The 72,089-nt window shown below is 36.5% G+C and overlaps 1 protein-coding gene and 1 long non-coding RNA gene across 3 annotated transcripts; both read right to left on the bottom strand.

The window, feature by feature from the left end:
- Positions 1-15,903: 15,903 nt before the first annotated feature.
- LOC107039958 (filaggrin-2) lies at positions 15,904-23,158 on the bottom strand. Its single transcript, XM_015259838.1, has one exon. It carries the CDS (start codon positions 21,986-21,988, stop codon positions 18,965-18,967), a length of 3,024 nt encoding a protein of 1,007 aa, XP_015115324.1. The 5' UTR covers positions 21,989-23,158; the 3' UTR covers positions 15,904-18,964.
- An 8-nt stretch (positions 23,159-23,166) lies between these two features.
- Positions 23,167-40,373, bottom strand: LOC107039959. Of its 2 annotated transcripts, XR_001460988.1 has the most exons (4): positions 40,143-40,373; positions 26,058-26,143; positions 24,092-24,215; positions 23,167-23,645 (listed from the first exon to the last, which is right to left on the bottom strand). It is a non-coding gene; the product is annotated as an uncharacterized LOC107039959 (long non-coding RNA). The 2 variants fall into 2 exon arrangements; XR_001460989.1 differs by lacking the exon at positions 24,092-24,215.
- Positions 40,374-72,089: the final 31,716 nt, after the last annotated feature.

The raw sequence follows: 72,089 nt of genomic DNA, 5'->3' as shown, positions 1-72,089 counted from the left end.
TCGGCATGCCGGGGCATTAGTAAAAACGCGATATTGTCTGATTCAACAGGTTGTCGGCTTTCACCCTTCCACGACCCACCTTCTCCCCCCGGTCCACCCCACCCAGACTTCCCGGGTAGTCGTCGGTGTATTAAATGAACTTGCGGATGGGGTGATTCCCTTGAACTTTTTTTAACGTACTTTACACCCACATTTACCTATTTTATTTGAAAGTTTTTGAAAATTACTATTATACTCTTTTCCATCACATTAATTTACGGCTTTAATTAGTGAAAACCATTCGAATTAAATTATGGAGAGAATTTTATGAAATTTCGCTGGTATAATTAAATTTCCAGTTATAATTGGATGGGAGTGGAAGGGTGAAATAGTCTAATTAAGTAATTGTCTCGATGACGAGAGGTTTTAGAAGAAATGATTACATACGAAAACATATTTTTTCGTGTCATGGGACCTGAAAATTAATATACACACCTCGCCCTGGAAAACATATCACCCTCCCCCACGTATTTGCCATCCTCGCCTTCGGCTCGGAAGGCAATCTTGCACGTGGGGGACGGTGATCTGGTTTCCAAGACTCTGGCATATAATGTACTATTTATGGAAAGTTTCCTAGTCTGTGAAGAAATTGGAAAATTTTTTCTTTGGAATGAAAACATTTTTCCTTCCACACGCAAAGAAATTCTTTAAAAAATTTTTGAAGCCAACACGGGAAAAAGGGCGCAGAGTGGCGGTCAATGAAAAATTCCAGTGTTGGCACTGGAAATTTTATTGGGTAGCATGACAATTTTTCTCGTATTTAAGTATGTCCAAGTACTTTCGCAATTTTTTTCTCCGGTTTAATGCTTTTCTACTTTTGTAATCGAATATCAGAGCTTTTATTCGAGCCTCATTTGACACTAAGTTTCCGGACACTTTACAATGATTTTATTATTTAAACATTGCAAGTCTGAATTTTAATCTCGATATTGAACGGTTAGAAAACATTTTAAGAAACTGAAAAAAAAATTAGAAAGATTACCTTTGGAGGAAGATTGGTGAAATATTTGAAAAATTATTATTCCTTCCAATCCCGCAGACAATTAATTCCTCAACCCGTTCATTAATAATCGAATTTCGTTAATGAGCAATTTATCAAAAGACCATAGCAGAAATTCTCGAGATAAACTGTCTTCAGCTCTCGAAAAAGTCCTCTGTCATTTCTTCTCAAACTGACTCATCTCCGGGATGAACGGATGAATACAACCAACCCCTTGACTCCTCAAGTCCATCCATTGGAATTACTTCCGCAAAAATCCCAAATATTCCTAGAACAAAGAGTTCACATCTGCCCTGAAATTTCCCCTCATCTCGCAAAAATATTCCATTTGGAATTCCATTCAGGCATCCTGCCGACTTGAAATACATTTCATCAGCAACAAAGATCTCCAAAGGCCCTAATCTCCTCATTCGTCATCCAGAGAGGTGACTGGACAATTTCCACTGCCAATGCAACTGCTTCCAGGAACTGACAGCCCCAAATCCAACAAAGAAGAAATCATCGCAACGCCCTTAAGACATATTGTATCATTATGAGATGGGATTTTTTAAATGATTAACAATGAGAAAATGAGATACAATATATTTTTCAACTTCGAAATAATTACTGTATTTGAATTGCTCAAATATACTGTGTCAGAATGTTTTAAGTGGTTTCTGAATTATTTAAATAAAAATACGATAATTACATAGGGGAGGATAGGGCAAAACGGATCCCTAGGGCAAAACGGACCACTGACAGAAAATTGATAATTTTTTTTTGCTTCCGAACGGAAGCAAAAAGAGTAATTCAAAGTCATTTGTCGTTTAAGGTGATTAGCAAATCTGATCAAATTTCTGTTAAACGTCACTTCTTGTCTATAAAACCCCTGTGACGGTTACGATCCAAGAAACTCACTCTTAATTCAACACATTCAGTATTCCTGATTTGAAGGAACGAAAAAAAACAGAAATTACCAATTCTTTGTCAGTGGTCCGTTTTGCCCTGCGGTACGTTTTGCCCTACCCTCCCCAATTTTAATTCTATTCACAAACCGAAATACGACCAATTACAAATATTATTTGAGTAAATATATAATAGAGTTTCTCAATGTGCTTCTTAATAATCAAAATGGAAACTAAATTATGGATTAATAAAATAATTCAAAATTTGAATATTTAAATTAATGATTACTTCAATAATCGAAAATTTAAGAATGATATTAACGAATTGACTCCTTCAACATTTAACGGTCATTTTAATTTATGAATATGGCTATCCCTGATCATTCCTTCCATTTAAATGTCGATCAATAGGAATTGCGAAAGAGGAATTAATATTTTTTCTTAAAGGGAGCACTGTTAAAAAAAAAAGAAATTTCATGGGAAGTTGAATAAGAATTTTCAGGACAGTGACACTGAATGCTATTTAAAGTTCATTTGATGCAGTAGTTTTCGCGATATTGAGAAAAGAAAAAATTTTCGGAATCGCTGTATCTAAAAAACTACAAGACCGATTGAGCTGAAATTTTGTCCAGATGTATTCCCAGACAATATCAATTATGAGCCAAAATTTCAGATTTTTATCTATCACTTAAGTCCTTTTTCTGTGAGAATTTATTTAAAAAATTTCCAGAATTTTGTACGCACATGCGGACGTACACACAGATATTCTCTAAAAACATCATATCTCGGCGTTTCACGACATTCTAAGTAATTTCCAAGCAAAATTAGAGAATCGAAAAATCGGCCGATTACAAAGCTTCCACTCGGAAGCAAAAAAAGAATATAAAACTACAAATTCAATAAAATTCAGCCGTCAATACCACTCGGAATAGTTGAAGTATTCGTCGAAAAATTCAATTGCATTTGAAAAATCGCCAGTCTGGAATAACTCGCCAGAGTTGAATCCTATCTCCTAGTCAAGATTCAATAAAATCAAACGAATAGAAAAGGCAATGAGAAAAAACCATTTGTCCGTAAAGACAGAAGTGAGGAAGCAGCGTTTTTCCAATGGACAAACAAGGGACGAAAGGCACTTGAACGAGTGAAGGAAGTATGAGACATCAGAGAGAATGTAAAAATGCCGAGTGAGCTTCAGCATCTGCCGACAGGCACAACGCAAGTAGGTGAAGTGAAACAAACCGATGAGAAAGACACCAACAACTGACGATCGGGGATTCGAGGGCCCACGAAGTTTGTGCTTCCCAGGCTCTCTCGGGATGCACCTGGTCCCCCCTTTTTTTCACTCGGTGCACGGGGGCGCCGGTGTTCGCTCCGCTCCTCCTCTAAAATCTATCCGAGCGCCTGAAGATATGCTTTCGTGAACCTGAATAGCGCACATCACTGGATCTACTCTCCTCTCTATTCTCCCTCCAGCGCCACAAAAATGAATAGAATCCCGCAGTGCCCATCCCATCGTTCCGGAGATTTATCTTTTTTCTCTGCACTGTACGCAGATATTGAGAGGGGGAGGGGGATATTCGATGTCAACGCTTTCTTCAACATTTTATTCTTACCGTTTCGGGGATCATGATCTTCCGGATGTAGATGTGAGGGTGGATCTGAAGGGAATTTTTGATAATAATCGGGTTTTTAGAAATAGCTGACGCAGCGGGAAAGATAGAGAGTTAGAAATTGTTCGTTTAATCTAGGAGTCAGAGAAATTTTCGTATGTAATACCACGAGAGCTTGAAAATTATCAGGTATTTGCCGATAGGGTCGTTTGTGTGCAGGGCAACCGCATGATGCACGGAAAAAATTATTTGGTCAGTTTCACCAACTAGTTGTGGGAAAAATGAATTATCAACTAGTTGGTGAATGTCAACAACTAGTTGGTGAAATTTAACAACTAATTAATTGAAATTCAGAAAATATTTTTCAATTTCATTTAATCAATTTTGCCAGCAAACTAGATGGTGAGGGCATATATACATTTGGAAACAATCCCGCAATCATTTATCGCTTGACAATCGATCAATGTCTCCCCTAGAAGATTTTTTCGCTGTAATCTACAATTCCTTGTTAAATTTGATGCATCAAATAAATCGCCGAACGTTTATTGAAAACTTAATAAATGGTTGGCGAATTAAATTGAAAAATCTTTTTCTAAATTTTAATTAAATAGTTGTTAAATTTCATCAACTAGTTGGTGAAATTCACCAAGCAATTTTCTCCGTGTGGCCTAAGGAAGGATTAAAAGGTTTTTGAATAAATTTATACAAGTGGTTGAAAACTTGAAAAATGATTATTATTGGAGATTGCCGAACTTTTGGTGTTTCTTTCTTGAAGTGGATTGGAAGGAGATTCCCTCATAATTTAGAATTATAATTGGAAGGCGATTCCCTTCCCCTTAGAATAAGGGATAAAGGAATATCTCGAAAACCTGACAGAATGAAAAATCGGAAATTCACCCTAAAGCAGCCCATCATATCCTCAATAGATCCTCAAAAAAGTGTTCCGATGAGTGACATGATGGCTCCCTCTAATTCATATTACATTGTTTTCTGAGTTAGATGATGGTTTGTATTGACTGTATTTTGGCAATTAGAATTGTTATAATTACCCTCTGCCTAATTCCATTTTGATGACAATTTTTTGAGTGATCGTTGAAAACTCAATGTTTGGAACAATATCAATTTTTTGAAATCTGTATAAAAAATTAAATTTTAATTGGTGTCAATGAAGTGTTTTTATTTTTGAATGTTTATACATATTGTATTAATTGATATCTCAAGGCGGATTGGGAAGGGCACAAAATGTAAAAACCCGAGAGGGTATAAATAGTGGAATAAATACATACAGAGTTGGTGTCAATGAATAGAGCTCACTAAAGTCTATATTCATGATGAAATTCATGAGATTCGAAACATCCCTTACGCTGTTGAAAATTTTCGTCTGAATTTTCCGTGCCAAATTCCGGAGATTTTTATCGTATTCAAGTTCCACTGAAAATTCAGGAAATTTTGTGATTGAAAATTCAGAATTTCGTGGAAAAATCAAACAGAACTGTAATTTTTCGTTCCATTTTTCCCTGAAAATGAATAGGAAACCAGAAAATTCTTGTAAATATATTCTTGAATTTTCAGGACTGTGCACGGAATTTTTCCGAAGCGTTTCGTAATTTTTATCTGAATATCCTGTGAAAAATTACGATACCGCCACTTTAATTTTCTGAGTCAATTCCGTAATCGGTGAATGAATTGTGAGTTCCGTAATTTTTACGAAACATTTCTCTCCGTGTGACACTGAATGCGATTTAGGGGGGGGGGGAATCACGAAATTTCAGATGTCACTGATCAGTGACTTCAGTGTAATTTGGAACTGAATATTTATGTTACATTGAAAATTCAAATAAATTAAGGAATCCTCGTCTTTATGCTGCTTAAGGATGTACTATTTTTTCTGGCAAATTATTGATCGGATTGACGCGAAATAATATACCATTTTTGCGTTTTATCATTATCGACTGACTCACGAAGTTTCATGGTAGTGCAATCATTTTCCTGCATTTTTTCTAAAATTTTATGAATTTCCGAAAAGTTTTAGAAAAAACGCAAGAAAATGATTGCACGATCATGAAATTTCGGGAATAAAATTATACAAAACGACCACATACATACATACACCATCTAAAAATAGCATATTCGGTCTTTTTACCTCCTACTTAGGGACCCTAACACAAAAATTTGAAAACTTAAATTTGAGCGATTACAAAACTTCCATACAAAGCTTCCGGAAGAAAAAAACATCAATAACAAAATTTCAAAACGAAAAATTGTTTTCATCTCTACCTCAAAATCTGCCAATGGTTTCTACCCGAAGTTTCCCTATCTTTCCACCAATCCCACCTCAAACACCCTCCCCTCCTAAAAAACCATAAATTACATTAATTGAATCCCCGAAAAAATAAATCCCCACCGTATCAACTTTCATGTAAAATACGATCTCATAAACTATATAATCGACTTCACATACTCAAGGTGGATTACCCATTACCCTCATCTCCACTTGCTCGTTAGGGGGTGGACCATCTGGCGTTTAGCATCGTTGCATCTAAAACACTGCGGTCGAATTGAGGAACCGTGATGGTGCAACGAAAGAGGCCATGGGAACGGAACTCCGCATGTGTCGATTCGATGTACTTTATCCCAACGATCCCCACCCCCTCTCGTCTCTCCACCACCACCTCGTTGTTTCACTCTTTCGTCGTGTTTCGTGCTACGTACCTCTCAGAATGTCCCGTTATCCCTCGAGAATACCAGGATCATTATCCTTCACCCCCTCTCCGGGTTTAATCTATGATCTCGTTCATAAGTTTATCAATATGCCCATGTAATTAATTGATCCCGGGTAATCATGGAGGATCGACGACCTCCTCTCGAGGGTCGAATACGTGACAAAACGATGATGATTGGGAAGGTCAGTCTCACGAGAAGAAGGGACGGGGGAATTGATGGGAGTTTTTCTTAGATCTTCATGTTTTGTTAGTGTTGTTTTTTTATGATTTAGCATTACTAAAATGCATTAATAGCCACGCGATAATAATTAATGTTGATAATAATGATCATACTGCACAAATTTCATTACTTTAGTATTTTTAATATTGCTTCCGAATGGAAGTTTTGTAATCGTTCAAATTTAAGTTATACATTTTTTGTGTTATATCGACCCAATGTGATCCAAAAAGTCCGAAATAGTATATTTGGATGCGCGTGAGACAGAATTTGAAATTACGAAATGGCGATTTTTTGAATATCATGCTTTTCCAGAGGGAAAACCGTTTTTATGTCACACGGCAACAAAAGTATTATCTGACGAAGGTGATTATAATCGGCTCGGATTATAAAGGCACATTCATCAGATAATACTTTTACCGCCTGATGATATGATGTACTATTTATTGGCAGGCAGAAACATTGAAAAGATAAATGGATCTGCAAGTTATGTTTTCCACCGGAAATTTTCCCGGCATTATCCCCTTCTGTTCAGTTACCGAAGACTTGTTCCCCGGAAGATCATTCCCTCAAAATTAATCTGAAAAATTGCAATTACATATGTTCCCTAAAAACAGAAATTCCTAAACAAAATGTGAAAATAAGTTACAAAATTTGAAAAACACTGTCTCCTTCACAGATGTGAAATTATGGAAAAAAAGGTGAAAAAATGACAAAAAACTTTATTGAAAAAAATTAACAAATATAAATAAACACGAATCTCCAAAGTCGCAGACATTACAACAGCAAATACAAGAATCTTTGAACATAGGTGAAAATTTAATTGAACAACGTTCGCTTGTTAAACATAAATCAAACAAACAAAATGAGAATCATTGGAAATTAAGTATGGGAAAAATGAAGTATGAGAAAAAACCGAGGAAATTGTTCCGGAGAACAATTTTTTAGGGAACAGTTTTTTGGGGAACAATTTTGCGGAAACAATTTTCCGGGAACGACTCGCAAAATCAAGCAGAAGGGAATAATAAAAGTAAATTATGGAGAATATAGGAAACATTGTCCCCAGGGTCCATTTTGCAGGGAACGATTTTCCGGGGAACAGATATTTTAGAACTCTTCTCGAGGAAGAAGATCTGCTTCTAACTGAAACCACAATCTGGTTCATACGTTTATTAATATGCCGATGTAATTAATTTATCGCGGGTAATGACGAGGGATCGACGACCTCCCCTCGAGGGCCAAGAACGTGACAAAACGATGGCGATCGGCAAGGTAAGTCTTAGGAGCGAGAGGTGGAGGGGGAATTATGAGTAAGAAGCTTTAGATCCCAGGGGATAATACACTGGCTTCCTGGATGGATTATATCACAGTCGTTAGAGACTTTCTGTGCGGAGTAAACATAGCAGAGATACTACAGGTTTAACGCAGTATTTCTTGGGGCTGGGAGATATGATGGGTTTTTTCCTCTTTTTTGTGATGTTTGGGGTATTCCTTTGATGAAAATGTGGAGGTGACATGACCTGCCTTTAGTTCGAGGCGTTGGGGGATGGGGGAGTCGTGGGTTTCAGAGGGGATAGGAAGTTGCGGGTCGAGGAGGGGAGGATGGGGATCATTCAATTTATGCATTTTTTCGATTGGTTTAGCCTGATGAGACAAGTTGAGGCAAGAATATCTTTGGAAGGAAAGGGTTTTGTAGACGTTTTAACCCTAGATTGATCGCCATACACTGTTAGACAGTTTTTGAAATTTCGTGGAAGATATCATAGTAAATCTCATGAGAGTGACATTGAATCGAATTTAGGGAAAAAATGGTTATGAAATTTCAAGTTTTAAATAGAATTCACAGAAATTCATGATTTTTCAGTGGGGGTGAGATGGAATCTTCACAACTTGATTGAATTTTTAGTGGAACATGAATATTCAAAAACAATGGCATGAATTTTCAATTTTTTCCTCAATTTTCTTGACTTTTCTGAATTTTTACAGAATAATTGAACTGAAAAATCAAGTATTTTATTGATTTCCAGATCATTTGAACAGAAATTCAATGAAATTCTCTACCAACACTTGCAGTTACTCATACTGGAATGAGATATATACCATAGCTGATCTTTCTCAATAAATGAATAATAATAATAAATGTATGTATGTATTTTAATTGGTTCCCCGTAGGAATACAAGAACTTCCGCCTCCATACAGTAATTTCCATTTCTCTTTGCTGCCACTATACGTTACTTCTTCATCATCCTTCCTTATTCAACTTATAAACTTACAAGCTACATATAATAATAATAATAATAATAATAATAATAATAATAATAATAATAATAATAATAATAATAAATATTTGATTTTTCAATGACAACATTTCCTGAAATTTCAGTGGAACTTGAACACGATAAAAATTTTTGGAATGTGTTTAGGAAAATTCAGAAGCAAATTTTTAACAGTGTATGAGGGAAGCACCGAAACACCACGTTTTTCTTTAATTACCATTAACTGGCTAATCAGAAAAATTTGTTTAAATTGATTTTTTCAATTGAAGTGTCTTAAAATTATAATAGTATTTAGAAGAACATAATTCTCGAAATTCGTAACGGAAATAAATTATTTCCAACAGATGAATTATTTTTTCCCATGTTAAATGAAATTGCCCGGTACGCGACGTTGCCGGAAGCTCGCTAAACGCGTCCAGGCAATGTAGAGTGAATTCTGCAACGCTGAAGCCTAAACAATACAGCGGTGAATGTCCGCGCAGGTGACCAAGTCTCAGGGTTGCGTCTGGTGACCAGACTAGGATTGAAAGAGATGTTTTTCGTGGGCTAGACGAGGGTAAATAAAAGTTTTTGGCTGAAATTTCCGTTACATTTCTTGGAAATTCTAGCACGTGACAATCCCACCGAAATTTCAAGGAATTCAGCCGGTGAACATTCACAATTTGAAATTGATTAAACTTTCGGAAACCTTTTTTTTAGGCATGAAATCGATTTCTGGTAACATTCTGAATGTGAATAAATTTGGTACGATTCCGAACAAATGATTTTTTGGGAATATTGATTATTTATAAATTATTCATGAAAAATGCTCGTAATTACGATTCTTTAATTATTTCATCAATTTTTCTCAAAAAGGAAATTTTCGAATTATTTTCCAAATATTTAACATGTTTTCTAAAATATTCGGAAACTTAGGGTCAAGTGGAGCTGAAATAAAAGCTCTGATGTTCGACTACAAAATTAGAAAATTTATCTCTTATTGTTCAATTTGGCAAATATGCAATTATCTCGGTAATAAGTCATCGTGGGAAAAAGTATCACAAGAAATTTTTTGTAGAGAATTTTACGATTTACAAAATAGGTCCTGTGAAGATCCAAGAAATTTCTGAATTCATTATTTTCCACTTCAAAATCAATAAAATACTCATTAATTAATTATTCAATTATCCGATCGCTGAATGCTGGTTAGGGAAAATATTACAAGACTTTGTTTGTGAAGAATTCTGGGAACACCGAGCGAGGTCTCTCAACATTTCCCGTTAAATCTGCTAGTTTAAGAGGTATTCGCAAAATGGGATGGATGAATTCTATCGATTTATCTTTTTTTACTGCAACAATGCGCATTCGTTAAATATTCAATTATCTCCAGAATGAGTGATAATAGGGGAAAGCATCAGAAGACCGTTTTTGTAAATGATTGCATGCAACAAAAAAGGCCTTTCAACATTTTACGGTAATTCCAAAGAAATTTTTGCTCATCTCAATGTTTCATTTAATTAGATATCTTTAGTTCAGTTTTATTCCGAGGAAACTTCCCCAGTAGAAGATTGAATTTATGAGGACTCCAAAAAAACCTGCAACATCACGTACATACTTTATCCAACCGTTTAAACTTCCACCTATACGTGAGGATGCAACTCATTACAGCAGCTGTCTTAGCATCGTGAGAAAAGCGATTGAGCATCGATGACTCCCCTGCCACTGCATCTGAACACTTCCATCCTTTTTGTAGATATTAACTCGAAGAAACCCATTACTGCATTAATCATTTTTCCTTCACAAATAATGAACCCAGAAAACCAATCTGAAGGAATGAAAAAACTGGACGTGAATGGAATCCAAATTACGAGATGAAAAAACTTCAACAAAAAGTACTAGAATTCTAAAACCGGAAAACAAAGAATTTTAACTCATTCAATACTCGACTCACTGGATTATCATAAATGAATATTTAATGAATATCGTTAAGATGACTCAGGCGAAAGGATTGGGAGATGATTTCTTCTCTCGACACGAATTAGAGAATTAGGGAATATTGTGAGGTAAAACGGAAAAGTACTTCCACTTTAATCATTAATTTTTCGAAAACCACGAGGTTTTGAAGAAATTATTGACAGGTTTTATTCTAGAGAATTTTTTTGACTCATAAAAAGTGTCTTTTCCTGTATTTTCGTCTAAATCAAAAGGTTTTCGAGATGTTTTTAACGTAAACAGAATTGATTTTTCGAATTAACTTCTTGATTTTACTGATCATTCACTGATGATTATTCAGCACGGTTGGAAAAATTTAATACAAAAAGTCTAGCAAATTCGCTAGACATTTCTTTTAAACTATCTATTAGCTTTTGGCCGATTCTATTGAAATGTTCAATAGAAAATATTCTATAGAAAAAGTCAATAGAACGCGATTTTTCTGTATAATTTGGAGGAGTGTAGGGCAAAACGGACCGGAGGACAAAACGGACCACTGCCAGTAAAAAGGAAAAACAAAAATTCAAAGTCATTTGTGGTTTGAGGTAATTAGCAAATCTGATCAAAATGTGGTTCAACGACACTTTTTGTCTATAAAACCCCTGTGACGGTTCCAATCCAAGAAACTCACTTTTAATTTAACACATTCAGTGTTCCTGATTTGAAGGAAAGAAAAAAAAATACCAATTTTCTGTCAGTGGTCCGTTTTGCCCTCCTGGTCCGTTTTGCCCTCCTGGTCCGTTTTGCCCTCCTGGTCCATTTTGCCCTATCCTCTCCTATTCTATTGAGATATTTTCTATAGAATTTCTTCGGCTCAAATTTTTCAAGTTTTTTTTGTTTATTCGTTAACAGCTGTGGCATTATAGCGAGTTTTAATTGTGTTCAATGACGACATATGTACAGGCATAAAATCTTTGAAATAGTCCCCTCACCTGGATTTTCGACGGATTGACTTGAATTTTGGTTTCCACAGAACGAGTATAAACAATGAGTACTAAAATCATCAGCATGGCAGGGACAATCCCCTGTAACTTTCACATTTCACCGCACTGAGAGAAAAATATAATTCTTGTGACTATATTCCGTCACCATCGAATTATAGTCAAAAAGTCCTCAACAATTTTTCATGGGTTACGGGAACTATGGCCGGAGAAGTAATTACTACAATGGAATGTAGTCATTGTAACTATTTTATAGTTCTCCTCACGATAGCTTTGTCGTGGTTACTTTTGAACTCTGGTTAGTTTAACTGCATTTTGATTTGCAAAAAATACGCTTGGGGAGTTACTATAATGTTATGTCCCGCATACAAAAAAAAATCGTATCGTTCACCAAAATGCCTCAACTATTTTCTTATTGTAAATCGAATTTCTGATTTTTCTCTCAGCGCGCGGTCTTCCCTTAAGGATGCCACAGTATCTTTTACAGTTTGATACAGGCTCCACTATAAATTCAACCATTTTCAATCATCAAATTTGTTAATGAAATTGCCTGAGAAAAATTTGAAAAAAATCATGAATATTTAGTGCCATACAAATTACATTTTGCACAGAATTATTATTTTATCGACATTCGTTGTTTATAAATAAATAATTGAACTTGTTTAAAGTTTCGGAAACCTTATTTTTTTATTTTAAGCATGAAATCAATATCTGATAAAATTCTGAACATGAATAAATTTGCTGTTTCCGAACGAATGATTTTTATGGTGGAAAATCGATTGTTTATAAATGATACATTATAGAAAATGCTCCTAATTTTCAAAAATAGCACTTTTTAAGTTATTTCATGAATCTTTTTCCAAAAGTAAACTTTCTAATTTTTCCTTTCTCAGACTTATAAAATGTTTTCTAACACTTCAATATCGAGATTCAAATTCAGACCTGCAAATGAAAGCTCTGATGTTCGACTACAAAAGTAGAAAAACATTTCACCGGAGAAACAAATGGGAAATTGCTCGTGTATTGCATCTAGTATTGGTATTTTTGTTAATAAATTTGCAATCTGCTTCCGAATGGTTATTTTGCACTTGGATTCCCTTCTATCATGTAAACTTCATTGTTTATTCCATTTTATTAAATTGAATAAGTGTTCTTTTTAACTAATGTTAACCTAGTTGACTATCATCATCATCATTATTGTTATTACCTCCCCCCCCTCCCCTTTTTCTATACAACCGATTGTCTTTTTTACAGTTCCATCTCTCCCCTCAGCCCTTCGATAAAGTGTTAATAGAACAATTTTATTTATACATACTTCAATGAATTTAAAACCACATTTGAAGAAATTATCAGGAAACTCACTTTCAGGGAAATTTATGAAAAATTCGAACTTTTCAACAATAATCATGAATATAAAATCAACCAATATAGCTATCGTAATGATCTTTTAACTTCGACTTAATGACATTAAAACAAACATTTTAAGCCATGATTGAATGCATTTGAAGCATGATATTCAAAATATCCCCGGAATTCTGATTTTCAAAAAATACAAAATTTTTGCAAATTTTCAAATAAATAAAAATAACGATTATTGCTATCGGCTTCATCTTCACTGAGAGAAACATCTGAAGTTCGATTTACAATAAGAACATAGGTGAGGCATTTTGGTGAACGATACGATTTTTTTTTGGATGCGGCACATAACATTATAGTAACTTCACAAGCGTAATTTTTGCAAATCAAAATGCAGTTAAACTAACCAAAATTCAAAAGTAACCACGACAAACCTATCGTGAGTAGAACTATAAAATAATTGCAATGACTACATTCCATTGTAGTAATTACTTCTCCGGCCATAGTTACCGTAACCCATGAAAAATTGTTGAGGACTTTTTGACTATAATTCGATGGTGATAGAATATATTCAGAAGAATTATATTTTTCTCTCAGTGTTCAAACTCGGTCAAAAGGATATCCAAACAAATTTTTGAAAGCATCATTCAATGAATTCAGAACTGTTTTTTTATAGATATCGTAGGACAACTGTTTTTCGAAAAAATTCCAAAGTTAAAAAAACTAATCGATGAATTAAATTTTAATTGATGGCGATTGATAGAGCTCAATAATACCTATAATTGAAAAAAAACTTTGTTGCATACATACACACATACACACGCGCGTGCGGACGAGATCTAAAAATTGCATTTTCTGACTTATTGGATCATACTGGGTCAATATAACACAAAAAATCCAATACTTAAATTTGAACGATTACAAAGCTTCTGTCCGGAAGCAAAAATCCTCAAACCTGCTAAAAGTGTCCTGAAGCATTTTCCTTCAACCTCACTCATTCCCAACAGTTCCACAGAACAATCCTGAGAAATCTCTCCTCTTCTTCCCCACTCCTCCAAAATCCCCAACTCGTACCATTATTCCTCGGCATTTTTGGCCGCAACAAATCTGGCCGATAGTATCCCACAGCCTTGAGAATCATTACAAGCAAGCAGGAACATATGGTCCATGGAGAAGCGACTGTGCGTCGCGTCCGTTCGAGGAAGACTCTCGTAATCTCGCTATTTATCACAGGATGCTTGCAAGCGGCAATAAACTTGTACCGGGGTTAATCCTTTGGCATAGTAGTTTTTCCAGAGAATGGAAAAAAAATTAAGCAAAAATTATGGCCCCTCACCATCGGTACACACACGAGGGGCAATTAGAGTCTCCTCTCCTCCTCGTAATTGCGATGTAAAATATACTGGCATCGAGTTTTGATGTAGAACAAAACAAAATACAACGATCGACGGAGAAAAGAGAGAGAGGGGGGGGGAAGAGCAAAGGACGAGGGGTAAGGATAAGGGTCAGTTGCTATCAGTAATTAAATAATCGACATAATAGCAATTAAATTATTCCGGATACGTTTGTTGGTTTAAACTTCAATCTCTTATTTTCATTTTTGGATATTCATTATTTTTATTAATTAGCTATCGTTCTGAGAATCGTATGAACATTTGTACATGTGTTTTGCATCATGAGGTACTTGTGTATGGCATCTTCAAAATACATAATTCACAATGTTTTTTCATACATCGTTTATTCTTATTTTCTTCATTTATTTTAGTTAAATTTTTTATCGTGGCGGCAGTGAGCTTTCTCCCTCTTCGCATGTTCAATCGAATTTTAATTAATTGTATTTTTTCGTTAATAAGAGATGGCTGGAACAAAGGACGCATTACAGCGTTGATGATAGTTTTTCTCGGTTTTAATGTTTCATTAGTGTTGTTTTTGGTTTTTAATGATTTGAGAATATAAAAACGCGTGAGCCGCCACGCAGCTCGTTGATGATAATCATCCCTTCTCTTAACTTTCATTACTCTATAATTTTAATATTTTTATTTATCGTAAATACCAAAAGAACTATTCCGTTCACAACGAATTAGAAAACATAGAAATTCAGCTAGGAGACGCATAGCAATATGGGACTACACCTAACATCATGTGATTTATTAATTTTTTTTCTTACTTTTTTATGTTTTTTATTAATAATTGTAGATAAAACAATATTGCTTCGTCATCAGGTAGATGTTCCCTAAATCTAATAATGATGAGACACGTTTATACTAAACTTCATTTTTTATTTAATAGTTTTTTTACATGTAAACATTTGAGGTGCATAAGGAGACAAATGCATTTTTTTTTATTCTCTCGCTCTCCCTGTTGTCAAAAATATCTCAGTAACTTGAACAGTTGGAGAATCGAAAGTGGTCGCGTTGGAAAGCCTGATAAATTTCCGATAAAAAGCACTGGTAATGAACCTCTTTTATCCCAGTGTTTCGGACAAATTTTTGGATTTTTTTTTCAAAGAGAAAAATGTGTTCTCGTTGTATTTAGAAACCTTGAAGAGATGAGTGGATCATCAAGTTGTTTCTTCCACCGGAAATTTCCCGGACTATTCACCAAGACCATTTCCAATCCGCCAGCCCTTGAAATTCTCAAGAACCTCTGAAAAATGATTGGAACCTCAGATACGTAAAATCCCCCGTCTCCTTATTCCACCTCACTAAACATTCTCCATGTTTACCAAATTTATTTTATCGATTTGTCTCCTCTCTACCCTCAATTCTGTAACAATTCTCTAATTTACGAATGCCCAAAGTCACCTCCCCCAGAAAATCAACACGCATGAAAGAGAAAAAAAATTGAAAATAAGGGAAAGAAAATGAGAAAATATACATTCAAGATTCGTGAAATAAAATATATTTAGAAAAACAGAATTAAACGCATATAAAATAATACAGTTTCACAAAATTATACAAAAAAAACACATTCTCATAATTATTTCTTTCTCATCGACGTAATAACGGCCGTATACAGGAACAGAAACCACGTTGTATCATTAAATATCATTATCATTTGAGAGAGGGTGTATTTCAACTTTTTTTTTCATTACCACGTGCAGTGGATTTATCCCTTCATTCATCATTTTACTCTTTTACTTTAATAACTTTCACGTATATTTATGGCACAAGTGAATTAAAAAAAAATCTATTTCATTATTTGCATCATACAGTTATTACTCCAGAAATCCATCTAAAAAATGCTCACAATTGATCAAGTATTTTATCCATTTCTTTTTTTACAATTCCCAAGACGGATTTGAAGTATTCAATTCTCCATTTTATTTTTATTATTTCTGTTTTATTTTCTCATTCTCTCAATGAAAAAAGGAATGCCCACGAAAAATAAAATTACAATTATGATCCAAATGATAAGAATTAATAGTAGAAAAAATGGGGAACAAAATAGTACAAAAAGTGATAAATAAAAAACGAACATTAGAGTTTGGCACAACCAACGGTAATTTGGTACTGTGTAAGAGGCGATATTTTTTCTATCATTCATACAATTGAATAAAAAAAATGAAAATTCTAATGTCAAATGCCCATGTCGTGAATCCCGAGGATTATTCATAATTTTTCATTACCTAATTAAGATTGCTTCGCACAATAGAATGCCCGGTATTATTTCCTCCATTAATAATATTCAATAAAAACGCCTTAATAATGATATGAAGTAAAAATATGTATCGATCCATTTTTCATTTATTTTCCTCTTAATTCAACTTCTTATCTATAATAAACTGAGTATACAGTAATACTGTTTGATATGTCTCTAATGTACGTCGATCTATTTATATTATTTAATTCATTTACTTTTTCATACTGCTCATTAAAAACGTTAACCGGCGGGCGATGGAGGAACTCAATGCCGTGAAGGAGAGAAGGAAAAAATGAATGTTTATGCTTTTCAGTACATGTGTGTGTGTATTCTCTTGAAAATAAAAAATAAATGTGTAACAATAAATAGTTACGAGAAAAAGTTTCAGAGAGCAAAAATAAAAGTAGTTGAAATTGTTCTGAAAACGCCCGCACGATATCTCATTTCACATTTTGTCATCTCTTTATAATATTATTATTACTTATTGCATTGGCTTTTCATCATTTCTTTTCTCCTTCCTTTCTTTCATCGATAATTCCTGAACTCTGAGGTAGTCTGTTCTGGGATTTTTTTTTATTTTTCTTTTCTTTTTTACGTAGTAAAATGGCAAGAGATTATAATTCGTTATCGTTTTCTTCATAATTGATAATAAACTTAAGATTTATTTACAATTGTCAGACCTCGTCCCGAAAGAAATATATATCTATTATTTTTTTGTTTTCATCAGAATTATTTACGTTTATTGTTTCTCTGATATCGTAGAACTGAATGAGCAAAAATGTCAGAGTTAATTGAGAGTTTGAAAATAAAAATAGAGTTATGATATACTGATGGAACAATGGAAACTCTAGATCGACTTTTGAACAACAAACGAGACGATGGTTTAATAAACCCAACTTTTATCAAAAATTTTCATTAAACAATCAATGTGAAAAATAATATTCAACTATCAACAGAAACAATCCCATGTTATTTCGTTATGGTGAGGTCAACGTTTTATCTGTTTAAATTTTTTCATCTGTTATTTACTCTTTTATCTCGTGCAAACTCTCGAAGAAAATTCACTCGCTCGGTTGTTGTTGAGACTCTAACGTGAAGTGTTGTACAATTTTTTGTTCATTCTCCTCTTATTTCATTTTTTTCTTCGATAGGTTTACATATCGTACACTTAGGCTATCTTAGGTTTATTAAAAAAAGAGGGCCACTGTGAAAACGTGCTGGATCGATCCTCACCTCCTCCTCTTTCCAATTGGAATGTTTCATATTTTATTTTAAGGTACAAGTGTCCTCGATGGAATGTATGTCAGGAATGAATTGGGAGAAAAAGTCAAAGGATTGTCACGTCTCATATTTGTGTGAAAAAAAATCTCAATTTATTCGAATAAACAATTTTTAAATAAATTTTTTGTCCATTAACTATTATACAATTTCAATCTCAGGACGACGTTGATTATTTTATTTATAATGCTTCAATATTTCAATTGGCAAAGAATAAAATGAAAAATTGATTTTATCGCCTCGAGCATTCGTTTTCACATTGGTTCATTTACAATAATCATTTATTCTCATTCCATTCTTTTTTGTCATCGTTTTCTCTTTCATCTCAAACTCTACGTCTCATTGTTTTTCTAAATCCTCCATATAACTATGATAGATACTATAAAATTACGAGTATTATGATGTAGGATTTTTTTTCGCAATCTATTTGATCACATTGAATCAATAATTACAATAATATAATAATAATATGCCTATACATTTAACGTATTTTGTACAGTCGATAAGCTTCAAAGGTTCGCTTCAATATCAATTAATCAATACTCGTTAATATTAGATTGAGATTTACAATTTGTCGGAGCTCTTTCACATTTTTTCCCATCATGATCCTAAATTGAGTACAATCAGACAGCAATGTACGCGAGACATTGCAGTTGACAGAGTCAATACGAAAACTCAACCCCACCCACTGCAATTACAAGTAAAAAGAAAAACCATTAGATTTTCATCTTTCAGATGTAAAAGAAAAATTCCTCCCCGAGCTTCAGAATATCAAAACAATATTAACCAAAAAAATGATTTTCCCTGAAAAAAGTTCACTCAATTGTAATGAAATAAATATCTTTGAGCAATAAAATTCCCTCCGATGTGACCCAAAAAATATTTCCCAACAAAATTCCATTGAAAATGATTTGACAATGAGAAGGAAATAGGGATTCTAAAGGAGTGAATGAATTTAGTAAATATTCTTCTTCATGAACAAATTTTCGTTCACTGAAAAACCTAGAGGACAGGTCTGACGTTGGTTCAAGCCCTCAAATGTATATTGTGACTGTTTGTTTTTTTCTTGTGCGTATCTAGGTGTTTCATCATGTGATCCTTCCTGATGAATCCCTTGCCGCATGTATCACAGGCGTACGGCTTTTCGCCAGTATGTAGGCACATGTGCCGTCTGAGGTCCGTCTTGTGGTTAAACTGCTTCGGGCATATTTCACACTTGTACGGCTTTTCACCGGCATGCTTCTGCAGGTGTTCAGCATGCAGTGATTCATGTGGAAAACGTTTGCCACACTGATTGCATTTGAACGGCTTGTCACCTGAGTGAAAGCTCTTGTTATGTTGTGTCAAGTAGCAAGCCTTATTGAACACCTTGTCGCACTCAATGCACTTGTGAAAGCCGTCCTGCGATATATAATGAGAGCCAGTGTTTGTGCTGGTGACTTGATGCTCCTTGGTGCTAGTCAATTTGGTCTCCTCCATCTCTGCCTTGACAATATTGGGATTGACCTCCTCCTTTCCCAACCTGAGAGGCAGATTGTTGTTAGCCTCCATGTGTCGATAATCACGCATCTGCTGCTGTCCCTGATGCTGAAGTGCCTCGTACTGCTTCATCATCATTCCGTCTGCAGTGTGAACACCCGTTGCACTCATGTTGGTCAACGACTCGTACCTCGGTGGTGAATTGTTGTATGTTTCGTAATTAGAACCCGATGATTCAAATGACTTTTCTTGAGGAATACCATCCTCAGGGCTTAGCCCCCCCACGTTAATGGCCTGTGGTTGATTGTGGCCAACTAGAAATCCGGTTATACCAAACTGGTTGAAGCTTGGTAAGGCCCTCTGATGATTGCTGAAGGTGCCAAAACCGGGTAATGTATCCTGGGTCTGGAAATGTATGGCTGTTGGCATTTCACCAGTAGTAATTAGCTGGCTGGTGATAGACTCCAGTAGGCCCGGGATACTGGTAGTGGTTGTAACGTGGGGGGGCAAGGCGTTTGGGTACGGTTGATGAGGCATCGTAGTACCCCCCATCGGTGGTGAAACCATTGGCGATGGTGAATTCATGTGATGGTGGGATGCCATTGGCGAAGGGGAATTGAGGTGTTGGGGCGGTGGGGGTGGATGCATGGGAGATATTGGGGAATTCATGGGATGATGTTGCATTTGGGATGGCGAACCTATTGGCAGATGGTGTTGAGGTAATTGGGGCGATGGTGAACCCATTTGCTGATGGTGATGGAGCCCCATTGGCGATTGTACTGGTGAATTGAGGGGCACCATTGACGAGGCCATGTGTTGCAACGCTGTAGATTGTCCCTGCTGGGGTGATTGTACCTGATGCTGCGGTAGAGACTGGTGCTGGTGGCCCAGCGATGTCGTAGAGTCGTTGCTGTTGGAGCTGCCGTTGCTGGAATTGCTGATGTATGGATGATTGGTTGGCGTGTTGAGCAGGCCCCTCGCCGCCTCTACCGAGGGACCTGCCATCAAGTTTGGGGGACTCCCTGAGGTTGTTAATTCCGGTGAACGAGATGGCCCACCTCTTCCACCAGGTGCACTATCCCTCCCTGGATGATGGTGCGCTGATATTGGCATGTTAGCTGGGTCAGGTTGATTGCTCTGTTTAACAGCGTTTTTATGTAACGTCGTGTTGTAATGCCTCTTCAAGTGGCCGGAACTTGTGAACCACTTGTTGCACGCTGTGCAGTTGTATGTCTTTGGTCTTCGCGCCTCGTTACTCTTCCACGATTGATTTCCAGACGTTGATTTTGGGGGCTGTTGCAACAGCGTACCCGGCATGTGATGTCCAGGCATTGGCTGGGTACTCGTTATTATCGGCGAGCCAGCGTGTCGTGGGGGCTCGACTGGCAAATGCTGACCCGGCATAAATTGCCGTTGATCTGGTAACGGTGAGCCACTGTCTATGGGAACCATCGGCGATATGCCGGGATGGTAATCGTGGGGTTGGGCCGGTGGCCAGCCTAGCATGGAACTCACCGAATGAGGTGCTCCTCGCTGCTGCACAAGCGCCTGCTGCTGCTGATGGTGAATCTGCATTTGCATCTCCTGCTGATGAATCCTCATCATTTCCTCCTCGTACCTGTGCGTTTGCACTTTGTGGGAATCAAGGTCGAGGATCTCGGCCTCCTCCTGCTCCTTGGACTCGTTCTTCACCCCACCTCCCGCATTGTAATCGTAATTTGGTGGTTGAGGAGGTGGTTGGCTGTTTTGCGGTGGCGACGAGTGTATTTGAGGTGCGGGCGGCTGCTGCTGCGGTTGAGACTGCTGGGGGCTCGAGCCCAACTGCTGGTACTGCGGCTGGCCCGGATATGCACTTGGTGATGTTGGGTGATTCGATCTCACGTGCTCAGCTAGCTGATTGGCATCCTCAAAGACATTACCACACTTGTCACACTGCGGTGGACTTCGCGGGCTCGATGAGCTCACGGAGTTCGTTCTCTCGGGCTGGTAGTGCTGGGGATGCTGGTACGGATGATATCTGGGTGGGTAATTACTCGCAGTCTGAGAATCATCGTTCGGGGGGGAGTAGTGATGCTGATGCTGCAGCAGGTAGGCTTGATCGTTCTGCATGAAGTACGATGTTTCACTGAACATTGGGGCTGGAAAGTGACTGTAGCCCACCAAGCCAGGCTGCTGTCCACTTTGCGACAATGCTGAGGGATTTTGCTGTCCCTGGGGTGGCTGCTGTTGCTGCTGCTGCTGCTGCTGCTGCTGCTGCGAAGGGGCCGATCCACCAGCCGATGAGGGCCGCGATGACGACTCACTTGAGTCCGCTGGCGCTGTTACACTCTCACGTTTCACGTGACTATTGTGATTACCAGCTTTACTGTTATTGTTGTTACTCTCTTCCTGTTGGCCTTGATTGGCCCACTGGTGCATGAGATTCTCCTGGTGATAGCGTATGTGAACACCCAGGCTTTTGTCACTGTCGAAGTTGAGTCCACAGTCCTTACAGTGAAGCTCGGAATTTGAGCTACCGCCTACGTATTGCTGCTGCTGACTGTGCTGCTCAACACTCATCATCTCACTCATATTGTCTTTAATCAATTACACAAATTACTCCGCACTTACTGTCGCACACGTGAGGGGACAGGAGAGGAGTCAACAGTTTTACTGGGGGGGTGTGAGGGGGGGAGCGCCGAGGGGCGCTCCTTCGCGAAGAACAAACTCCGAATTATCAACGATTTCTCTTCAAGCACATGTATTATTCACTGAATTATTTAAACTTTTCACGTTTTTTCAATGTTTTAAAATGTAAAAATAAATGTAAATAAACTAAAAAATAAAATACGTTGCGTTCTACATTTATCATATGATCGCACAAATCGTCCCAGTGAAAGTCCAGTAAAACAGGGCCACTGTCGAAGGGATGGTGATTACAGTCTGGCCCAACGGCGTCATTCTCTTGGCCCTCCTTCAACTACTTGAATTTGTTTCTCCCCAGATCGACCATTAAATTATGCTAATCAAATACAAAATTACACCGGGCAGTGGGGAAAATATTTCGTTGGAATGGCAAACGATTTTATCGATTGACTTGAGCGTGAATGATGTTAGAAAAAAAATATAGTAACGGTGAAACTAAAACAAAAGGAGTGGCGACAACCTTGATGGATTACATGTTAGTATACGACCTCGACTTTCTTGTGTTAGAGTCACGCAACGATATGCGAATGTTAATTTACTATCGAAAACGGGGGGTTTCAACTTCCCCTTTGTGCCAGCCCCCAGTGTCTCATCAACTCTCTCTCTTGTTATTCACGTATGTGATGACAATTGATCAACATCACAACTCTCCATTACTCATCACTGTTACAGAGCCCATCGTGTATCATTGGAATAGTCACAGTTCCATTAATATAATCACTCTCGATTTATCGCCACCAACATTAATGCTCGATAATTTCACGTAAACAATTGTTTAAAACTAATAATCACAAAATTTTGTTTATGTCCATTTACAAAAATCACTTGCTTTCACTTTGAATATCTTCACAATTATTTTTACGATTATTTTGTTTACAATTATTTTGTATGGCCGTCCGTTTCATACGTATCTCGTGTTGTTATTTTCGTCCGTGTTAACGCCGTAGACCCGCGTCGCACGAACGCCGGCACTGTTCTGTCGGTTGAAAATATAACCCGAGTTTCGTGTTGGTCGTCACTGGCGCGCCAAAGCACTAGTCTGTACCCCTCCTTCGTTCTTCGCTTTGCTTGCCCCCCCCGCCCTTCGAACGCTTTTGTTACCCCTCCGCCGCGGCGCGCTTGGTCCGTTCTGCTCCCCACCTTCTTCGCCTTAACGTCCTCCTTCACTTGCCGACTCGCTCAGGTTCTACAGCACCCCCCTCGGCTCCCCACCATGCCGTACTTCTGGACCCCCCGGCTCGGTCTCTCTCGCTCTCTCGCCGCTGAGGCGTACGGTAAAGTAAAGCCCGCTCGAGACAGCCAACCAAATTTCGAGATACCGGGCGCTTCTTTCCCCCACTCAATGAATATCTTCCCCACTCCTCGGTGTACACCTTCTATTTCCACCTAAACCCCCATCGGTTTTGGGGGGTTACTCGCACTGGTACGATGTCCGAAGGACGATGGAAAATCTTGCGGGAAGGGATATGTGTCTCATCTGCTGTTTCATTCGGATTGTCTCACTCTTTTACTTGCTGAGGATGCCGTACTCTTAGGGAAGGAGCTGGGGGCGAAAAATTAGGGGTTATGGGGGGGCTCATTGATGGCGGTTTTGATGATGTTTAGGGTTTGGTGGAGGAGCTGACAGTTTTCCACTCCGGGGTTTTTCAGGGTGTCTCAACTCTTTGGTGCACCCAGAAAAATGTTTTATTTGATTGAAATAAAGTTCATTTGAAACAAAGAAATAAGTTTTTCCAAATTTAATAAAAATTTTAGTTGGAATACATAAATTATTTGTTTACTATAAGTAAATCCGTTTTCTTGAAACAAGTAAGCAAGTTTATTCATTTGTAATTACAATATTCTTGAAATAAGCAAAAAATTTCTAATAAAGATTTTTATTTGATTCGAAAAAAACATTTTTCTGGGTGTGAATTGAGCATGAAAAAATTGAGGTTTACACCTTGTATTTCCACCTAAACACCCATCAGTTTTTGGGGCATTACTCACACTATAACGATGTCCGAAGGACGATGGAAAATCCTGCAGGACGGGACATGTTTTTCATCTGCTGTTTCATTTGGATTGTCTCACTCTTTAGTTTGCTAAGGATGTCATACTCTTAGGGAAGGAGCTGGGGGCAAAAATTAGGGGTAATGGGGGGGCTCATTGATGTTGGTTTTGATGATGTTTAGGATTTGGTGAAGGAGCTGACAGTTTTGCGCTCCAGCGTTTTTCAGGTTGTCTTAGTATTTGCTGAACTGAGCACACTGAGAAAAATTGTATATTTCGTAACGAGTGCAGAAAAGTGTTTTTTGGCGAGTGGGAGGTTTATATCACGAGCCGAAGGCGAGTGATATAATCCCACGAGCTAAAAAACATTTTTTCACGAGTTACGAACAATATTTTTCATCACAATGTGGCGGAAATTGGACTTTTAGGCACGCGGAGCGTGCCGAAAAGTTCACTTTTCGTCACAGCGTGATGACAAAATTATTTTGACCACATATCCATTTACTTGAGAGAAGTATTCTTATTCTTATTTTTTTTTCTTTCCATTCCCGTACGGAGAGAAATATTCAATCAAAATTACGTACCTCTTCCGTAATTCCGGAGCGAAATATAGTTGTAGAAAATTTTACGGAACTGTCACGGAATTTTTCCAGAGCATTCTGAAATTTTTAACTGAATCTCCTATGAAAAATTACGATACCGTCACTTAAATTTTCTGAGTCGATTCCGTAATCGGTGAGCGAACTGTGAGTTCCGCAATTTTTACTGAACATTTCTCTTCGTGCATATAACCGATTAGACTTCTTATGGTCCCATCCCACCCCCCATCGCTTATTGCGATGTCATGGGCCGCCTTCCTCCCCCACCATGTCGCATTGTACCCGCGGAGCTGTACTCCATGTGCAGACTCTCCTGATTGAGTGAAGTATTAATTTTTTCAATACCGTTTTTCTCCAGCTGAGTTATTCCCAGGCAATCCTCAATAGGTTTTAATTTTGACAATTATATTGCTTTAGAAAATGATCATGTTTGCTATGAGCTTGAGTGAACTCCCTCAATAATTATCAATATTAAAAAATTATTCGAAATTCTTCCCTGTAGAAAATAAGAAATTTAGGAAAAATGAATAACCCGAGTGGAAATTTCAGTCAGTTAGCTTGGATCTAGATTAGTTTTAGGTTCAATACTGGTCAGAATTTATTGATTAAACTTTCGGATCAGGATCTGATGAAATTCTGAATGGAGTATCTGTATCCATTGTGGCGGAGTGAATTAGTGATCCTATTCTCAGTCAAATCTCGACTAGATCCGTATCGGATCCGGTACTGTTTAGGAAGATCGAATCCTAGCATTTTGACCAGGCATGGACCCAAACAAGCGTTATATTTTTGATCCAAAATTGATCAAAATCAGCTTTCACTGGTCAGTCTCTTATTCTATCCTAATTTGAATTTCCACTCGGGAATCAGTTGAAGGAGCTCATCCAAAGTCATGTGCAACATTGTCATCCTACAGAGCTAGATGATTGTCGTAATTGAAGTCTAATCAGGCTTGCCTGGGTATGATTCGATTGGAGAAATATGATTTTGAAAAAATAAACGTTTACATGAATATTTGGTAAAAATAACTTTTTTTTCAGTGCAGAAACTCTTTTTCTCTGCGTTCGTAGAAATATTGCAAATTTGCCGGGTATGCTGATATTTTAACTTATGAAGATGATGAATGATTCGTCCTTTGAATTGTCTAGGGAACACTCAAAGATTATTTATTTAGGAATATCTTCGGAGTGATAAAACTTCAAGGAATTTGTAAGAAAACAATATTTGCAGGGAATTTTGAGAACTGCCAAAGATGTCTGTTGATGTTTGTGTGTAAACCTACTGGTTTCAGAGATATTTCCGAAATAATTTGGATTTTTTATGGCTCATTGGGTCTTAAGTTTTAGACTCTCACTTTTACTTACCATTTTTTATTCGTGGGCCTGCGCTTCTTTTCCCACTACTTCAAGAATATCTTCAGAAGTAGTTTATGATCTCTTTGTATCAAGCGCTGGAAAGAAAAAAGCAAAATAAAAAACGATGATGGCTTGGATGGATGGCTCGCATTTAATTAGGATTTCATTTTTTTTCATGTTTAGCATGAAAATGGGTTTTGCATCTTTTGCAGAATGTTACAATATACAAAATCCATGCTAAATGAATACTAAATTGAGTTTAATCCTGTACTACTATAGTCGTGCACTAAGAGAAAAAAATTTGCTCTGCCAAAAAAGTATGTTCCACGTAAGAATATTCGACGGAGTCAAACAGATTTACTTGAAGGAAATTAACCAACTTGGGATGGTCTAGTCAAACGAGCAACTATTTTTTAAGAAAATTATTGTAGAGAGAATTTGATGGATTAATTTTTTACTCTCGTCAAAGCTACAATCTTCTATTCAACCCTTACCCGTTTGAACCTTCCATCGTTTAACCTTTTCTTGTGTGACCTTTCCCCGTTTCAGCCCCCATTTGAACCTTCAGTTACAGAAAGTATTGATTCATTCGCTTAAGGGGTAACAGAATTTTCATTCGAGAATGATCACAGAATGATACATTTCCTCGAAATTTTCAAACAAATTTCCTGCTCAAGGTTATTAGTATTTTTTTAACCCAAAGCATATTGACCTTCATCATCGCCTCCTGGAGATTAATGTGCTTTGATTTATAAAAATATGGATAAGTTTGGGCAGGAAATTTGTTGAAAAATTTGGAAAATTGGCCGCATTCTGTTACCCCTTAAGGATGTTCATCCATGATCCCCAGTACTTCAAAAAACTTGATTTTTTTTTCTAACTGAGAGATGAAGATGTTCCCTTCGCTTTGATACCAATTTCAATCCATCAACCCATGTTCATTATTTAGAAATGAAATAGACAGAATGCACCAAATGCATGCGTTAACATGCGCTTATATGGGATAGAATCATTCAAATATTTCCACTTTTTTCCCGGGTACCCCAGATTTTTTTCTGGCCACTGGATTCAGTATGATTTTACACATTACCTTCTATTTGTATTTCTATTTTTAGAGTCTTCTAGTAGATTAACTATTCATTTGAACATAAACTTTATAAAAGCCCGTGAATAAGGAAAAATTATTTTATTCATTTCTACCGAGACCATTGCAATTAATTTTTTTTAACGTTAGAAACGTTAATTTTATGTGTTCTGCTGTCAGCCGAAAAAATCACAGAATTTTCCTTGACCACGAAAAAAAAGCACTTTTACCGACAATTTACCGACACCGACTAAACATCCTTAAACAAATGGCAAATGCGATCCAAACGGAGTAGCGCGCTACTCTGACAGACCGCGAGATATGGCAAACATGCATTTTCGGAGGGGTTCGGTGAAACCTCGGGTGAAGCGGACAATTAAATCTCTGTACTTATCTCCTAGGACTAATTTATCAAAGAAGAAAAAATGTCTGCGAATAAGAAATCACCCTCGGACATTCATCTATCTCACCATAAATATTGTCATTGAATGGATACATTACATTCCACTTTGAATCTCCCTACCAGACGTCTGCCGTTGTCATCCGAACGAATTCATCGACAAACTTCACCACCGCCGGTTGACAGAGACTGGCGAACTCGCGCAAGAGAGAGGAACAATATTTCCGCACACTTAAGTTCGATACACGGGCTCTGGGCTCGTAAAAGTTGATTGAAACTTTCTAAAACGAATTCCACACGTGACGCCAGGAGTACAGTACAGGGGTTTAGAGGGCTTGACGTTAGCTGCCAAACGAAAGTAATGAAACGTAACCGTTTTGCGAAGCGCGGGAGGAGGAGGAGAGGAGGTGGCGCGTACTTTTTTTTTAGGCTGATTTAATTTTCATTTGGCCACGAGGCGTACTCGACTAACGGGAGTCGAAGGGGAGAGAGGAAATCGGACAAACGAGTTGAGCGAATCAACGTAACGACTGAAAAAGTGTTTTACGACTTCGTTTCTACTAGAAATATTCAGTTGAAGATTTTTCTCCTATTTCTCAGCATTTTTTAGGCTCGTGAGTCACTCAGTCAAGTTTATTGTACTCGGATCAGGAAACATGTGTTTTCAGCTAGTTTTTTATTTCCTATAACGGAAGGTTTGAAGACAAGGAGTAATTCTTTGAAGTGGACTCTTACATTTGAGCATCTGTTGATGATTCAATGCGAAATCAGTGAAATTCAACATTTCATTTTCGGGGTCATTACAATAACTTGTTCCTGAGTGGAAATTTCGGTCAGGTGCTGATCAAGTCCGGATCAGGTCAGATCTGACCGCGGATCCGGTTTTGATCAAGTTGGCCGATCAGGACTTGGTCAAACATGTAACACCTCTTACCAATTCGGATTTGATCAGGACGAATTGATCTGAACTTGATCAAGCCAGACGCATACGAACGAGATGACGTGTCCACCGATGTCAATAATAATTATCCACAATGAATGATTCAAAACAAAAGATAATTCACTTTTTTTCGCTACTAATCGCCTCTCTTAATGAATTCCTAACGCAATTACCGCTGAAAAAACGTTATTATTTTTACCGACGCTGGGAACCGAACCAGGGATCGATTACAATTACTGATCCTATGCCCTAACCACTAGACTATCGCGCTACTATTATTAAGGGGACTTCTTATTATCTACATGAATCAGTATCCGTTAACTTTGGACATATGAAGCCCTGATCAAATCTCAGGCTCGCCTGAAGCAATTTCCACTCGGGAATTTCCATTGGGTCGAGAAGTTTAATAAAATGAATAATATTTAAAAAATTTGCATTAAAATAAGTGTGCTAAAATATTAATTAAACTCCATAAACTCCCTATAGACAAATGTAGATGCCCACACACCCCTATAGATGCCAGTTTATTTTATTTTATCGCGTGGAAAAGTAGACAAAATCACGACGAACTTGAAATTCAACTCGACAATATCTAATTACCTTAATACCTTCACCCGAACTCTCATCAACAAGAGAAACACGGAGAGAAATATTCAATAAAAATTACGTATCTTTTCCGTAATTCCGGAGTGAAATGTGGTCGTACACGGAGAGAAATTTTTGATAAAAATTATCCTGCCGTTCCATAAAAGTGTATCATGAGCCGTCGTTTTCTCATTTCTATCCCGAAATTTAGTGAAAATTAATATATGATGATCAAATTTTATTCTACGTTAGAGAAATTTTATCCTCCTGAAAATAAAAATTACCGTGCTAGTAGAGTAAAAATTACTGTACCGGTAGAGTAAGATTTACCAACCGTTCTAGAATTTTCGTTGTTATCTACATAAAAATTAATGGACTGGAAGGGTAAAATTTATTATGCGTCAGAATAAAATTTTTCTAACGTAGAATAAAATTTGATCATCATTTATTAATTTTTACTAAATTTCGGGATAGAAATGAGGAAACGATAACTCATGATACACCTTTATAGAACGGTAGGATAATTTTTATCAAAAATTTCTCTCCGTGTAGGAAATTTTACGGAACTGTCACGGAATTTTTCCAGAGCGTTCCGTAATTTTTACCTTAATCTCCTGTGAAAAATTACGATACCGTCACTTAAATTTTCTGAGTCGATTCCGTAATCGGTGAAGGGAGGACGATACTCCCTCTTCGAACTCCAACAAACTTAAAAATTACCACAATTCTCACCGAATGAAACACAATACCCAAATTCAATGTTCCAAAGAATCAATTGCATTGTTGAACCAAAATAGAATATAGAATTTTACAAAATCAAAAAATAATTGCATTTGATTTAGCACGCGTGAACAAGAGTCACAAATCCAAAGTGTTGGAGGGTCAAAGTGACCCTGTGACGATAAACACGGAAAAAAATACTTGTATTGAGTATAAAATATACTTGAATCAAATATATTTTATACTCAATTGAAGGATGGGTATTTCAATTCGAAGATGATTGTTTCGTATCAGGCCGGGTTATAGCAAGCCCTCTTAAGTGTATAAGGATTAGGCACTAAGTGTCCGAATATTAGGGGCAAACACGAAGAGAAAAGATGAATTAGCTTTAGAAAAAAGTTTTTCAATTTTAGAAACCGTGGTTTCTAACCTTCTGTTCTCTAAAATCTAGAAACTTTTTTCTTCGGAAAAAATTGTTTAAAATTAATGATAAACTATAAACGAGTTAATTTGGGGATAAAATATGCATGATTCAAGTATATTTTATACTCAATTCAAGTATTTTTTTTTCCGTATGAATAATCAGGAATATGCTTCCAGTACTCCCGCAGAATAAACCAGAAATAATCGAAGAATAATTATCCATTATTGTACCATTCAATTCGTGGCATCATGCACAAAAAAATCTAATAGAAAAACTTAGCGAATTCGCTGGACAATTCTATTGGATTTCTATTGATGCTTTTATTAGTTTTTGGACGATTCTATTGAAATATTCAGTACATACAACATATTCTGTAGAAAAAGTCAATAGAATTCGACTTTTATATATTACTTACTCCATTGAGATTATAAAATTTCCCCGGTTCAGTTTTTCCAAGTTTTTCTAATTCTTTTTTTATTTTCTTGTCATCAAGAAAATAAAATCAAACAAAAACAACTTTGAGTTGAAAATATCTTCATAGCATATGTTGTATAGAAAAATTGAATTCTTTAACAGAATCGGCCAAAAACTAATAGAAAGTTCAACAGAAATACAATCGAATTATCTAGCGAATTCACTAGGATTCTCTATTAATTTTTTTCTTGCGTGATTAAGCAAGTCAAAACGAAATTGAACAAGGCGAATATTTTCCCAAGACCTCAATTCACGCCCAACAAATAATAATTCCCGGAGTTGTGTAGTTGAGTCCGAGAATACATTAATATATTAATAATTTGGCGAAAAAAAAATCTAGCGACAACCTCGTTCGATCTGTCATCGATACCTAGTTATTCCATTAAATAGTCTCTCTGATTCGCGCGTTGCCCACACACGTAGATATAATATATATATATTTTTCATCTCTCCCGTGAAATCTCATCGGTGGAAAGAAACATCAGTAGAATAAAAACATAAGAGCGCAACGAACAGAGTAGTGTTTCTGCAATACGAAATAAACATATTCATGGGTTATAGAGATGAATAGAGCGAGAGAGTTGAAGTTTGCGAGAAGATGACGTATTCCGTATGCAAAGTGCATGAGTCCGGGGACTCTCGTTTGTAGCCGGGAGCGTCGAGGCAGATGAAAAAAACGTTGGCACGAAAAAAATTGCAAGGTTGGCCAGATTTCTTTTTCCTCCTCGTTTTTATTCATCTCCCCACCGCATTGAAGATCATACGAAGGTTACAGGAGAGTTCAGTTTATGTCGCTGTCATCTATTTATTTTCCTTTTACCTTACGTTTTTTTTCGAGCGAAATGAATTGTCTGGGGATAGGGTTGGGTGATTGGCCAGTTGGCGTGTGGGTTAAAGTTTGGGGATTACAGGTGAGTAGCCGGGTAATTCTCATCGATGAAAACACCTTGAGGCAATGTATACTGCCATCTTTGGTGTAATTTGATATTTTGGAAGTTTTGGATTGCCGACACGGAAATTTAGCTTGATTAATTTGAGAAGAAATCGCTGAAATGAGAGATAGCGGTGGGAGGTGTAACATCGTGTCTTCAATTCCTAGAATGTTTTCGTTATTTTATTGGGAGGAAAGTTATTTCTTGCTAAAATGGAGAAAACAGGTCAATTGAGAAGTTAGATGGTTTTGGGGATAACTTTAGGAGGGTGGAGTGTTGAGAAGATGATTGACAGGCTTTTTTGTGAGAAATTTCATGAGCGACAACAAAGGTCATTCCAACTTTTATGATTAATTGGCGAGTTTCAGTGATATTTGGAAGGATATATGGGAAAAAATATCCAGATTTATTTCTTCCGATACTATTCCGCAAGATTGACTGCTCTGAGAATAATTTTGGAGTGAAGAAGTGAAAAATGAATAGGAGGGCTTTTTCGAGGGAAATCTTGTAGATTTCAAAAAAATTGTACGACATTTTGTAATAAAATACTAGTTTAGGAGAAGTTCGGAAAAAATCTGCAAAGGTATTTCGGATTCCTATTATTTTATAACTTTTTTACGGAGATTACTATTTTGTCACTGCTGCTACGTTCACCTCGTGCCGAAAAATGTTTAACACTCGCGGAACGTAACATCACTGGTAAAAATATAGTTCGACACATGTGATTGGAAACTTCACGAAATATGCCATTTTGATAATTTTTCGGAGTGAGAGGGTTTTTTCACTACTTGTGCGTAAAGTGATATTTTCCGCACGCTCCGTGTGCTGAAAATCCCACTTTCCACACATCGTGATGAAAAATAGGGTTCGCCACTCGCGGGAAAAGAATTTCTTGACCCTTGGAACGGTAGCGCTCGCCGAAAGCATACTCCTCCCACGGGTCAAAAAACCCTTTTACGGATTCGTATCGAAATATACTATTAACGTTCTCTGATCAATTGACTAACTTCAAGGATATTTTGAAAAAAAGAGTTTTAGATATCATTTCGATTTTCCTTCTTTTAAGTTTCTATAACAATGACAGTTTTGAGAAGATTTTCCTGGTGATATTCATTTTTTTTACAACTTTTCGCCAACTCACACTCGTGAAACTTCCCTCTCACTTTCAATCAATTGTAAATTCAGTACAATTTGCTACTGAATATTCATGTTAAAATTGAATTTTTTTGTCTTTCTGCTGCTCAAAAATTTGAAATTCCATTAAATTTCCAGTCATTTTCAGTGAAATTTGAAAATTAATGTTTTCTTTTGTGGTAATTACGACTAAACTCCCCACGGAATTTTATGATATTATAATTTATAAAAATAGTCATATATTGTTATCTATACTTCCTTTATGACATTTCCTCCCCTCCAACAAGTTCTCTAATTTTTCTCCAAACCTACCAGTTCCGAAAACATTTTCCAGATAAACAATGTGAAATTTTAGAACGCATCTCCTGTTCTTTACCACTCCAACATCATTTGCACACTCATCTACAAAAAACCATATTTGTCTACTTATAATCATACATTCTCAGTAAGGTGCGTAGTGAATCACTTACGTACACGACGCGAAGATAGAAAAAGTACCGAAGGTCACTTGAGGTCAATGGAAGAACAGGAACAAGTGTTTATAGAAACAAAGGCAAATTGAATTCAAATATTTTTGCGCTATCGTCGTGTTTTTCCTCTTCGAGGCGCTCTTGAAAAATTCTTCAAGGGGAATATTGTGTCGTTGGAATTTAAATAATTTATTCGTCGCGTGTAATGTGTTTTCTACAATGATGAGCGGCAATCGCTGATGACGTTTGGCATGTTTTTAGGTATTGATGATAGTATGTCTTAATTAACAGTTGGCTCGTGCGTCGATGACATGCGATTTGAACCCATCTCTCCTGCGCTAGGAATATTTTGACCTGTTCTGTATGGATCAACGGTGTAATTAGATGCTGTGCTATTTTGCTCGAGGCAACGGCTTCTATTAATTCCTTTGAAGGGGGGATGAATTTTTGAAATTCTAATCAATACTTTTGCATTCATTAAATGAGTATATAATTTGATGGAAATTATTTTAATTATACTTTCATTAAATTATTATATTGTACAATTAATTATAATAATAAAAATTATTATTATTATTATTATTTGTAATGATATAATATAATAATTGATAATAATTATTAATTATTAATAATAATTATTATTATCATTACACTAGGGGGCTAAGTCCCCTGCTCACTCCGCTCGCCAACCCCCATGATCCTTACTATGGCCCTCGTGACCCTTATGACCCTTATTTTGACCCCTATGATCCTTAATTTTAGAGCCTAATTTTGAGTACCAAATTTTGATCACCAGAAGTCGATTTGGATTTTTATAATATAGAGAGATTATATTATTATATTATTTTATTATTATTAGTATTATTCAAATTTTGGAGTGCAAAAAATATGGTTAGAATGGATATTTTCAGATAAAAATTCTACCTTGAAAGAAAGGTTTGAAGGAATAAAATTTTCATCAATTATTTGCGATTAGATAATTGATACAAAACTTTTATATTCGGAATTCGATCTATTTAATATCTCTGAATCCAGGGAAAATAGAAGATGTTTCATCGATAGTTTGATTCAACAGTTGTTTCCATTTAACCCACATTTGAGCCTAGATTTCCAAACATTTTGCGATGATTTTATTGTTTAAACTCTGAAAGTTGAAATTTTATATTCCATTTTCGATTTGAAGAAAATGTAATTAAGATCCAAATGATAAAATGATGAACAATAATCAAGTCATTTGGACTAGGCCAAATATTTCGAACAAATACAAATATTTCGAAATCTGTAAAATTTGCCACGTTTTTCTAGGTAATTTTTATCCAACTTGTCTCTTCGTGTATTTAACACTCGAGCACTCGCGCTCGGCAGCCAGCCTTCATCCGTCGCAAGGTTAAACTGAGCACGCTGTTGCCACGTTGGCGCTTACCGCTATGGGCGCATTGCAAGTGTGACAGTAAATGTAGCAACACTGTCGCTCGAGCAGTCGACAGGGACTCACTCGCAGCGGGCGGACTGTCTGTTCGACGTCTTTTTTTTTAGCTAAACAAATTTTCCCACAAAAAACGGCTAACGTCAACGCTTAATAAAAGGACGAACTAGGAACTCTATTTTTTGCAGAAATTTAAAGCGTTGAGAAACACACTAAAATATAAAAAAATGGCCGGCGCCGCCTCCATTGAGCGAGTCATCGAGGGTTAAAGCCCGCAGTTCCATGGTTTCCTCTTCTATTCCTAGATATTTTCCAAAAACTGATCACGAAAAAGAATCGACTTAAAGATTTCGCCAAATACGTCTTAATCATAGAAAGTAAATAATTTATCCAGAAGTCTTTTCTTGTAGCCCTCAATTCTCTCCGCAGGAAATGCCTTTACAAAATTGCACCTATCTCCCTTGAAAACGGAAATATTCCCAAATGACTGATATTCAAATTAAAATAAATAACTTTTATCTCGTCCTGCCACTCCCCATCGAATTCCTCCCATCGAATACCTAAATAAATGCCAAGCATATTGAATCCGCTCACGTGACTGTTTTCCAAAATTTTCCATTTTCTTTTTGACTCCACATAATGGTTTTTCTTATTATGCACAAGGGGGTTGAAAAAAATCAAGGGGTGAGGGATAGATGGAAAGAAACATGATACAGCGGAATGCAAGTCGCCGCACGTGTCACGATAGCAAGTTACATAGTGACCTTTGCCAAGGCTTGGTAGGACGCTTGTGGAGAATGGAGAATAAAAAAACGAATGGACGAAGCTCGTCCTGGACGCTTGAATTTCCTTAATAAAATGGGGCGCAAACGCCACGCCAGCGAATATCTGGCTGATAGTGGCACGGTCAGCTCGACAGCGTCCACAACGCTAGAATGCCTGTGGGGTTGCTAGGAGGAAATATAGTCAGTGGAGCGGGGTTGCAGGGGGAGAGTGGATGTTGCTTAGGCTGATTCAATCTGACACGGAGATATTTCCCTTTCCCTTGGCTTCATTCTCATCCACTGGGGGGTCAACTTTCTGATGATATTCGCAAATCACATCTGGAGTTTTATAGTTTGGGGGCGGGAAATGGCAATGATCTTTGATACGGATCTTTGCAGAATTTTCAGATCTTTTTTTTTCTCTATTTTAGGAAATGGAGGAATTGTTGGCATTCTACGTTATTAACAAATTTTGGCTGAAACTTCAGTGACAGTTCCAATCAAATATTTAGGAATTTCATAATTAAAAATTAACAATTGCGTCAGAAAATCGATGGAAATCTACTCGAATTTTCAAGGAATTGAGAATTTAGGATAGTTTGGTATTTAATATCTATGGTTTGATTGAATATTCAAATAAGTTGCTAAATACTGGTCTTCCTGCGAGTCAAAGAATTGGAATTCCATTAGTTAAAATGATAACATTCGGTATAAAAGAAAAAATTCAAATGTCATGGCAACATTGAATTCAATTCGAAGGGGACAAAATCATGAAATTTCAAATTTCACCGAGAGAAAAACAGCAGAGTTCTCAAACAAATCTTACTTGTGCCAAAAAAAATCGTAAAAATGCGAAGTGTGCGCCGAGATTAAAAATTTTTATTGCAAAAACAGATTTAGTCTTTTCAAAAAAATTTTATTCTCTGTTCAAGCAAGAAATGTAATTTCTAGCACTACTTCTTCGATATTGGAAGCTCCCATACGTATTTCGCTCCCGGCAAATGCTCGTATTATATGAAACGAGGGATAGTAGTTTGTTGTGTCGGTTATTCAATAATCACATACAAAAAATGAATTCATGAATGGAGTAATAATAATTATATGACAGTAATCTTATAACTTAGGGACAAAATATTTCTTGATGAACTTCCCTCTATAAAAGATATTTTTATCCTGAAAAGGCACTTGAGCTAAATATTTTGAGGGTGTTAAAAGCAGAGCAATTATTCATAGTTGAGATTTTGAAATTCGAACCAAACAATTATTTTTTTGGTAATTTTCAACTAACGATTTTGTTGGCCCAAACAGGACTATTGTTCTCAAGTCACTTCTATTTAAGATAATTTTTTAATGGAGAAATTTTTTGCTTTCGAATTTTAATTGATAATTATATCAAGAATAATTTTTCCCAATCGGATTTCGACCATTCAGAGCGCAGTATTTCAGGCTACCCGACAGTTTTATTTGGGATACTTCCTCCTAGCTTTTAAATATTTTGCAGTATTTTACTCTTCATTTTTTCGGCTCATTTCGGATCGAATCGTGTATTTGACATTCGACGGAAATCGGGTTATTCTATTAATATAATTTGTTCACATCTTCCCTACCCGAGTAAAAATTTTAGTACTTGGCTGGTCAGGCCCTGGTCCACGGTGCTGTAGAAAAGATTCGGCCCTGTTACGGTTACCACATCAGAGCCTGATAGGAAATGTAACGCAAAGTATGATCAGGACCTGATTTCTAAACCTGATAAGGGCCGTGACAGGCGGCCTGGTTTCGCCCTTACCTGGCACACACTTTGCTACAAATTAATAAATTGCTAACTGAATTATTAAATTGGGCCAAAAATGAAGAATAATAAATAAATAAATAAAGTCCCAGAATAGGCGGGTCGAGAAAAAAAAGAAAAAAAAATCACCCAGAGCGGGACTTGAACTCGGGACCTTCCGCATAGTAGTTCTGTACTCTATCCACTCGAACACCGTATCATTCTTTTTTTTTTCAATTTTTTCTTCTCGTATACCCTTTCGGATCTTTACGATTTGTTCCCTTCCCACCCCCCAACCCCTTGCAGCGCATTCGCCGAAGGACAAGGGAAAACCTCACTTGAGGGAAAAACCTGCCCAGGTACAGTCGTCTCTTGCGAAACTCCCACTCGACAATGAAACCGCGAGATTTGAGTGTCACAAATTTTGGCCCCCCCAGCCGGGAATCGAACCCGGGTCNTTGCAGCGCATTCGCCGAAGGACAAGGGAAAACCTCACTTGAGGGAAAAACCTGCCCAGGTACAGTCGTCTCTTGCGAAACTCCCACTCGGCAATGAAACCGCGAGATTTGAGTGTCACAAATTTTGGCCCCCCCAGCCGGGAATCGAACCCGGGTCTCCCGCATGCCAATCCCACACTCTAACCACACAGCCACTGCCGTCGGTCCGTATCATTCTTAAAAATCATTGTTTGTTTTGAGTATATCAATAATACTCCCAATAAAATTGTAGTATTGAACTAAATCTAGAATAATATCAATTAGTATAATTTTCCTGATCATCATCCCCCTTTCCCTCCACCCCGCCACCCTTTACCATTTCCACCTCGACTCTTTGATGAAAATTTTTCTAAGTCCCGTACGGCATGCCTTATCCGGACCTGATCATTGATTCATTGCCGGATCAGGTTCGCCGTATTGAACTTATTTAGAATTTTCGAAGTTAAGGATTCCCGGCATACCTTACCTGGTCCTGATCACGGCCGGATCGAGTTGGCCGTATCCGGTATACTTAACAGGTACTCATGTTCAATCAAAACAGGTTGAAAAAGACCCCGGAATTTCCCTTATCAGACATGCCTGATGTAACTTTAATTTTTCTCCATCACGGTACGCTCAAAAGGCCCTGACTGGGGCATGATCAGGCATGCCTGCTTAAAGTTTGGAATTTATTGGTAAGGTGAACATGCAACGGTTCCCTTCAGACCCTGATCTGACATGCCGTAATCAGGTATACCGTATCGATACCGGAGGGTATTATTCTCTGCCGAAAGGTTTGTAATTTTTTAAAAGGTTGGTAATTCATCTCCTGATGATGTCCACTGCACTCTGATTGGCCAAAATTCGATTGGGAAAAATAATCCAACAAATACCCCTGGAGATTCAAAATTAATCAGGTATTTATCTCAAACTCCCTTGCAAACAAACGATAATGCCAAGTTTTACAGAAAAATCCCGAGGACCTCGCGCAAGTCCTCGGAATTTTTTAACCTGTAAAACTTAACACCTTTATCTGTTTGCAACGAAGCTATTGAGAAATACCCGATAATTTTGAAGCTCTTGGGGTATTACTACTGATTATTTTTTCCAATCGGATTTTGACCAATCAGAGCGCAGTATTTGAGGCTACGCGACAGTTTTATTTCGGATATTTCCTCCTAGCTTTTGAATATTTCGCAGTAGTTCTTCATTTTTTCGGNCGGCCGGATCGAGTTGGCCGTATCCGGTATACTTAACAGGTACTCATGTTCAATCAAAACAGGTTGAAAAAGACCCCGGAATTTCCCTTATCAGACATGCCTGATGTAACTTTAATTTTTCTCCATCACGGTACGCTCAAAAGGCCCTGACTGGGGCATGATCAGGCATGCCTGCTTAAAGTTTGGAATTTATTGGTAAGGTGAACATGCAACGGTTCCCTTCAGACCCTGATCTGACATGCCGTAATCAGGTATACCGTATCGATACCGGAGGGTATTATTCTCTGCCGAAAGGTTTGTAATTTTTTAAAAGGTTGGTAATTCATCTCCTGATGATGTCCACTGCACTCTGATTGGCCAAAATTCGATTGGGAAAAATAATCCAACAAATACCCCTGGAGATTCAAAATTAATCAGGTATTTATCTCAAACTCCCTTGCAAACAAACGATAATGCCAAGTTTTACAGAAAAATCCCGAGGACCTCGCGCAAGTCCTCGGAATTTTTTAACCTGTAAAACTTAACACCTTTATCTGTTTGCAACGAAGCTATTGAGAAATACCCGATAATTTTGAAGCTCTTGGGGTATTACTACTGATTATTTTTTCCAATCGGATTTTGACCAATCAGAGCGCAGTATTTGAGGCTACGCGACAGTTTTATTTCGGATATTTCCTCCTAGCTTTTGAATATTTCGCAGTAGTTCTTCATTTTTTCGGCTCATTTCAGATAGGATCTTATATTTGACAGTCTATGGAAATCGGGTTATTCTATTATATTAACATAATTTGTTCAAATCTTCCCCAATTCACCTCCTGATGTTGTCCACCGCACTCTGCTTGGCCAAAATACCTGTCGAGATTCAAAATTAATCGGGTATTTCCCTCAAGCTCCCTTGCAAACAAACCATCGTTCTAAGTTTAGCTGAAAAATCCTTCGCGCAAAAGTGCTCGGGATTTTTTAACCTACAAAACTTAAGACCTTTATCTGTTTGCAACGAAGCTATTGGGGAATACCCGATAATTTTGAAGCTCTGGGGTATTACTATACTGACTATTTCCACAATTGTTCCAACGATTGTTACAACACTATTCAAATGAAATCGATCAGTTATCCTTTTTGGGCGTGAGGAGACCAATGTAATTCACTATTGACAAAGCCAAATACAAAGCAGAAAGATTTGCCCCGAGGACAATTACTCGCATTTACTCATGGAAATGAGGAAACGATTGAAATATTCACAAAAAGGGGATAGCAATACTCAGAAAATGACTTACGGTCAATGTTTGGAATTTATAATCCAATTGTAGTTTTCTTTTCACTAATGTAACTGAGGCTCTACACTCAAACCACTCTTTCATAATTCAACAATTTCTCATTCTCTTGACAAACGGCCTAATTATCTCAGGGATCAACCCTTCAATAATCACTGATTAATCAAATAAGATTGAATGAACAACAAATCGCGATTATTCGGCTTTAGAAGAGAGTGAGTGCGTCGTTGTCGTTGTAACAGCTCAACGAAGAATGAGACTAAATCATTTCTGTTATTATTTGCAGTGCCATATGGGAGGTGGAAACCTCAATAATTGTCTCAGTTGTGTGCCGGTATTCCCTCAAAAGTGCCTATTATACAATTATTCGCAGTGTAAATCGATTGTGTTTACATCCGCGAAGAATTCAAAACAAAGAAAATAATTGTTTTCTATCAACTTTTTATTGTTAAACGAGAGTGAGTCTAGATGGATTCGTTTAACTTCTTCATAAATTCACATATCTCCGGAGTAAATTCGTTTAACATTCGTTTTCTATAAATAAATCATGGAAATTATTTAAAAATTTGGAAATTTCATTTTTTTGACATGAAATCGATTTTTGGTACAATTCTGATAAAGGATAAATTATTTGTGAAAAAGGTCGTAGACTGCAAAAATTACAATTTTTCAATCATTTTATAAATCTTCCTACATAATCAGATGTATTCTTCAGTGGACAAAATATGATCTTGAATTTAACACAATATCGCTGTTTCAATCATTTGTTTTTTTTTCCTAGAGAAAATATAAACTATTCAATGGATTATTGTCATTGAAAAACGACAGTAGTTCATGAGACAGACGGCCTAAAAAAAATTTTCCAGCTCATATGATAGTAACCCTCGCCTTCGGTTCGGCCTACAAACTCATATTCGCCAGAAAAGTTTTTTTCGGCCAAATGACGAAACATACTACTTTGAATGGTTTCGAAAATCGGTTGTCCCAAGATAACTACAAAAAATGGTTTGAATTGATTGAATGATGGCCTCAAGAATTTATTTGGATGTCCCTTTGACCGAGTTCGAAGATGAAGTCGATAGCAATAATCGTTATTGTGATTTATTCGAAATTTTTTTTAAATTTTGTATTTTTTTAAAATCAGAATTCCGGGGATATCTTTGAATAGCATGCTTCAAATTGATTCAATCATAGCTTAAAATATTTGTTTTAATTCCATCAAGTCGAAGTTAAAAGATAATTACGTTAGCTATATTGGTTGATTCGATTTTTATTATAATTGTTGAAAATTTTGAATTTTTCATGTATTTCCCTGAAAGTGAGCTTTATGATGGTTTCTCCAAATGTGATGTTTCAAATTCGTTCAAGTATGTGTAAATAAAATTCTTCTATTAATATTTTATCGAAGGGCTGAGGGGAGAGATAGAACTGTAAAAAAGACAATCGGTTGTACAGAAAAAAACGGATAAGAATAATGATGCTGATAATATTCAACTAAGTTAAAAATCTGACAAAATTAGGTAAAAGGAAAACTTATTCAATGTAATAAAATGAAAAAAATTATGAATTATACATGATAGAAGGAAATGATGTGCAAAATAACGATTCGAAAGCATATTGCTAATTTAGTAACAAAAATAATTATACTATATACAATACAAGAGCAATTCCCCACCTGTTTAAAGTTGAATATTGCAGAAACTATGTACTATAAAATTTAACAAAAAATTTCTCGTTTTCAGAATTCATCAATCTATCGCGGACTATTTTTTAAGGACATCATAAGAACCGTTTTCTCATAACATGGAAAATTCGAGTTCGAGGGGACCCATAACCCCCGTTTGGCAATGCCTCGCGTGCTAGAAATCCGCATTTCATTATTTTTTATCTCCTGAACTGTGTAGTACAACTACGTAGAGTTTGTTCAACTAGGAGCTATTCAACTAGGGAATATTATAAATATTTTAAGAAAGGTCAGGGAATATTGGAGAATTAATTACGACATTGATTAAATTGTCATAGTGCGACGTTTCGCTAAATTATTTTTCCGTACTAACGTTCACTTTTCCCAGTCCGGAGATTGGTATTGACCCTTCCCCGAACTGGCAAAAGTGAAAGTCACTACGGAAAAATATCGTTCGCGCCTAGTGCTACGGGGGTTTTCGACGAGTGTGATTGGCACGCCGTGCCGAAGATGAGGCGAGGCGTGCAAACCTCACACTCGTCGAACACCCCAGTGGCGCTCGATGCGAAAAACATACTAGTAACTTCATCAGGCTCTGGAAAACAAAATTGTAAACAATACTTTTGTAAACAAACAGCTCCAAACACTAGTTGTCATATCATAACCTCCAAAATCAGTGTGCACTTGGTAATAACACGAAAAATCTCAAGATTAACCCTTCCGAACTGGCTCAATGAGCACCGCGCCGCCCGTTTTGGACTTTTTCTTTTTCAATGAAATGAGAGTCAATGAAAATCTGAAAAAATTAAAATGCCTACTTTTAACTATATTGAATTTATTGGCAATTTTTATTTCATTCATACTCACATCGATTGAGTACCAAAAAAGTTTAAAAATTCGAATCGCTTAGAATCCTCGTGTTTAACCTCTAAAAATCCCATTTCGGCACGAAATCAAATCAACTTTTTGCATTAAATGGACACTTTTTTGCTAGTTCCATTACCATTTTCTACTCATTAGAAATTGAAACCTTCCTCTAAACTCAAAATTAATCTTTTTTTTTTCACAAATGGTAAAATAACACGGACGACGCCGTGCTAACCGAGCCAGTTGACTCGGTCGGCGGGCGAGCGCCAGTTAAGGAGGGTTAAATGAAGGTATGATAGAAGCAGGTATAGTGAGGCTTTGATGTCGCCGACACCAAAACAGGGGACAAGTACCATCGGGCGCCGAGCGTGGCGCTGTCGCGCCTCTTCCCCTCACGCGGCCAGATCTCCCACTACACGCCTGTTGTGCTTGGCATCGCAAGTTCAAATCTCCGCTCGGTCTTTTTTTTTTTTTTTTCTTTCATTACGGAAGAGGAATTGTAATATGGTGATAATTAGAGAAGAATAGAGTTAAAAGGAAAAAATTTTCGTCTTTGGCAGAAACTCATTTTCATTTTATTTTTGGTGTTATTATAATGAAAAATGATTTCTAAATCTATTTTAGTCATTATTTTTCGAGAAATACGGAGATATTCGTAATGAAAAAAAAAGGATATGGTTTGATATGCCAAATGGGACAGGGCTGCTCAAAAAACAATACGTGCAAAACAAAAATTTTCACAGCAATTTTTTTTATTTTCTATTTTAATTTACAAAACATAATTTTTCGTCACTAGGCCCGAGAAAACCGCGATTCTAATCTCGCTTCGCTCGGCTAGATCGCGGTTTTCGGGCCGATCGGCGAAAAATAGTGTATGTCACACGGTGATAAAAGTATTATCTGACGAATGTGATTATAATCTTCGCCTTCGGCTCGGATTATAAAGCCACATTCGTCAGATAATACTTTCATCGCCTGATGACATGATATACTATTACATTCCTCCAATCCATTTCACTGAAAACATAAATTTCATAACGTTCCCTCCAGCAAAATAAGTACCAGTGGTGGGAGACTAAAGGAGATGAGGGGAAGCGTAAGTCGACCGGAACGCCGCTTCTGGCGCTCCGGCGAACTTGTCTCCTGTTTTCTGGCTTCATCCCACCTGCTTGTATCATACCTTAGGTTAAATAAAAATTACCTTGACAGCAATCTATGTTTAATCAGACTATTTCTACTAATATTATAAACATTATCTATGAAAAACATGGGGACAATCATAAGAAAAACCTGTTTCCTAGCACGATTGGGACCGCTAATTACCGATGGCGGCGCTCGTTTTCACCAATATGGACGATTTTAGGCTTCCCATATACACACTAACACAAGCCCAAATTGGGTTGTCACTGTCTGTGTACAGCCCAATATCCGCCATTCATAGGTGGCGTTTTGATATTTAGCGTTTCCAATACCTTAAAAAAATGTCCAACAGTAAAATCATTTTCATTATTTCTATTACGATTTTATTGAATTCAAAATTATATCTGAGATTGAAATATCGTTTATGTGATATTTGATAATAAAAGTTAATGAACGCAATAATGACAACAAATTGAAAGAATATAATTCTTCTTTAACATGAAAGTATCACCATTACCCCGAGATTAGCGAAAAATGAGGCAAAAAATAAATATAGACGGAGTCGTTGGCCGTTGAGAATCAGAGAGACCCAAGTATATCATTAGAGAAAATTATAACGAAGTGGACGGCGGTACGAGGTGGAAGAGGAGCGAGTGAGAGGGAGAGATGGAAGTGAAAAGCCCGAGGTAAAGGAGAATTAGACGGGAGAGGTCGTGACGTAGAGAACCCCCGGAGACGTCGAGGAAAAGCAGGCGATGGTGTGCGGTGTGGAAGCCAACGAAGGGCTGAGTCAGTCCACGCGGAAAATGAATTGAAATTTTAATCATTCCTCTCGTCCGAGACGTGCTTTACATCCAATGCCTCCGTCTCCCTTTCTCTCTCCTTCATTTGGCTACCATCGTTCTCCGTGGAAAATTCTCTGCAATCTCTGTGCATCGACTCTACATAATGTACATCTACTAACTCGGTTCTTCGAATACTCGTATGTTTTAATTTATTTTAATTTCGTTTTGTGCAGATTTTGTGGATGTAGTCAGTGAGGATTTATTGAGAGGGATTTTTAATGGATATGAAGAAAATTGTGAAAAGACATCAATTTTTTGTGAATTTCGAAGTTTTTGGAGGATTTTTCTACACTGATAGGAAAGATAGTTATTGTTAATGAATTGATTTGGTTGGAAGCTACACAGAGAAAAACAAACACGTGGTCAAACAAGTCTTGTTTGGGCCAACAAAATCGCTAGTTGAAAATTTCCAAAAAAGAATTTGTTTGGTTGAATTTGGAAGTCTCACACACGAATAATTGTTCTGCTTTCGGCAGTTATGAAATATTTGGCTCAAGAGGCGGATAATTCACACCAGACGATGCCTTTTCAGGATGAAAATATCTCATGTAGAGGAAAATTTATCAACAAATATTTTATCCCTTAGTTACAAGATTGCTATCATATCATTATTATTGATTCATTTAAGGGTTCATTTTTTGTCTGTGATTATTACACAGCCCAAACGAAAAACTACTATCCCTTGTTTTGCATTAAACAACAATTTTTCAGGAAAAATACGTATGGAAGTATCGAATAATGAAGGAGTAGTGCTAGAAATGACATGTCTGGCGTGTACAGAGAATGAAATTTTTTTTGAACTACTAAATCTATTTTTGCGACAAAAATTTTTCATTCCGGCGCACTCTGCATTTTTCGCACAAAAAAATCCTTTTGTGATAATTTTCAAAAAATTATTTTCTTGGCACAGGTAAGACTTGTTTGAGAACTTTGTCGTTTTTCTCTCAGTGTAGGGTCTATTTGGTCTCAACAAATGTTTATTCAGCCCGGTGGCCTGGCGTAGTGGTTAAGGCCGTTGCCTCACAACGGATAGGTTCCAGGTTCGATTCCTGGCCGGGTAGAATGGTGAGATCTAACCATTTTTAAAGTCTTGATCAATCGCCATATAGTCTCATCAGACTCGAAGCGATATAAAATAAGCATAAAAAAAAAAAAAAAAAAATGTTTATTCATTAACAGTTAACAAATGCATATTTGAGAAGACCTGGTTGACTCGAATTTCATCTTTCAAGTGAGCCATTCGTTAACTATTAACGAATATTTATTTGGTCATATTCAACTCTACCATTCGTTAATAGTTAATGAATCTCGTTTAGAATAAATGAATCATTCTATCAGTGCACAGAAAAAAAAGTTTCTGGTTCATAGAACAGCGTAAGGTGAACAATTAACGCAACACTTGAATTTGTTGGCCAGATTTCTGGAGTATTTACCTATCTATTGAATCTATTTTTTAAAAACTAAGTCGATATTTCCGGCTAATATTAGAATATATTTGGTGGTCTATCTGCTGCTTCCCGCTCAATAATGGGAATAATCCCTGCCAGCTGCATTTTCAGCCATTTTACGACAGGTGAGTAGTTAAATATGACAATGTGATCGCTAATGCGCCGAACCCAGTTATTTGGATTAATAATCATCAAACGTCGTAACTCCAGAAGAATATTCATCCGAAAAGTTTCATTTTTCCATATCTTTGCATTCATTTTATACGAAAGTTCTTATTTCTATAAATATATAGGTGTTCCATCATTTGGATTGGGTTTTCATGGCATTTTCAATCCACCGAAGACTGATATGTTATCGTTTGGCGCGTGCCAGAGTGGTTCAGTCAAAAGTATATAAATAATTGATAAGTTGAAAATATCATGACATATCAGTAGCGAAGTGGTAGAACGGTTTAAGGGGAGACTACTATGAGTGTTAAAAGTCGTGGGTTATTGGAATGAGACTTTTCATACGTTGAAGATCGGTTATATAGATCTGAAAACGAATAATTAGTGCAAAAAAATTTTTTTCTCATTGTTTGTTTGCCCGAAAACGCTTAAAATGCGAAAAACAATCGAGGGCCTCGAATTTTTGAGCTACAAAAGATTTTTTTTTCAAAATTTTCAGAAAAATATGTGGAACAACAATCAGGAGCCAGTTTTTTTAGAATTCGACTCCTACACAGCTGATTTCGTTTTTTTTCATTAAAAAAAATTCACTATTTGTGTAAAAAAAAAACAAAAAAAGCAAATTTAGCAATGTAAGAGGCGAATTAAAAAAACTAGCCCGTAATTGTTATTCCACATATTTTTCCGAAAATTAAAAAAAACAATCCTTCGTAGCTCAAAAATTGGAGGCTCTGGACTGTTTTTGGCATTTTACGCGTTTTCGGGCAAATGAACAATAAAAAAATTTTTTTTTGCACCAATTATTCGTTTTCAGATCTATATAATCGATCTTCAACGTATAAAAAGTCTCACTCCAACAACCCACGATTTTTAAAACTCATAGTAGTCTTCCCTTAAGTCGACTTATCTTCCAGTTGAGTTTTTGAGGAATATTTCCGAGTCTAAGGGAGATAGCGAGATTTTCGTTATTACATTTGTTGTAGCTCTCAATCGACTCTACAAAAACATTTCGCCATCTCTCTTAGATTGCGAGATATTCATTTAAAACTGGTCAATAGTCAAAATTGACTTGTACCGTTTTACCACTTCGCTACTGATATATGTTTCTATTATTTGTTAATTTGTTATGATAAATTGATATACAAAGAAAGTCGAGTTATGTGTTTATGTAATCGACATTACTTATTTTTACATTTGTTCACTAGTAAAAGTTTCTTTGCATAATAAAATTTGCATCACAATTCCCATTTTTAATTATAATCTGAATTTCTTGACATTTATCTATGAAAATATCCTCATTACTAATTGTCCTAACCTTTTACCGTCTCGCAAAGTTCTAATGTTCCGTAATTGGGCGCACGATGTTCCATACCTAGCAAAAGTGTTCCGTAATAAGCGTTTTGGACTTGAATATAATTTTTCATATTTTCCGATTATTTCTCATTACATAATGTGTTTTATTTATTTTTTCTGAAACCTACTGAATTTGGAATCGACCAGTTTTTTAAATATTTATTCAAGCAATAGTTAATTTTCAAACCATTGTCTGAATCTCCGAAGAGCCTTGAGTATTCCATAATTAGACGGTTCACCCCAACAGATTTTGAGAAACTTGAATCTAGAAGGTATTGTATTGATGATAGGAAACTGGTTACTTGATTTTAGAAGAAAAATCCCTAAAATTCAGTACCAAAAACCTACTTATTTCAAGCAGGGATCCTCATCAATATTAAATTTCTGCAATATTACAAGGCTTTGACCCTTACATTAATGAAGGTTCAAAATATGTTGATTCAATTTTTCAAATAATATAGTATTAATAATCTGATTTTTTACTAATAATGATGTATTTAAAATTTGTTAATCTGAAACTGTAAATTTACTACTAAGTGAATAATTCAAATTTCTTGAAAGGGAATTTTCGATTACACCAATAATCGTCAATCTTCCTACCTCAATTATTGATTGATAAAATAGTTGAAAATTTGAATATTTGAATTGATGATACTTAAGAACTCAAAAAATTTCAAGAGTGATGTTATCTAATTAAGGGCTACAATATTTAACCGTAATAAAATATTACAAATTTGGCTATCCCTGATTTCAAGTGAGACAAGTCCTTAGATCAAGAACTATTGGATTCTTCAATTAGGGGGAGACATACTGAAATTTCAAAACCCCAAGAGCCTTTATTTATCGTGCTGATGAGTTTACAACTTCAGTTTTAATGTAACGAAAATACTATTTTTGGCCGTATGACGAACAATATTTTTTGTCATGACGGCCGTAGGCAGAGATTGAAACGCTGCCTTACGGCCGGAATGACAAAAAAGAAATTATGTTTCGATTTTCTTTCATTGGTGGAATCTGCAACAGTGTCCTCATGACGCAATTCTCAATTGGTTGATTTGAATTTTGGTTTACAAACACAGAATGTACACGTAAAGTTAACTAAATGTGGCTTTTTGAAAATCTTCATTTTTTGGAGTTTTCTCTCAAAATTGCTACAGGTGAAAACTATGGAAAACTCTTACTTTAATGATTTATGACGTAGTTAAGTATTACTAATTTTCCAAAGTTTCCCCTCAGCCAATTTCGGGCCATTCCATTATTTATTATCTCTTAAACTGTGTAGTACAGCTAGTTAGAATTTATTGCAATACCGGGGGAATATTATGAACATTATCTATGAAAAACATGAGGATAATCGCAAGTAAAACCTGTTTTCTAGGGATATATCTTAATTATCCATTCTAAACAGCGTTGACAGCTTTTCAATATGCATTCAATGAATTCTCTGAGTCTCATTGCAGAGAAAATTAGGGCAATAATAATTTGCCATTCACCAAAGAAAAATATCACCTTCAAAGTCACGTGAGCACTCTTGGAATAAGTATGGAAATTATGTCATAATATTTAATATTCAGTTGGATATTGCCTTCAATTTCCGATAAATAAAAACGTCAGCCATTTTTATGTTCAACATTTATATTAAATTCACCCATTCGATTCCGCCCTTGACTGTATATAAGTATTAAGGATAGAAAACTACTCGCACAAAAAATATTTTTAGCCCAAAATTTGGAAAAACATCTTTTATTGTCAACTCTTTAACCAACAAAATCGATTTTCGAACGTTCGCCGATTTATTATTCTAATACCAGAATATTTAAAGTTTGTTATGAAATAATTGTGCAGATTCATCTTGATAATTTATGACTGAAATTAGGGGGGACGTTCCCTGCTCGCTCCGCTCACCAACCCACACGGAGAGAAATGTTCAGTAAAAATTACGGAACTCTCACTTCACTCACCGATTACGGAATCGACTCAGAAAATTTAAGTGACGGTATCGTAATTTTTCACAAGAGATTCAGATAAAAATTACGGAACGCTCCGAAAAAATTCCGTGACAGTTCCGTAAAATTTCCTACAACTATATTTCGCTTCGGAATTACGGAAAAGATACGTAATTTTTATTGAATTACAGGGCCAAGGAGGCCCTGGACTATTTTTAACATTTGAAGCGTCTGCGGGGCAAACAAACAATAAGCAATTAACTCTTTTGCACTAGTTATGCGTTTTTAGATATATATAATCGATCTTCAATGCATGGGCAATCTCACTCCAATAGCCGGCGACTTTTAAAACTCATAGTAGTCTCCCCTTAATCAAGCAATTACATTTTCTATATTCTTAGAGTCCAGCTTGCCTCACTGCTCATTTTTCGTTCATTGCCCAATTAACCCCGATCTCCCCCACGCATAATCATTAAAAATATGAAATGTATTGAATTTCCATAAATTCTTGACAGTCCACATGAAATAGCCTCTAATCAAATAACCTTCCTCGTCTGCCTCAATTTCCCAAAAATTTCAGTCAAAACTCCCTAAAAAAATTCTTCACCAAAAAGTTAATCCCCGTCTCATCTTCCGACATCATTCTTCTAATTCCCGAAATGTCTTGAATTCTGAAAAACACGTTGAAGAAAGGAGTTCTACGTGTTACCGCGAAATAAAAAAAAACGAAGGGGGTTTTGTACATCCCAAGGTCCCACAAGCGAGACCTCTCAAATATAACAGCGCGTTTTCATTCTTCATCCGTATCAAATTTTCGTCCCCATACACACTGCGCACTACGAATAAGTTGTCCCGACAGGAAGAGAACAAACCCGGGGGTATATGCGAAGCCATTGAAGATTTATTGAGAAATCGTGAAAGCCGATCGTTGGTCCTTAGGCCACCACCACGTGTAGGCAACGTTTGGCATTGGTCAGAGACCCGTTCGAAATAATAATAAAAAAAAATCGAGTAAAAGAATGAGAAGCGGGGGGGAGGTGGCGAGCATTGTGTGAAATTAGAGCCCTTCTTATGGTAATTGGACCACTGTATGATTGCCGGGTTACACTGGCCAAACACAACCATTCGCCTTTTAACAGTTTCCGTGTTAAACTTTTTTTCTTACTGTATGTGTGTCCGAGAATGATCGCCTGGGGCCAACGACTCCGTTTGCGTTTCTGCTCGAGTACATTTTAATCATTTCTTTTATGGTAATTTACTCGTTTTGCTACTTGAGGTTTGAATTTGATACCTTGAACAATTTTTTCCCTCCTCGCTTTTTATCTTGATGGAATTGATTTTCTAATCATGCTTCGTTATGAATTATAATTTCAAATGAGATGGGAAAAATAACTTTTTTGAGGTAATCATTTCAAATGATTGCTTTATTAGTTTTTGTGGGAGATTGGAATGATGCTGAGGTGGAGTTATTCAGGAATTTTCGAGGTTTTCAGATTTAGGAGTCATGGAGATTTTAAGTAGTATCTCCAAACGCCACGTGAGTCGTTGAGAGTAACGAGGATAAATTGGCTTGAGATGCCTGAAAAGAAATTATTCACTATTGAAGATTTTTTTGATGAATTCTAACCTTGACGAGTGTGAGCAATTAGTTCATCAAATTCGCTGACAATTATTTTCTCAAACAATAGTCTCTCCATTGACTAGGGTAACCGTGTACTCTCGGGGTAGGGTAAACAGGTCAATTTCTGGACGAGGGTTACTTTCTGGACGATTTCAACTTGCATTTGATATTCCATGAATAAAATGAACATTGTACTGATTATTTCACCTTTCAATAATATTACTCGTGTATGATTCTGTGATCAATTATTTTTTCTATTCATCGACATTTAATAAATAAAAAACAATGTGGCCCAGTCGTCCAGAAATTAGGGGTTTCGGCTGCATTCAACTATTTCTTAATTTAATTATTCTTTTTTTTGTTATTTCCACTTCAAATAATTTTTTTCTGCTAATTAAAACATTCTTGTAGGTATGGAAGCCACCATATCCCCATTTAGGTCATTCTTTTATTTTAGATCCTACCAAGAAACGCGAATTTCCCTTAACTGTCCAGTAATTGGCCTGTTACCACAAACAAATTATTTATCACAAAATTTTAACGCCGACGATAACTTTCATATTGTCCAATTTTCATTATTTTTCTAAGATTTTTCGAGATTTTTTATACATTTTAATGTTTTCCGAAATCTCTAAAAATCCATTTTCCCATAAGAGTCTGTGGTATTTTGCCATTTCTAAATTAATTATTATCAATAATACTAGACTGCCAATTGAGCACAGATTCAACCAGAATGTTTGGATTCCACAAAAAAACGCCCTGATTCAAGTCGACGTCGATCTGATTCAAGTCAATTTTCGACCTATTTCAAGTTGAGTACCTCGGACTCCATCAATCAACATTTTGGACCCGATATAAGCAAAAAAGTAGATTATTTCGAGAAGAAATATGTCAAGCCCAAATCGGCTTGAATCAAGTGGAAAAATGGACTTGATTTGAGTCGATGTTTCGACTTGATTCAAGTCGATTTTTCGGCTTGATTCAAATCGAGTGATTCGAACTCCATCAGTCCGAATTTCAGACCTAATATACCGTCGATGTACCAGTTAATGCCACCTAGAGCCGTGTCCACTAGTATAATACGTAGGTTATGTATATTTTCAATGCTAGGTGAAATCCTGTTGACTCAGGGGCAAGTTTATAGTTTTTTCTTTGAATTCAGCATATTATTCATCCCTAAATATAGAAAAATTGATTTAAATTGAATTTTGAACAAAAAAACCGCGTGCGCCAGTTTATGCCACCCTCAAAACGGCTGGTGCCAGTTTCTGCCATGGCGAAGGGCCAGTTAGTGAAATAATTATTTATTCAGTAAACTATTACAAAACTTCCCTTCATAGGTTATACTTAATAGGAAACATAATAAATAAAATTATTCTTCAGATTTTTTTGGTATTTGTGACGCATTTTGAGTTCCCTTCAGTTTCCTCCATAAATCAAAAAGACTTTGATGCGATCGATCTCCCATCCATTCTCTTGTACCTTAGAGTAGTTCTGGGAATGTTGTATTTTTTAGCAACAGTAGCAACTGGAGATCCAGTTTTGATCTCAATGAAAGCGTTTGTCAACGACAGTTCTGTGTATTTTGGCCCCCGGAGTGGGTTCTTCGGTTTGGTCCTAGTGAAAAATAAAAATATTGTACATAAATTCATTCCCAATCAATTTTATCATTTTCCAAAGAATCAAAATAAAGTTAATCAACATTTGGTTCGAACTACATAGTGTCGATTTATATTTTTACGAAAGTTTAGGGAGATTGGAAGGTTAGACATACGAGTGGCACTAACTGGCACGAGGGCTCATTCGAAGGAGCCAGTCATTGCCACTCATATTTTCGTGTTAAAAAGGCAATTTCATCCATGTTCAACGATTTTATATGAATAAGCAATCAATTCCCGACAGATAACTACAATTTTTTAATGATTGAATACTTACATTTTGAAGAATATGAACAAAAACTAAACTGTACATTCTAACCTCTCTGAGAGAGCCACTACCGTTTTATTGAGTTCAGCGTGTCTTTCACACTTTCCGGTTAAATAAAAAATACTTTTCGCAGTTCAAAAGTGATAATTCTTGGTGACAGGGGGCGAGAGAGATTGCTCTAGAGATTCATGGTGAGCACTACGAAGTCCAAGAATTATTTCACTGTGATATACCTGAAAATATGCTCAAAGTGGCAGAAACTGACACAGTGGCATCTACTGGTACATCGACGGTAAGCAGAAAAGTGGATTATTTCAAGAAGAAACGTGTCAAGCCAAAAATCGATTTAAATCAAGCCGAAAAATTGACCTGAATCAAACCAAAAAATTGACTTCAATCAAATCGAAGTCAAGCTAAATCAAATCGAAAATTCGGCTTGAATCAGACCGATGTGCCGGTTTGCATCTCGCGGAGTCAGACTTGATTCATGCCGACGATCCGACGTGAAATAAGTCGATCCCCGGCATGATTCAGTCCGAATTGATTCAAATCGATTTTTCGATTTGATTCAAGACTAATTTTTTGGGTGATGTTTATAAAACAAAATAACCGGGTGCATTAATGATTTCGAATAGAAACTTCACATCTTTCAAATTTACTCCCGCTCATAAATTATTTCAGATTTTAGTTTCCAAAATTTGAGTTATGTTTATGCTTCTTTGAGCAATCATGCACCTTCACAATTTTTGATGGCGTGACGGGTGAATTTTACACTTTCGGCAACAATTACTCTCGCGTTTCGTAAATTTACCCGGTCGAACTGAGAAAAATTCACGATTCATTTCGCAATGTTTCCTAAAATAGGTAAAAGTACTGAAAATCAAGTTCGCTCCGACGATTACTTGATTTGATGGAAAATTTTAATGCCTAAAGGAGGTTAGGCGGTGTTTGAGGTGAATTTTAGAGTGAATTTCTGTGGTTCCCGGTAGCTTAGTCGGTAAGAGTACCCGGCGCGTATCTGGGAGACCCGGGTTCGATTCCCGGCTGGGTGAAGCAGAATTTTTTTTTTCTCTCTAAATTCTAATTCTCTCTAAATTTTTTCTCCGTGTGATTTTTCCGAATTTTCATAAAATTCGGGAATAAAAATAAAATAAATAAATAATAAATTTTCATTGTCATTTTCGCGTTTTTTCATATGGGGAATGCTTTAACATTATGTTTTTTGGTTTTGGTGTTTGCCCTCGGAACACATCAGCAAGCGGACATTGTGCCTATAGGTTAGGGCGCACGATGTGGTGTACCTACTGTGCAATTTGGATTTGGTTTTTTTTTTCCCTTTAGCTTTATGAATTAAGGTATGATTGTCAACACTATTTTTCCATATATTCCAATAGCTATTGCAATAGTTTTCATTGTTTGCTATATGTAGTATTTCGTTTTTCTAGATTAAATATATGAAGCACCTGAAGAAAAGTGCCTTGAGCACTTGAAACGTTGTGCAATTTGTCAACATAATGGAGTTGTTTTGATTATTTTTTTATTGTTTTCACCCGCATCTGACCGACTATGGCCCAAAACCGTCGCAGAAATTTTCATGGAATAATTGAACGAAAATGTACAATTTTCATTGATTTTTACATCTGATTATGAGAAAATTGATGGAATACGCGATTGTTCAGTGAAAATACTGTTTGAAATTCCAGTGGAAATGTCAATTGTTGCATACTTCCCCTGATTTGACGGGCAAAATTCGACAAAAATTTCCAACCGCGCACTTGGCGGCAGAATTATCCTCGAACGACCTCTAAAATTCCGAAACTTACTCCACCCAAATCTCTCCTTTGTCTCCCCCTTCGAACAAGTTTAAACTGCACTATGACGTCATCAGTCTACCACGTGTACCGCCGCGATTGCGATTGACCTTGAAACTGTCCGATCTTTTCCTTTTGCTGCCTCTCCAGCCCCATCGGGTCACAATTAAAGTTTGCTGGCACGTTTTCCGTCGGAATTAATCTGGCATCCAGTCTTCATGTACAATACGCCGCGAAGAACTGGACAAAAATAAAGAAATTGATGAAATAGAACTGGCGGGGGCCCCCACCCTCGTTTTATTCGGTGCTTGATTACTCCGAGATATTAAAAAAGGAACAAGAGTGAAAGAAAACGACACGATGTATCGAGTCTACGATACGGCGGGTCTTTTGCTTCTTCGTTTGTCTCTCTTTATTTCTTATTTCATATATTTCTTTTTCTCTTGTCTCTGGCTCTTCGTTTACTTCTCCACTCGTTTCCATTTCTCGATTCCCCCTTGTTCGGGTTTTCTCACTCCAACCAATCGCTCGCCGACACTCGTCTTCACTTCTTCTCATATAGCTCATCGAGTCGAGAAAAAGAAATAATTCAAACTGCAAAAACCTATAATTTTCAGGCGCTCTTCTGGTCCCGTGAGAGATTTTTATCTTTTAAAAACGAAGAAATATCATTTCGTTACTATTGGTAAATACAGAAATAATATCTTGCCTCCAGGCCATTAGGATTATCCTTTCTTTATTCAACATTTGACGTTTGAGATTAAATGGAATAATCGATTTACGTCCTCTCTTTTGTCATCGGATACTGAGAGAAAAATTTCCTAATATGCAGACGTAGACCATATTTACTTGAGAGAAGTACACTACTCGAATTTTATAGTAAATCTCATGAGAGTGACATTGAATCCAATTTAGGGAAAAAATGGTTATGAAATTCCACGTTCTAAATATAATTCAGAGAAATTTATGAACTTTCAGTGGGAGTGAGATGGAATTTTAATAACTTGATTGAATTTTCAGTAGAACATGAATATTCAGAAACAAAATTATATAAATGTTTAATTTTTCCCTGAATTTTCCTGATTTTTCGGAATTTTCATAGAATAATTGAACTGAAAAATCAACTATTTTATTGATTTCCAGATCATTTGAATAGAAAATCAATGGAATATTTGATTTTTCAATGATAAGATTTTCTGAAATTTAATGAATTTGTAATTTGTATGTTTGTTTCCTGAAATTTAATGAATTTGTTAAAATCGAGTTGGACAAGGCCCCTCCAATGTGCATTTGTTAACGATTAACGAATGAACATTAGGTGAGACCGAATAGACCCTCGTCTCCAACCAAATCCATTGGTTAACAATAACTAATCGTTTCTACCAGTGTATAAGAATATTATAAAGCTTTTAAATGACACCTTTTTCGGGCCACGTGAGTTGAGATGTCTGGGAGAATTGAGCGATTGAAGAAAAATTACTTGTCTCAAGTAGATATGTTTCAGATATTAGACTTTTTTTTTCTCAGTGGAGGTGAATTTTCACGAAAAATTCACGCGACCGTAAAAATGAAACTTTATTTGAAATTATTTATTTATCTTATTCTATTTATTTTTTAATACAAATCGAACAGCCAAAGTTTGAATAAAAGTTTAATCGCGAGCTATTTGAATAAAATTATCTATTTGATTCTAATGAAGTTTGTTTGATTAAATTAACTGTTTTTCACTAGATTTCTTTGGGTATAAACCAAATCTTTATCGAACACGGCAATTAAATTAATTCTGCAATTTTTGAGGTTTGCCCTGAAAATTAAGAGCAAATAGCCCAATATTCTTCATGGAATACCAAATACTTATGTCAGATTATCCAGAAAATATTAATTATTAATATCCTTATTCTGTAAAGAATTGATGCAGATCCATACTAAAATATTCGAAAATAGTCGTCTTGCTTCCGGTAAATTATCAGAATTTTAATACCATATCACACTTTGATAAAATTTCTGTTTTTCTGTCGAATTTAGCATCAATATTCAATAAAAATGGGCAAATTCATGGCTGTTTTGAATTTAGAAGAGTCCCTCATCGAAAGTTTTCAACAGTGTATATAAGTTTTATTTGTTCGGTGTCAGTTTGACGAGTTTTTAAAAATATATTTACGTGTGTTTTCTCGGTGGTAATGATATTCACTGTTGAGAATTTATTGACATTCGATTGACAGTCACATTCCCATCTCCAACTTTGTGGCTTTGAATCGAATTTAAGATCGAATTATTCATTATCTCCTGATTTATGTCAAAGCTTCAAGAACTCGTGAGATTTTTTTCCTATTTCACAAATGTGAAGGCTCCAATAATGGTTTCAATTTTATAATTTATTGTTAGAATTATTTAAGAATAAATTCAAGGTCGGAAGCAATCGCTTCAATCATTATATCGTTGAGAGCCTAATTGGAGGCGGATCCAGTAAAGGGAGGAAGTTATTGTAATGACCCCGAAAATGAAATGTTGAATTACGATGATTTGTCCACGTTTTATGATCTCTTGAGTCATCCTGAAACGTTTTTGAAGACATGTGTGCGTGTGTGTGTCTGCATATGTATATGGCAATATTGTCCAACGAGTTCTCCAGAACAAACGGCCCGATTCAACTTTTTTTTCAATCGATGCATCTTTCATGTAATTTAAAATTGATTAGTTTATGTAAACGATCGCCTCAGCGGTTTGTTAGTCATTCGCATAAAACTTGTAAAAAAACGCGGAAAAGCGACAATTTCATTGAAATTCCATGATTTTACCTGGGATAACGATTATATGAATTAATTTTATGAATTAATTTTGTATAATCGATGCGTCTTCACATAACTCGGACACACAGCAAAAACGGATGTGTGAGCTTCACCCACTTTTTGTAGACATTTTTCAGGCACTAAAAAACATCGGAATAAAATCAAAATTCATCTGCATTTCAAACATGAATTAAGATGTTTAGGCGCCTGTTCGTCTGAAATTCAGAAAAATTTTCATTTTATTCCGACGTTTTTTAATGTCTGAAAAATGTCTACAAAAGGTGTGTGAAATTCAAACATTTGTTTATGTCGTTGGGCCCGAGAAAACCGCGATTCTATAATCCGAGCCGAAGGCGAGGATTATAATCACATTAGCCAGATAATACTTTTACGGCCTGGTGGCATAATATACTATTTTACTGGGCAATGGAAGCTGTCTAGAATCATTTTGATCCAATTTTTACTTATACTTTTCACTCCGGTATGTACGACCTTTTTTCACTATTATCTCCCTAATCGACAAACCATGGAATAGAAATTCCTTCCCCCACTTCCCTGAATGTCTTACGTGATGTATGTACGTCCCCTAATAATCATTGTATATTTTTCTTCAATCGTTTTCGGTTTTATTACCAGCTCAAAGCGATAATAAATTTTTAGTATAAAATAAATATTTATTCAGTTCAAAGAAAAAAATTATTTGATTCAAATAAAGATTCATTAATAGTAATAAACATCTATTTAATATAAACAAAACTTCGAATAAAAATTTTTACTTAATTTGAAAATAGTACATTATGTCATCAGGCGATAAAAGTATTAACTGATGAATGTGACTTATAATCAGATGCGTCAGATAATACTTTTATTGCCATGTAACATATAATATTTTATGTCAATGGATCCGAACATGTAACCGATGGTCCGCGATGTAACTGAGTGAACCGAGGTCAGAATCGTAGTTTCTCCGGCTAGTGACATGAAAAAACTTGATTTGGTACTATTTAAATAAACTTATTCATTTGATTTAAGGTACTTTCTCAGTGAGTTATACTTGGTGAAAATTTCACAATGAACTGAAGACCTAAAATTTGGATCACATGTTGTTGAGCACATGTGAAAACGATTCCCAAAATTTCAAGTATTTTTTCCACGCGATTTTGTTAGATATGCATCGACAAAAACTCAACAAAGACAAAAATTGAATGTTTGACGCTGGATATTTCAAAAATTCGCGTGGAAAAAATACTTAAAATTTTGGGAGTTGTTTTTACATGTCTTCAACAACATATGATCCAAATTTTAGGTCTTCAGTTCATTGCGAAATTTTCACCAAGTATAACTCACTGAGAAAGTACCTTAAATAAATCATTCAATTTTTGTGAAAGATATTAAATTTCTTCCTATCAAGTTGGTTGATTTCCCTCAAGCAAATCTGATCCACTGCATCAAATATTCTCACGTGTAGCATACAGTTAAGAAAAAACTGTATGTTCTCATTAAAAATAAAGTTATACCGTTTTATATGTGTGTCCGTAAATTGGTCTTAAGTATCGGAAAATTAGGTTGTCATTCAAGAATCTTCATCAAACCTACATTAAATTTTCCTGAAATCAACTAATTTTTTATGGGGAGACTACTATGAGTTTTCAAAGTCGTGGGTTATTGGAGTGAGACTTTTCATACATTGAAGATCGATTATATAGATCTGAAAACGAATAATTAGTGGAAAAAAAAACATTTTTTTATTGTTCGTTTGCGCGAAAACGCTTAAAATGCTAAAAACAGTCCAGGGCCTCCAATTTTTGAGCTACAAAAGATTTTTTTTTTAATTTCCGGATAAATGTGTGGAACAACAATTACGAGCCAGTTTTTTGGAATTCGACTCCTACACAGCTGATTTCGTTTTTTTTCATATAAAAAAATTCATTATTTGTGTAAAAAATACAAAAAAAGCAAATTTAGCCATGTAAGAGGCGAACTAAAAAAAACTAGTTCGTAATTGTTATTCTACATATTTTTCCGAAAATTTTGAAAAAAAAATCTTTCGTAGCTCAAAAATTGGAGGCCCTGGACTATTTTTGGAATTTTTCGGGTAGTGTTTTCGGGTAAACGAACAATAAAAAAAATTTTTTTTTGCACTAATTATTCGTTTTCCGATTTATATAATGGATGTTCAACGTATGAAAAGTCTCACTCCAATAACGCACGACTTTTAAAACTCATAGTAGTCTCCCCTTAAATCGAAAATGGACTAAAATTGCATGTGAACTATATATTTTTGAATATTTGCAGATTTTTCATTTCAGATTCAAGTGGATATGGGGATGGGAAGAGGGTGAGGTGGACATTTAGCGGAGGAGATGCATCCATTGAAGATATTACGTCAATCACTTGTTTTAACTTCACTTTACGTTCGAATGAAGAAAGAAACGAGGGAAAACGTCTATCTTGAGAGTATTCACAGCCCTTGACCGAAAAACTGAAGGTTTGTTTGTGTATCGTGTTATCGCACAACCTGATAATTAATGGTAATAAGTCATAATTACAATGTGTTATTTCTTGGAAATTTCGCCGGGGAACTAACAACGTTTGTTCGTCCGTGCGATGACGTTTATACAATTTCAATTTATTTTTGGACTTTCCGTTCGACAGCAAATAGTGATGTAGCGAGGAAAAGTGAATTGATTTGTCATTCAAACTTCAATTTTAGAAATTGCTCTGTTGGAAAAAAGAAATGAACTTTTATGGAGAACCGTATAGTTTTTTTTATAAGAGCGATATTTAATCGGATTTAGGAGAAAAATAATTATGAAATTTTACTTTTTTGGAAAGAAGGCAAGGGAATTCAAAAGTTTTTAGTAAAAGTAATACGAAAATTTTAGAACTCCCCTGATGATTTTAAATGGAACATCACCCAAAGAAAAAATACTGACTTATTTCAAGTCGAGTGACTCGGACTTTATCAATCAGAATTCCGGGCCTGATATGAATAGAATAGTAGCTTATTTCTCATATTCAGAACCAAAAGATCTGAATTTATTGCTAAAGACTTTGTAATGTCGCACATGCGATCCGCCGCTTAAATGATCTTTGTTGTAAAATTGTAAAATTTATTGTACATCCGTAAATTAATGATAACTAGCGAGTGAGGAATGACCGCGAAATAAAAATATGTTAAAATAATGCAAGTTGTATATGGATGGGATACTTGGTCCTATAACTTTCTAGATTGTTTGATCTTAGTGATGCTTTCCGTCATGCCAGCTTTGTCAAACTTGATCGATTAATGATTTCATTTTTATATTGTATGTAGACTGCAGTTTGATCCTGTAATTGGCCTTGTGCTATTGGGTCTTTATGAAATAAAATGAAATGAAATTTACAATTTTCACGGAATAGTTCAGTTAAAATTGTCAACTTTTATTGCTTTCCTACACGGAGAAAAATTCCAGTGCCGGCACTGAAAATATTATTGAGTGACACGTGAATTTTTCCCGTTTTTATACGAAATTTTTACAGAAATTCCCTGAAATTTTATCAGAAATCCATAGAAATTTTACTTTAACAGCTAACACTAGAATTTTTCATAGGATTTTTTCCAGCCCCAGCACTAGAACTTTTCTAAAGAATTTCTCTCCGTGTATAATTTGATCATTCAATTAATGGAATACTCAATTTTTCAATGACGACACTCGTTGCAATGTCAGTGGAGATTCCACTTGATAAAAATTTTCATGATTTTATTCGGAAAATAGCGATAAAAATTTTCAATTGTGTGTCAGTACAAATACATTTTGTTTTTCATTTAATTACAATTACTTATTCGCTAATATAGGTATTTTTAATGATTTCAGATTTTTCCCGTGCCAAAAATAAGCAGACAAACTATTTGAAAGTGTCAGAAGGCCTGTTATGATTGTAGTAAAAATATATGACATGACAAATATTTATTGCTATTTAATCGATTTGAAAATAACTGGCGAAAATTTTTGCGAATTTTTCTTTATCGTTATTTTATATTGCTTCGGCCCGGTTAGAATATACTGCGATGATGATCAAGACTTTAAATGGTTAGATCGCACCGTTCTACCCGGCCGGGATTGGAACTCGGAACCTTTCGCATGTGAGGCAACGAACTTACCCACGGCGCCAAGCCACCGGGTTTGCGAATTTTTAAATATTTTTTTATATTTTATGTATTTCTGAACTCATAATTTTTTTTTAGGTAGAGACGACAATAAATTCTTTAATGAATACTCATAGTTATCAATCATCAGATTCAAACATGAAAATCGGTTAGAAAATTAATGAAACAAGGACTTTTCCAAACGACTAGCAATTTTAATTCCTTATTTACCCGGGATAAAAATTTTTAGTCTATTGGATCTCTCCAAGACTGTGAAAGACTAAAATCAGTCTGCCTGGGTCTTCCGTAATCGGTTTCGCGTCTCGGAGAGTCTTTGGTGAGAGACTCGAGTCTATCTGAATCTTCGCCAACACGGTAGAGACTAGAGTCTCTCATTGAAAGATAGGGACTTAGAATTTTCGGGACTGATAATCAGGATCTCGCTAAAATTAATTATTGATTCATTAATTGTTAATTAAATAGACACTGGAGCAAGTATAATATAGTACAAAGGATGGGTGGGGGATAATAAATTGGACGACGGAGCAAGATAAGATAATCTGGTGATCGCGGGTGATGGACGAATTATATCGTGGGGTAAAATGGGATGAGTGGTGAACTAAATGACAGGCTAATTAGCTAGTGGGGTAAAACGGGAAGGTGAGGTAGAATGGAACAGCCTGGACCATGGGTGAATTTGGGCCGGGGGGGGGGGGGTGAAATAGGACAACAAAGTGAATTGGTCGGCGCACTAACCTGGCTATGGGGTAAAATGGGATAGCGGGATAAGACGGAATAACGGGTTGAGGCGGATCCGCTTTAAACCCTTATTCTGTCTTACTCCTTTATCCCATTATAATTCACCTTGTTGTCCTATTTCGTCGCCGGTCAAATTTGACTATCGTCCAATTTGCCAGGCTGTTTCATTGTACCCCACCGTCCCGTTTTACCCAACCCTCATATTAGCCAGAATCACCCATTTTACCCCGCTATCGATTTTACCCGATCATCCCCCTAAACACCCGTATTTAATTTACCTGCCGCCCAATTTACCCCTCCGGCTAATTAGCCTGTCATTTAGTTCACCCCATTTTACCCCACAATCTGAGCAGTGAATAGCATTCTCGTCCTGTTTACTCGGAAATTCAATTCTACACTCGACCATCTAATTTCATTCCATCATTCAATTTACCCAACCATAAATAAAAAAATTAGAAAAGTAAATTGAAAAAGTACAAAAATTGAAAAATTAAATTAATTCGCTTTCGGATTCAACCCCTACTCCAAGTCACCCCGTTATCCCATTTTACCCCACTGTCGGAGTGACGTAAAATGGGATAACGTCTCCCACACTCACCGTTCCGGCTTACTTTATGGGTTCATTTAACCGCTATCCCATTTTGCCCCACTCTAACTAACCTGCTTTCCCGTTTTACCCCACGAGTAAATGGCACAACTGCTTTCCATTTTACCCCGCTGTCCAGTTGGTTCACTCCACCCCAGTATCCCATTTTGCCCCATTTAATTCCAGTTTCCCTTATCATGCGCCCCTCTCCGTTATCCCATATTACCCCACTGTTCACCTTCGTCAATGCTTCCCCTATCTCCTCCCTCTCAATAATTGCGCATATCAAGCGAAAAAAAATTCACTCGCGACAAGCAGCTGTATAGCGCAGAAGATACCGGGGTAACCTGCGATCACTGAAGCTAAGCAGTAGCGAGTTGGGTTAGTAAAAGGATGGGTGACCGAAAGGGAACACGGCGGATCGACCGGGAGGGAACATCTGGAGAACCGCTGAACCGATTTTTTTTTTTGTTTATAATTGTTCAATTTGTGAATTAACTACATTAATATTTTCAATTATTTTCCAATAATGAAATTGAAGGAGTTATTAGTGATTAATTAATTATTGAGATGCGTAAGAGACGCGGAGCCTCTCGCCGAGAGACGCTCGGTAGCAGTCTTGCTGCGTCTCCCACGCAGAGTCTCTCAAAAGTATGGCTACTGGCGCTGAGCCATACTCTCTCATAGACGCAGACGCGAGTCTTGCAGACCCCAAAAAGACTCAAATTTTTCATCCCGGGTAATTCCATAATTCCTTATGCAATTTCAATAATTTCACTTTAAAAGAGCGGAGAGTCACAGGTGCCATTTTTTCCAGTTTCCATGGACCTTCCGGTTTGTACTTACTCCTTACTTACGCCTTTCAGTTTTTTTACTTTCCGTGGCATTTTTTATGTTCCCAATGCTCTTTTTTCTTCCCGAGTCTTAATCATTGTTTTTCCTGATATTCCTTCATGGCCACCACTCCACTTAATGACTCTTTCAGCGCTGGTTAGCTTCCCAAAGCTATAAGCGTGCCCACTAACACGATGCGCTAACCGTTTCAGGGTCGAAGGTATCAGTTTGAAGTTTTTAAAAAATGAACGCAAATTAATTTTTGTAACAATTCCAATACAAAATGAAAGGAAGCTTTAGAATAGAGCGAGCTGGGGACGTAGCCTATTCCAATAATAGTTTTTGGAATTCAACATGTGCACGAAAAAATGTGGTTTTTCCACAAAAAAGAAAAAAATTGTTTTGTTGCCTAAAAAAAAATATTGCATACAATTTTTCAAATTAATGGACTCAATTGAAGCAAATCATCATCAACAAATTGTGATTTTTTATTGTACACAAAGAAAAAAATACAATTCTGCCAATCAAATTTGGTTCAGACAAGAATCGATAGCGGGATTTTGTGTGGAAAGGTCGGGCATTTGTTTGTCTAACACAAATTTGATTCACAGAGTTATATTTTTTTCAATGTAATAGAAGACATTGTGACACCCCTGAAATTGTACTACAAAAATTTGGTCAAAATTACTAAACAACAACTCCAGATATCACCGAGTCTGATTTTTTCAAGTAAAGTAACCCCGCACTAGTACCCTTAATGACAGGGATTACACCAAAATACAATTGAGTTACATTCTACTTGTCTCTCCTCGCAATCTTAACAGATACAAAATTTCCAGGTAAACAATAAATGAATATTTCAAACCTTTTCCCAATTCTCCAAGAATTCATAGTCATAAATTTTTCCTGGAAAATCACCTCCCTGTCAACTACATGTATTTGGCAAATATTAATCCCCTAAATCACGGCAATAAAGTCATCAGAAACCAACGGTACACGTCTCCCCTCCCCCCTCGGCCCCAACTTTATTCAAGGGATAGCAGGGGGTGGTAGAACTACCTGGGGTCAGCAACGCGCAACGACACAATGAGCGTACGAGGAGCTCCGGTGGTGCATGGCGCGCACTTTGCGACGGGGCTTTCCTGCGTATCCACACAATGCAGTTGGAAACACCCGGTATAAGCATTGTTCACTAAACAATGAACCGGACCTATTCCGTCCCTCCCCCCTCCGTCCACCTTCGTCTCATCCATTCTATTACTACACTTTTCATCCGTCTCCTTAGCACCCACGCATCCCCAGGTATTAAGGTTGGTCACTGTCAAGTGCACTGTTTCTTATCGTCCCGACATACAACGGAAAAGTATTATTGCCCCAGTTTCCTCCACAATTTTCAATTCAAGGAATTTTGATGAGTGAAGCATATACTGTCGAGATGTCAATTGTATTTATGATGTACACATTTATGAAGTTTTGATAAATTGGAGATAATTAATTCATTACACAGTCCTATAAAATTCCTGCTTTTTTGGCACAGGGATGAGACTGCCACCACTTGAATGATTTTTGCATGCTGATTTCAAATCCACAGACCGAATCTCATAAAATGACCTAATTTCTGAGAAAAAAATGTTAAGGATGTTTATTCAAAATCGAAAGTATTAACAAAAAAAAGATTTTTTTCAACTTAGAGATGAAGTTATTCCCGTTATCTTGGTAAAAATTTCAATCCACCAACCCACGTTTATTATTTAGAAATAGAGTGGACAAAATGCACCAGACGCATGCGCTAATATACGCCTATATGAGATAGAATCTTTCAAATATTTCTTCTTTTTGCGCGGGGACCCAAATTTTTTTTCTGGCCATTCGATTCAGTTTAGTTTTGCACATTACCTTCTATTTTTATTTTTATTTTCAGAGTCTCCTAGTAGGTGAATTATAAATTTCAACTTAAATCCCATGAGCCCGTATATAAGGAAAAATTTGTTAATTTATTTCTGGCGAGACTATTGCGATTAATTATTTTTTAACATCAAACAAGTTAGTTTCATACGTTCTGCTATCAGCCGAAAAAATTATAGAATTTTCCTCGAATATGAAAAAATAAGATTTGCTGAAAATGCCTAAACATCGTCAAAGTGGCCCAAAATCGCCCTTTGCAAAATTTAATTAAAAAATAACGCCTGTATTGATTGAGCTGCGAAAAAAAGCAACGAAAAGAATAGAAATCCTAGGTTCAGACGGGGTAGAGTAGTTTTAATAAAAACCAAGATATTATTCAGAATAAATTCCGCATTTTTCCAGTGAAATTGCATTTATTTTTAGAAAGAATGTCAAGGGGGCAACAGTCTGAAGTTCTATTGCCCCGTGGGATTTCAACTACCAGATTTAAGGGTTAAAATGGTCCATACGACTTTATAATGTATACATACTGAAAGAGAATATGTTTCGAAATTAATGACATGTAGAGTGTCTGTACTAATCAAATGCCCATTTTTATCAACTCTTTAGTATCTCAAAATACAATAGATCAGTAAATATGTCCTTGGGAGGGGAGGATTTAGCTGCTCTCTATTCGCCGCACCCCAATTCGATTTATTCTCATTCCGGTTCCTCCATAAAACGTTCCGTCAAAGATTTCATTCATTTTCGACAAGAGAAATCAGAATTCTCTTGTCTTCGAGCGGTTATTTAGTTTCATTCTGTTAAAGACACTTTATATTCAAGAAATTAAATGGACAAATAATAGCCCTCAAATTTGGTGGTTAAGCTTCTATATAGTGATGCAACTTCAGACTATTGCCTCCATGACATTCTTCAGAAAAATAAATGCAATTTTACTGAAAAAATGTCGAATTTATAATGAATAATTTCCTGCTTTTGATTAAAACTACTCTATTCCCCGGCTCGAACTAAAATTTCTGATCTTTTCGTTGGTTTTTTTCTCAGCTCAGTCGACACTGGCGTCATTTTTTAATTAAATTTTGAAAAGGGCGATTTTGGGCTATTTTGAGGACTTTAAATATGTAATCGAAGGGGACAGAATTTTTTTGTTTAGGGATTGGTTTTCTGAATCAATTTAATAGATTCCCATCCGCTTTACCTCCTACATCCGGTCATGGCCGGTTCATCGTTAACCAAATCATCTACAAAAAATTGGCCACAAAGAAGTGAAAAAAAGCATTAAAAAAATCGACAGTAATAGATCGAACTGTTGATACATTGTTCATCATTTCCCTCCACCCATTCTTGGTTTATAGCCTCCCGAGATGTGTATATCGAGCGCTGCAACGCTCCATTGGCTCGGGTGAGTGTGAGAAAATATCTCTACACCATCCGCAGAATGAAACGAGACACATCGTGTCTCTTAATGCCTGTCGCCGGAATGATTTATCGCAATAACGCCTTTTTTCTCATTTTTCTCTTGCTGCTTTTTCCTTCATCCTTCTCCCGCTCACATGGATCTCCATGCGTCTGGTCGGGATTTCTTCTCTCTCTCTCGTCGACGGGTTGCTGATGTTATTGCTGAACAGTGATCGACGCACTTTTGACGCTGCGATGCAGCATTCACTGGACGCTGTGAATATAGCCATACTTATTCTTCGTTCATGGCATGACAATGCGCAGAATGATTGAGCTAATTTTTTTTTCACGCAGGTGCGTCACATCATTCCGCCAGACGTAGTCGAAGTGATGGTGTATTTTTTTGCGATATTTTGGATTTTTTTTTTCAAATAAAAAATAAGGGCGCGGCGCTTATAGACTTTCGGCAATTCAATTTCAAACAAAAATATATTCAATAGCGAAGTGGGAAAAGGAGATAAGTCAAATTTGACTATTGACTAGTTTTCAATCAATATCTCGGAATCTAAGGAAGATAGCAAAATTTTTGTTACAACCTTTTTTGTGGAGCCGATTGAGTGCTACAACAAATGTAATCACGAAAATTTCGCTATCTCCCGCAGATTTGGAAATATTCCACAACAATTCAACTGCGAGATAAGTCGACTTATCTCCGTTTACCACTTCACTACTGATATAATGTGGGCTCTACGTAAAACGACGAAACCTCGACAGCCTGACAACCCACTCCACAATCCTTCAAACACCCTACTATACGAACGCACCCAAATAGAACCCATCACAGACAGATTCACGGAATTAACAACTTTCGCTCTTGGTAAACTGGACCATATTCGCGACCTCTGCCACAAACGCGTGCCCAATATCAAAACCCGTTACAAGTACCCACAAAAAAACCCTTCTAGAAAACCTAACAGCCATTCAATTCACTCCCAATCATATCACTTCATAGTAATAATTACAACAATAGCTCTCTACTTCCTTAACCATGACTACATTCCTCAAATTGTTTCACTCTCATTTCATCCATGATAATGTAAAACACCTGTAGTACTCAACCATACAATACTATCAGCTATCTGAAATAATTATTTATCTACTTTCGTGTTTTTTTCTGTGTCCTATAATGAAAACATTGCATGTCATATATGAATACCAGGCTGAAGGCGCTCGGGTGATAGCCAGTCACAAACTTCTTGTGAGAAATTACATTAAAAATAAAAAAATTTATATAATGTGGAACTATTTCCATTCCAGACTACCACAAATGCCTTTTTGCTACCTTTTAGGATTATCAGCTTCAATAGGTTTGGATCTCTGGATATCTGGATAGCGTACCACGTGAGCACCCAAGTAATGCGCCACTCTGTAAATGTCAGCTCCAACTCAATTTGCGCAGTTCATTAATGGGTTTTTGATCGACGTTTGTATTTCTCGGGTTGGCAAATTGATAACATATTGATTTCCAATATGTTGTAATATTAGGTGATAAGTCTACTTCATAAGCTGAAAGCGAAATCTCTAATATGTAGGGGAGGGTAGGACAAAATGGACCCCTAGGGCAAAACGGACCACTGACAGAAAATTGGTAATTTTTGTTTTTTTTCTTTCCTTCAAATCGGGAACACTGAATGTGTTGAATAAAAAAGTGGGTTTCTTAGTTCGTAACCGTTACAGGGGTCTCATAGACAACAAGTGTCGTTGAACCGCAATTTGATCAGATTTGCTAATCACCTCAAACTACAAATGATTTTGAATTTTTCTTTTTGCTTCCATGCGGAAGAAAAAACTACCAAAAAAATTAAAAAATTATCAATTTTCTGTCAGTGGTCCATTTTCCTCTGCGGCCCGTTTTGCCCGCCTGGTCCGCTTTGCCCTACCCTCCCCTATCGAAACTCGCGGCACTTTTCCTATTTTCAATTGTGACCACCTGTTTTTACAACTGTCTATTTTATTATATTATTCATCTTCTACTATACTTCGGTAAAATTGTACTCTTTTATTTATTACGAACTCACCTCATCTATAAGCGCCGTATAGCTCACAGTTGGCTTTATTAAATAAATCTGTTTATTCCATATTGATTTCCAACATCTTGTGAAATGTGAAATACCAATGTTTTGAGACAAAAATTTCGAAATTCGGCGTTTTTTGGTAATTAGATAACATAGCAACTCCTATTCATTCGGTAGATGTACATTCACTCATGTAGATGTACGGGACTTCCCATTCTGCGCTTTCCCTTCTAAAAGCAGTTATGAAATTTCATTTATGAGGTGTTCATATAAATTCAACGTCCAGTGAAGCACTTTTTCTTAAAGTATGAAGCTTCACCAGCACTTAGCATTAACCAGGGTTCGCGACGGGGACGCAGCTGATATGAACTCCACAAAGGTCAAAATTTGATCCAGTCACCCCCTTCAAGTTAATTACCTAATTGAGTCCGACTCAATTTTCTTTTTGATTTCAATGTCTATTGAAAATAAGGAATTATTTGAAAAAAATATTAAAATAAAATACCAATCAATCTATTGGTATTAAATGACTAAATAATTCAGCTTCCTCGAAAAATTCGTTGGAGCAGTTATATACTCTAATTACCGTTTTTTTCATTTATTAAAAAGCTTTCTTGCTATTCAAATACAAACAAACACATCCTAGCATGAATTTTTCCCCGATCCTTTTTGTTCCAATTTCCCTAATCAATGTCATTTATATTGAAACAAAAGTATTCAATACTTAATTTCCATTCCCATTCACAATGCATAATCCTTAGATTTGTGAATGGGCAAAGGATTGTGCATTGTCAATGGACGATGAGTGATTACGACGTGACATTGAAAAGGGTTGTTTCAGACTTCAATGAGAAGGACTATGTTCGATATCTCATCTGTTTAAGGTATATCCCAAGACAATACCGAAGAAAATTCGAAATTACTTAATTTATTGCGATCTCTTAAGTTATTGAGTTGTTCTGTTATCGTATGTTATTGATAAAACCAACAATAATTGTTTGAATCAAATAAATTATTTCAAGAAATTTTCATTTTTTCGAGTTCAATATTGAGGAAACTATGTACTATAACATTTCACAAAAAATACATTGCATTCGGAATTCATCAATCTACTACGCATTAGTTTTTTAAGCATACTGTGACAACAGTTTTCTGATAAGTTGGAAAAATGACATTCTGGGAACCTTACCCAGGTAGGAATTAACAAATGGCCCAAGCTTGGTCCAAGGGCGGCCCAACCTTGGCCAGTCACGGGCCAACACAGGCGTCCAAGGCTGGCCCAAGGCTGGTTGAGCACCGAAATGATAACGCTGGGCCATTCTTGGCCACCAAGACTGGGCCTGACTCGGTCGCCAGTCGTTAGCCATGACTAATGTATATTGATTTAAATGATTAAAAAAATCCAAAATAATTTTCATTCAATCATTTTTATGATTGATTATCTTCTGATCACCCACCCCTAACGCATCTTTCAGTGAAAATTCCTAATTTGTTAATTTAAAATAATCCATCCCGAGCCGGTTGCGAACCCACGGTCCTAAACTTCACTAGTCACTTCACTACGCCTTAACCACTAGTCTACCGCGCAATTCGTATTACTGTTGACTCAAATCGTCTATATATGAATTCTATCTCGATTTAATTCTTTGCTGAATGAGTTTTTAAATATAATCGGAATTAATTTCGTTTTCCTTATTTATTAATCACCTGGTTATTCGAGGGGTGTTAAAAAATACTTCCCCTCTCCCCCCACCAGAGTATAGTTTTGATGAACCCAGATTTTCAATTTTTCATTACACTTGGAGATTCGATCTTTGTTATTATTATTATTATGATTATTATGATTATGATTATTATTATTATTATTATTATTATTATTATTATTATTGTTGTTGTTGTTGTTATTATTATTATTATGATTATTATTATTCTGTCCTTTCCCCCTTCCTGTAACCCTGAGAGTTTTTACAAATACGTCTCCCTCCCCCTCTTCTCAACAGCTGGTTCAAGGTTGGCTCAACCCTGACTCATCGGGCATTGGTGGACAAGCGTGGACCATAATTCAGCCAGTGGCTGAGCCAGTCGCCAGCCAGTGGTAGAGCTTGAACCTTGGCGACCACAGTCGGGCCAATGTTGGATGAAGGCTGTGCTATCTGATGCTTGGCCGAAGACGGGCTAATCGAGCTTGGACCAGGAATGGCCGCCAATGAACGTCTGTCGATTCTGGCTACTCATTGGCCACCAAGTTGGGCCAAGGTTGGTAGCCCCTCGTTGACCAAGCGTCGGTGGACAGTCTTCGTCCATGCTTGGTCCCACCCTGGTAACCAAGGCTCAAGATGCGCCATTGACTGAACACTGGCTTAATCATTGGCTAAATTATGGCCCACGCTTGTCTACCAACACTCGGCAAGTCGAGGTTGAGCCAAGCTTGAGACGGTTGTTGAAGCTCGGCGAGTCCTGCCTGGAAAGCAATAGTACCAGAACTCAGAATATTGCAGTAAAACGACTGAATTGAACATTGAAAGAATCTAAAAAACAAAAGAATAGAGAAATGAAAANCGAGTCCTGCCTGGGCTTTACCCCCGGCCCCTTTGGCCAATGCGTCACTTTCAAGAAACTCGCACTTCCCTATTTATTATCTTGTAAACTAGTGCAGTACAATT

Source organism: Diachasma alloeum, unplaced genomic scaffold (assembly GCF_001412515.2).
Source record: "Diachasma alloeum isolate Michigan unplaced genomic scaffold, Dall2.0 Dall_scaffold_00313, whole genome shotgun sequence".
NCBI classification, from domain to species: Eukaryota; Metazoa; Arthropoda; class Insecta; order Hymenoptera; family Braconidae; genus Diachasma; species Diachasma alloeum.
The sequence above is the reverse complement of the archived record's forward strand: the minus strand, read 5'-3'. Positions and strand labels throughout refer to the sequence as shown.

Bases quoted from the DNA above. Each gene is read 5' to 3' on its own strand.
- LOC107039958 (XM_015259838.1), bottom strand. From the start codon at position 21,988: ATGAGTGAGATGATGAGTGTTGAGCAGCACAGTCAGCAGCAGCAATAC.